Raw genomic sequence first — 72,089 nt, 5'->3', positions numbered from 1 at the left:
ACCATCCAGCCATCTCATCCTCTGTCGTCCCCTTCTTCTCCTGCCCCCAATCCCTCCCAGCATCAGGGTCTTTTCCAATGAGTCAACTCTTCGCATGAGGTGGCCAAAATATTGGAGTTTCAGCTTCAGCATCAGTCCTTCCAATGAACACCCAGGACTGATCTGCTTTAGGATGGACTGGTTGGATGTCCTTGCAGTCCAAGGGACTGTCAAGAGTCTTCTCCAACACCACAGTTCAAAAGCATCAATTCTTCGGCGCTCAGCTTTCTTCACCATCCAACTCTCACATCCATAGAAAACTACTGGAAAAACCATAGCCTTGACTAAATGGACCCTTGTTGACAAAGTAATGTCCTTGCTTTCTAATATGCTGCCTAGGTTGGTCATAACTTTCCTTCCAAGGAGTAAGTGTCTTTTAATTTCATGGCTGCAATCACCATCTACAGTGATTTTGGAGCCCCCCAAAATAAAGTCTGACACTGTTTGCACTGTTTCCCCATCTATTTCCCATGAAGTGATGGGACCAGATGCCATGACCTTAGTTTTCTGAATGTTGAGCTTTAAGCCAACTTTTTCACTCTCCTCTTTCACTTTCATCAAGAGGCTTTTTAGTTCCTCTTCATTTTCTGCCATAAGGGTGTTGTCATCTGCATGTCTGAGGTTATTGATATTTCTCCCAGCAATCTTGATTTCAGCTTGTGCTTCTTCCAGACCAGCGTTTCTCATGACGTACACTGCATATAATTTAAATAAGCAGGGTGACAATATACAGCCTTGATGCACTCCTTTTCCTATTTGGAAACAGTCTGTTGTTCCGTGTCCAGTTCTAACTGTTTCTCCCTGACCTGCATAGAGATTTCTCAGGAGGCAGGTCAGGTGGTCTGTTATTCCCATCTCTTTAAGAATTTTCCACAGTTTATTGTGATCCACACAGTTAAAGGCTTTGGCATAGTCAATAAAGCAGAAATAGATGTTTCTCTGGAACTCTTTTGCTTTTTCAATGATCCAGCGGATGTTGACAATTTGATCTCTGGTTGCCAGTGGCAAAATCAAATATTGTATGATTTCATTTATATGAGGTGCTTAGAGTGGTCAAAATTATGGAGACAGAAAGTAAAGTGATGGTTTCCAGGGCCTGGACTTGAAGAGGGATAGGATTTATTATTTAGTAGGTATACAGTTTCAGTTTTACAAGATGAAAAGAGTTATAGAGATGGATGGTGATGATGGTTGCATAACTTATGAATGCATTTGTCGTTCAGTCGCTAACTCATGTCTGACTCTTTTTGACCCCAGAGACTGCAGCATGCTAGGCTTCCCTGTCTTCACTGTCTCCCGGAGTTTGCTCAAACGCATGTCCATTGATTCGCTGATGCCATCCAGCTATCTCTTTCTCTGTCACCCCCTTCTCCTCCTGCCCTCAGTGTTTCCCAATGAGTCTTTTCCAATGAGTCGGCTCTCCGCACCAGGTGGCCAAAGTATTGGACCTTCAGCTTTAACATCAGTCCTTCCAATGAATATTCAGGGTTGATTTCCTTTAGGATTGACTGGCTAGATGTCCTTGCTGTCCAAGGAACTCTTAAGGGTCTTCTTCAGTACCACAGTTGAAAAGCGTCAATTCTTCCCACAATTCAAAGGCATCAGTTCTTCAACTTCAGCCTTCTTTATGGTCCAGCTCTCACATCCAACATGACTACTGGAAAACCAAGGCTTTGACTATATGGACCTTGGTTGGTAAAGTGATATCTCTTCTTTTTAATATGCTGTCTGGGTTTGTGTTTAATACCACTGAAAATGAAAGTGTTAGTTGCTCTGTCGTGTCCAACTCTTTGAGATCTCGTGGACTGTAGGCCACCAGGCTCCTCTGTCTATGGAACTCTTTAGGCATGAATATTGGAGTAGGTAGCCATTCCCTTCTCCAGGAGATCTTCCCAACCCAGAGGCTGAACCCTCATCTCCCACATTGCAGGCAGATTTTTTACCATCTGAGCCACCAGGGAGGCCCCAGAACCATACATTTAAAAATGGTTGAGATAGTAGAATTTATAACAAAATTGAAAAAACTGATAAGGCAATATGTTCTTTTTGCTAAAACCTGTTTGGTTGTCACTTGCAACCAAATATATAACCGATATACAGTGTGTATCAGTCCTGATATACACTGCCTGCATCTAGTTTTATCTCAATCATGAGTAGTAATGATGAACATGAAAGACCTGCCCACAGGGTTTTGGAAGCCTTCCCTTAAGTCAACTTCAGTCAATTAATCAAAACATTTTGAGGATGATTATTAACCTAGTGGCTACTCCTCTTAATTGTAAATAGCATGTAATCCATATTTCTTTACACAGTCCACAGGCATGTTATGAAAAATTGCCAAAGTCCTAGTGCACTTTCCAGACCTACCTGTCTACCAGTCATCAGAGGGAGAAGAGACTCTTTCAAAGTGACTGGTTCTGGGTGGCTGACCCGGCCACGTTCCCTGACAGTACTGCTGCTGGGCTGGCCTGCTCGCCTGCAGCTCCCCAGGCGTCTCCTTCCCTGATGCCACAGGCTGTGTAAAGATTCCTGCTGGTTTCTCAGCTCTCTCAGATGCTTTCCCTGCTCACAAGACTAGATTCTCTAGGGTTTGGGCACATACAGGCCAGTCTTCCCTCAGCGCTGAGTGAGAACCAGCCCCGTGTGAACTGGACATTCATGATTCCTAGACGCTGGCCCTTCCTAGTCAATTCATCATGCTTTTTTTTTCAAGTGATTGGTTTCAAGGCCAAATGGAGTGACTTTCACTCTTGCTACTCAGAAAATAGCATCATCTGGGAGCTTGTTAGAAATTCAGGATCTCAGGCTGCCTCTCAGACTTACAAAATCTACATTTTAACAGGATATAAGGTGATGTGCACATTAATATTTCAGACACTTAGACTGAGTCCTTCCACTGTGGAGGCCCCTTGCCTGGGTACATGGTGTTCTGTGTTTTCTCCATCCAACCTCTCTACATAACGTGTCCTCTTGAATGACCGCTCTTAGTTGGAGAATCATTTTACATTGCTTAAGTTATTAAACTAAACAAAACAAGCTTCAAAATCCTTTGAGTTTGCTTTAGTTTTTTCTTTAACAAGCCCAGCTAACTGTGACCTTTTCTGTACTGCTGTTTTTCTTGTGTGTCTGAACTGTCCTCTCTGTTTATGCTTGCTGCCAGCCTGTTTGCATCATTTCCACACCACCTTAGAACTCCTGGTTCAGAGCTCTGCTTTCTGGGTATCCGTACTTGTTCTTTAGGTACCAGTCCCTTTTCTTCCAAGATCAATTGCACACATATTGTTAGTATTACATTAAGGGACCTTTCAAACCTCTAGGAGTGCCTCCTCTTCACTGTCTCTTAGCCTAAGATTCTTATCTTTCCACTGAAATCAGTATTTTCCCAGAAATGATTTTATATAATACATGAACATAGTTAAATTGTTAATTAAATGTCAAATTGTAACAAAAAAGTATTAGGTCCCTCTGCGTATAATTATTACTCCATCTTACTTGTGTTTTCTGATGCTTAGCTTTTATGTTCTTACTTTTATGCTAGATTGATATTTTTCTTATTGATTTTGAATATTATCCATTGAATTTTTAATTACATTAGATGAAAGATTTGGCTTCTAATACCACTTTGTTCCCACTTTGCTTCCCATCTCCTATGAAGGGGACGACAGAGGATGAGATGGTTGGGTGGCATCACCAACTCGATGGACATGAGTTTGAGTAAACTATGGGAGTTGGTGATGGACATGAAGGCCTGACATGCTACAGTCCATGGGATCGCAGAGTCGAACACGACTGATCAACTGAACTGAACTGAACTGAACCTTTTAAATCACAGGCGTATCACAGTTTTTATTAAACTATTATAATTATTACTTCATAAATGTTAACTTCATATCCAAGAATCATATTGTGATTATATTTCCTTTCTTTTATAATTAATTGTTAGTTTTGGATTTAACAATTATATCATTTTAATTTTCTTAGGCTGTTTTGTACCTATAACCAGTTCTTCTCATTTTCTCTACAGCCTCACAATATAAGTTTCCAAATGATCAGATACATTTTCATTTTCTTAAGATTCTATATATGTGTATGTAAAATTTCCCAATGCACTCCACAACACTTTCAATTAAATTTTCCACATGGTGAGATCTAGCCACTACAGTTGTGTTCAGTCACACCCCTCCTGGAGTACGCTGGCTCTATCCCACTTTGGGTAAACTGGTGGACAGACCCAGGGCCCAGCTAATGTCTGGGGTTCCCCCACATGATCGCTCTCCCCCACATGATCAGTGTGGGTCCAATCCAGAGACAGAAACTACAGAGTAACTCAAAAACAGGAAGTTTAATGGAAAGAATTATTCAATGTATATAGAAGAATAACTGTAAAGATGCAAAGAAAATGAAAGAGTGTGTCCTAGAGTTGAGAAAGTGTCCCCTGAGAAGGACAACTTGGAAGGGTTCTCCTCACTGGAGAAGGTTTGGCTGCAGCCTCTTGAATGGCAGAGAAGTTTGCTGGGCGGCTGGGCCTGAGAGAGTCTCTGGTCACCCAGAGAGCAGGAAACAGGCCTCCGGGGTACAAGTGAACCGAGGCTGGAGGTGGGCACCGAGAGGGAGAGGAGGCCCACTGCAGTCTGAAGGCCTGAAGTGCAGTGTCTGTGGCAGAGTTTCCAAGGGGCTCACACGCTGGGTGCGCACTGCATGTCTCTGCAGAGGCTCACTGATGGAGCAGCAGGAGCAAGAAAAGGCAAAACACAGCAACCAGAACCAGGAAGAGAGGCTTTCCTCCAGCGCCCTCTACCGGTGGAGAGGGAACCGTGGGGAGCCTGGTCCAGGGCCGCAGAGCAGGTACTGCCGGCGCGCCTAGGCAGCAGAGAGTTGGTACAGATGTCTGGAGCCCACCCCCCGTGCTACTCAGCTTCCCCAGGCACCTTCTGCACACATTCAACTCTCTGTATTTCTGCCTAACATACATAACAAGATAGAGCCATCCTTTATACAAGAGAAATTCTCACCCTTCCCCCAAATGAGGAGACACGCAGTTCCAACAGTTACTGTATTCATTGCTGGCTTTATTAATCAAATTCAGTCCCAATCCCCATGGAATAGTCTGTTACCTCCAGACTACATTGCAAAGTTAACTTCCAACAACTTATATTAAAAAAAAATAAAAATGGGAAGGAGATAAAGAATAAAATGGTTAGTAACTGACAGTAGACACAGGTATACAATAAGAAAGAAAAAAATGCAAAGTTCACACTGTTTTTTAGCAGTATGTCAAGTGCCATGAGTTATATTGATTTGCTCCAGTAAAAACACTACCCTGGTGCCAGCAGCTGTAACTGGAGTTTCACACTTGATTGAGCTTAGGGTGGTCCACAGTGATTATCTAGGATCCATCTGGCTTCAGTACAGGCCAAATAGGTGAGCTAAGTGAGGATATGATAGGTATCACCCCCTTTCAAGTCTTTGATGATGGTACTAAGCTTGGCAGTTCCCCCAGGGGTACTGCTTCTGGTTTACTATTTAATTAATGAGGGGAATTTCCATGACTACAGAGAAGGTACTGGAAGTGCCTAGGGAGAAGGGGTGCCTTAGCATTTCCTATTGTAATAGCCCTTGTTGCTAAGTATTCAAACACTGGAGGAACAACCACAGAGTGGATCTGCTGTAAGTTAAGACTGCAATTACCACTGGCCGCAGTCTAGTAAGACACAGTATCACTTTGAGGCAGCCAACGTTGGCTGCTACTTTGCCTCTGGTGCCATGTGTTGGTTCTAATGCTGCACCTAAAGGCTGAGAAACTAAAAGAAAAAACGACTTTTAGCTGAGAAGCTGAGCAGAGCTTTCATCACTTTCACTGGGATAAGAGAGATAATTATTAGGACTCACCAAAGAGAAGAACAATAGAAAGGGAAAGACTAGAGATCTCTTCAAGAAGATTAGAGATAACAAGGGAACATTTCATGCAAAGATGAGCACAATAAAGGACAGAGATGGTATGGACCTCTAGAAGTAAAAGATGTTAAGAAGAGGTGGCAAGAATATGTAGAAGAGCTGTACAAAAAAGATCTTCATGACCCATATAAACACAATGGTGTGATCACTCACCTAGAGCCAGACATCCCGGGGAAGTCAAGTGGGCCTTAGGAAGCAGCACTATGAACAAAGCTAGTGGAGGTGATGGGATTCCAGTTGAGCTATTTCAGATCCTAAAGATGATGCTGTGAAAGTGCTGCACTCAATATGCCAGCAAATTTGGAAATCTCAGCAGTGGCCACACAGGACTGGAAAAGGTCACTTTTCATTCCAATCACAAAGAAAGGCAATGCCAGAGAATGTTCAAACTGCTGCACAATTGCACTCATCTCACACACTAGCTCAAAATTCTCCAAGCCAGGCTTCAACAGTACATGAACTGAGAACTCCCAGATGTTCAAGCTGGATTTAGAAAAGGCAGAGGAACTAGAGATCAAATTGCCGATATCTGTCAGATCATTGAAAAAGCAAGAGAGTTCCAGAGAACATCTCCTTCTGCTTTATTGACTAAGCCAAAGTCTTTGACTGTGGATCACAACAAACTGTGGAAAATTCTTCCGCAACTAAGTGACTGAACTGAACTGACTGACTGACCAATGAGGAAAGGCCCTAATTAAACCCCCATGCCCTGCAATTGGGGCTACAAAAGTGATAGCATGGAAGGAAGGGAAATCTAGAAATAAACCTGCCTTCATCAGATTAAGACAACCCTGCTTCCAATCAACTCAGTCCCTGATTGTTTTGATATGAGATCTACTCCAATGTGTCTGCAGCATAAAATCTAATCCTCTCTGGAAAAAGATAGCATCATTCAAAGCCTCAGATTTTCTCTCAAGTTTTTTATATTCAATGTCTCAGTTCAGTTCTGTTGCTCAGTCCTGTCTGACTCTGTGACCTCACGGACTGCAGCTTGCCAGGCCTCCCTGTCCATCACAAATTCTCAGAGCTTGCTAAAACTCATGTCCATCAAGTTGCCATCCAACCAACTCATCCTCTGTCATCCCCTTCTCCTCCTGCCTTCAATCTTTCCCCACATCACAGTCTTTTCCAGTGAGTCAGTTCTTTGCATCAGGTGGTCAAAGTATTGGAGCTTCAGCATCAGTCCTTCCAATGAATATTCAGGACTGATTTCCTTTAGGATTAACTGGTTTGATCTCTTTGCCGTCCAAGGGACTCTCAGGAGTCTTCTCCAATACCACAGTTCAAAAGCATCAATTCTTCGATGCTCAACTTTCTATATGGTCCAACTCTCACATCCATACATGACTACTGAATGTCATGTATGGATAGTCAAATCATAGCTTTGACTACATGGACCTTTGTTGGCAAAGTAATGTCTCTGCTTTTCAATATGCTGTCTAGGTTGGTCACAGTTTTTCTTCCAAGGAGCAAGTGTCTTTTAATTTCATGGATTCAGTCAATGTCTACAGTGATTTTGGAGCTCAAGAAAATAAACTCTGTCACTGTTTTCATTGTTTCCTTCTCTATTTTCCATGAAGTGATAGGACTGGATGACATGATTCAATGTCTAGCAGATAAAAATAAATGCACCTACAACAATGCAGGAATTGGGGTAAGGGATTTTTTTTTTCTTTCAGTAACTAATGCTGAGTCAATTGCATATCTACATGGTAAAAAAATAAACAAACAAATAACGCAACCCTTCAAAAATGTCCACAGCCTAATCCCTGGAACCTGTGAATATATTGCAGGTGTGATTAAATTGAGTCATGAGATGGGGCGGGGGTGGTAGCTTAGATTATCCAGGTGGGTCCAATCTCATCATAGTGTTCCTATAAAAGGGTGACAAGGGATTAGATCCAGAGAAGTAGAGGTGATGATGGAAGCAGAGTTTGAAGTAATGGGATTGCTGGTTGAGAGGAGCTATGGTCAAGGAATGTGGGTGGTCTTTAGAAGCCACAAAAAGCAAGATAACAGATTGTCCCCTAGACTCTCCAAAAGGAATGCACTTCTGCCAATGCCTTGATTCTAGCCTGAAGAGAACTGTTTTGTACTCCTGATCTCCAGAACAGTAAAATAATAAATTTGCATCATTTTAAACCATTAAGGTAATTTGCTATAACAGCTGTAGGAAATTAAGACAATATCTAACAGAAATAAGTATGTATGTGTACAAAAACATATTCACTAGAATGTTTCAGGAGCATTACTTGTTAAATCCCAAACTGGAAACTATCCAAACATCCTTCAAGAGTAGAATGGATAAGCACATAGAGGCTTAATAATTCAGTAGGGTAGGTTTAATCATTCAGTACGATACCACCAGTAGTAGAAATGAATGAAACCCTGCTACACACAAAATGTGATGCAGATGAATCCAATGTGTACTACCTAATGTTTTACACTGTCTCTCTGGGAAAAATTATATATATATATTATATATATCCTTATTATGTGGGGCTTCCTAGGTGGCACTAGTGGGAAAAAGCTGCCTGCCAATGCAGGACACTTAAGAGACACAGGTTCAATCCCTGGTTCAGGAGAATTCTCTGGAGGAGGGCATGGAAACCCGCTCCAGTATTCTTGGCTAGAGAATTCCATGAACAGAGGAGCCTGACAGGCTACAGTGCATAGGGTCACAGAGTTGGACACGGCTGAAGTGACTTAGCATGCACATATACTTATTATATATATTACATACATAAACTTATTATAAATTTTACTGGTATATAAAGGATGTGTAGGACACAATTTACAAATAACAAAGTAATACTCCTTATTGTAAAGTTCATATTGCCAACTGACTCCAGATCAATTTTTTAAAATTTTTGCTGAACTCTTATATTTATAGCCAATCTATGGTTGCAACTGATGAACAACTGTAGCTCTGACATGAATATTGCGAAAGTGACTCAACTGTGTCTGACTCTTTGTGACCCCATGGACTATACAGTCCATGGAATTCTCCAGGCCAGAATACTGGAATGGGTAGTCTTTTCCTTCTCCAGCGGATCTTCCTAACCCAGGGATTGAACCCAGGTCTCCTGCATTCCAGGTGGATTCTTTTACCAGCTGAGCCACAAGGGAAGCCCAAGAATACTGGAGTGGTTAGCCTATCCCTTCTCCAGCGGATCTTCCCGACCCAGGAATCGAACTGTGGTCTCCTGCATTGCAGGCAGATTCTTTACCAACTGAGCTATGAGGGAAGCCTGACATCAATATTATTTCATATTAATAGTTTTACTTATGTTAAATAATAAGACAAAAAACAAAATTTATGTCAAATTTACGTCAAAACTTCTCTCATTTTCAATGACTTGAGCAACTTCTATGCTGCATTGAATAATAGCTTTGAATACTGGAAGAATATTTCCTCAATATTTTGTATTCTTCATGAGGTAATGGCTACAGACAAATAATTTTAAGTTTAATCTGCAGCATTAGTAACATTTTCTCCATCACTTTCTTAAATTTAGACAATCAACAAATATAATAAATCAAGCCTTGATTTATAGTATTTGCTGATTTCCTTGTAATGAATATGCCTACTGTGACCAATTTCAACTTACCAATGTAACAGTGCTGAGCAAAGAATTGGGAAGAAATGTACGACCATGACCTAGGGTGGGACCCTACTCCATGGAGTTGCAGTTGATACAGATCACCTCAGGAGCATAGATAATAGTGAAACATAGCTAAATAATTTGGAAATGATGAGTTTTGAATACTTACTTAATTTTGCTGTTAGTATAATTTACTTATTATAATTTATTGGGTTTTCATAATTTAATTTTTAGTAACAGTTATGCTTGACAACTGGCTTCCAAAGTTTCTAAAAATTTGACAATCAGCTCTTATGATCTGTTATGAAACATACTACTGGACAAACCTCAGAAACGAATATTGAATTAAATAAGCTAGATGTAAAAGAATTCTTACCGAATGAGCCCACTGATATAAAGTACTAAAAGAAGAAACACTTAACTCGTGTTGGGTGTCAGGACAGTGGCCCAGCTAAACCCAGTCTAGACCAGCTGACCTCAGACATGTAAGTGAATGCAGCTGAAATTAGCAAAGCCACTGAGCTGAGCCCATACCTGACTGCACATCCATGACAATAGTAATTATTGTCTTCAGCCACTGAATTTGGGGGTAGTTTGCTGTGTGGCAATTTCGTAGCAATAGCTGACTGATTTAGAGGTTGCACCCTCTCCTTCGGGAAGGAAGGTGAGGACAGAAAGGGGATGGAGAGAAGACCAATGGATGGTAATGTTTCACTTCTTGACCTCTGTTCTGCTTACCTGCATGTGTTGGCCTTGTGGTAACTCACTGAGCTTTACTTTTGATTTGTACATTTTTTTAGGTGTTTAGATCTAGCAAAAAAAAGTTTACTTGAAAAAATACAATTGGCTGATTAATTCATTGAAAAATGTTCAGTTTCACTAGTGTAGTAGGGTTCTCCAAACAGAACCTGTGTGAATGTGTGTGTGTTTATACAGAGAAAGAGAGAGACTTACTATGGGGACCTGGCTCACACGAGGCGGAGTAGTCCAGTCATCTGCAAGCTGGAGACCCAGGAAATCTAGGGGTGTATTTCAACCTGAATCCAAAGGCTGGATAACCATTAGAGCCGATGGCGTAAAATCCCAGTCCAAGCACCAGAGAAGATGAGTCGACAGGTCTCAGCTCAAGCAGGGAGGGCAAAGGGGGATGGATTCCTTCTTCCTCTGCCCATGTTCTATTCAGATTCTTGACAGACTAGTTGATGCCATCCACATTAGGGATGTGTTCTCCTGAGTCCATCAATTCAAATGCTAACCTCATCCAGAAATACCCTCAGCTAGGATAATGTTTAGTCTGTGCACTCTATGGCCAGTCAAATTGACACATAGACTGAACCATCTCAGCTAGTAATCAAAGATATTGAAATTAAAATAATTGAACACCATTATCCACCTAACTGGCAAAGACTTTTAACTTTGTTACTCAATGTTGCATTTTAATATATTGGCATTGTGCTAACAGATTAGATATTGATACAAAGATTTTGAAGTGTTATTTGGCAAATTTATCAAATACTTGTCAAAATATTTTTCACAATTTCACACTTGGAAGTTTACTGTAAGGAAATAATTTAAATGATTTACCTAGATTTAGTTACTAGCATGCTTAAAACAGGGTTGCTTTTGATAGTGAAAAATCTGAAAAAAATCAAATATCATTAAATTGGGATTGATTACATAAATAAGGTGCATTCCTACAAGTGTAGTCATTTTAACACAATGGGAAACATACAGTTAATTCCAAAAAAAGCTATTTGTGATCTACTTAGTGAAAAAGAAAGCAGTTTATAAAATAATACGTATAGTATAATCTGACCTTTGTGAAAATAGTTATGTGTATATAGGAAGATTTACATATCTAGGTGTTAAAGATAGATGGTAGCCAGGTAAGTAGGTAGATATGTAGATAAGTATGTGCTTGGGTGTTCAGTCATGCAGTCGTGTCTGACTCTTTGTGGCCCCGTGGACTGTAGCCTGCCAGGCTCCTCTGTCCTTGGAATTTTCCAGGCAAGAATACTGGAGCAGGTTGCCATTTCCTACACCAGGTAGGGAGGTAGCAAACTAAAAGTCTAACAGGAGACACTCCAAAACATTAGTAGTTTTTATAGCTTGATAATGGGGCCATGTATGTTTTTCATTTTCTACTCATCTGTATTTTCCAATTTCTTCTCTGATGTGTGTATATTTTGTTTATTAAAACCAGCTCTATACCAACAAAAGGTTATACACAGCCTCATGTCAGGTCAAGTTTGGTACTAAATGAGTTGGGAAAAAACATTTCAGAGTTTTGCTATCTTGCAGTTTCAGCAAAAGCATCATTGACTTTAACATATTGCATTAGAACTTTATTACCTATTTCCTCTAACTGGACAGGTGGCCTGCAGAATATGGCCACTAGGATATTATAATATTTTAGGCTATTATTTTTATAATTTCTTTTCTTCAATCCTTACCCTATGCCCCATCGAATTCCTTATTTCTAGGCTAGTAAATTTCAGGGCATACAGAGGAACTCGACCTTGCTGTGAATAGTCTTTTTCTTCTGCATAGATCAAACATTTCCATCCCTGGGTTTCACTTTAAGCAGTATCTTGCAAATCTCTGTGATAATCATATTTACCACTGCATGGTATAACTCAAGTTCTCTTTATGTATTCTGCATCTTCTATATAATAGAACATAAACATCTGAGGTCTTGAGTCTCCTATACAGCTCCTGTCCTAACTATATTCTCTTGTGAATCACCAGATGCCCCTTTCTTTGACATAACTGCTGTTTTCAATGGTAGTTATATCCATCTAGGTGCTTCCCCTTTCTTATTCATATTCAGTGTAAATCACTTTTGATCCGATTAGCTAGTCTTTAGGCAAATAATATAACAGTTACCAAAATGTATAACATTTATATCACACCATATTTTTAATAAAAGAGCCCCCTAATACTCTCATGGATTTTAATGATTAACAAAGTTGCAAACTAGGACTATTCGGTTATAAAAACATCTGTTTAAATAAAAGGAGAATATTGTTACTATTCTTGAATGTTAAAATTAGTGAAAGGAAAGAAAGTGACAGTGTGTGCATCAGGACAGCAGGGGGCGCCAGGATAGCAAAGGAAGTTGGCAGACAAACCTCACTCTCCCTCAGCCCCTTCTCCAGCCGCCTCCGTTCTGCAGAAGGTGCCTTCATTACAAAACCACCCGCCATATCATTTAAATACGGTGTAAATTATATAATTTATATATTTATGGCGCAAATTTTACCTAAGGATATGCAAGAACTTTAAAAACTGCACCTACACAGGATTACAGATGTTTCAAATTTGATCCATAAAAGCAGGTTACTGTCCCTGAGATCGTGAATTTTGTAAATGAAAGGGTGTAAGCGGACTTCATATCTCGTTATACAATACACAAAATGGTCATACACCCTTTCTTAAGATGACACATCTCATTCTTTAAGCATATCTTCATCCACTTTTGATCTGTGTGGTACCAGAACCTTGGGATGTGGTGCCAGGACACAGCATTCAAAGGAGGTTGTGCGAGGACATCTGTGAGCTGGGGCGTGTGGGTCAGAGAAGAAACTGCAGAGAGTAGGTGCGTTCCTAACACTCCTGTTATTAAAAGTCAGCCTTGTATTAAAGAATCCACCTGTAACGTGGGACACCTGGGTTGGACCCCTGGGTTGGGAAGATCCCCTGGAGAAGGAAAAGGCTACCCGCTCCAAGCATTCTGGCCTGGAGAATTCCATGGACTGTCTATGGGGTCGCAAAGAGTCAGACACGACTGAGCGACTTTCTAAGAAAGCAAAAATTATGCTAGGTGAAATAAGTCAGAGAAAGACAAATATTTTATATGTAGAATCTAAAATATACAACAGACTAGGGAATATAACAACAAAAAAACAGGCTGAGATGTAGAGAACAATCTAGTGGTTAGCAGTGGAGGAGAGGAGATGGGGTGGGGCAAGATAAGGATAGGGGACCAAGAGGCACAAACTACTGTGTGCAGAGTCGGCTGCAAAGACATTTGTACAACATGGGAGACACAGCCAGTATTTTATAATAACTATAAATATGGCATAAACTATATAATTTACTTATGTAGCAACGCTATTATTGGAGAAGGAAATGGCAACCCACTCCAGTGTTCTTGCCTGGAGAATCCCAGGGACGGGGGAGCCTGGTGGGCTGCCGTCTATGTGGTTGCACAGAGTTGGACACAACTGAAGCGACTTAGCAGCAGCAGCAGCAATGCTATTTGTGGTCTTCCCAGGTGATACTAGTAGTAAAGAACCTGTCTGCCAATGTAGGAGACTTAAGAGACACAGGTTAGCTATCTGGGTCAGGAAAATCCCCTGGAGGAAGGCATAGCAACCCACTCCAGTATTCCTGCCTGGAGACTCCCCATGGACAGAGGAGCCTAGCGGGCTACAGTCCATAGAATCACAAAGAGTCAGACATGACTGAAGCAACTTAGCACACATGCAACACAATGCTGTGTGCATTTCTTTGCACACATAAATTTATGGCATTTCTTTCACCTTTAGAAATTGTGAATCATTGTGTTGTACACCTGCAACTTATATGATATTGTACATCAATATACTTCAATGAAAAATAGTCAATAACTTGTAGGCATGTTTAGTAGCCTTCATAACTCATATTTTAAAAAATGCAGCACCTAAATCTCCAAAAGATTTATGTATTGAAGATCTTAGCTATTCCATGGGAGGAAGAAGGAGGGTGGTTTAAAGACCTGAGTGGACAGAGAATAAGTCACTTGTCCAGACTTGCCCAGTGGCCAGTAGCTCCCAGGGTGTTAAAAATTAAAACTGCATTCAGACTGTCCTATCATAATGTGGAGGGGATGGGGAGGGAAGTACACAAATAAACAGCTTGGCTGCTGAAAGTTAACATTAAAGACACTGCAATAGGTAGTTCTAAAGACAACATTTATAGCTTAGGTGAACCCAACAGAGTGATCAAGGCTTCCCACCGCGACAGTCTTGATCCCACCCTCTGTCCTCTGATCTTTCCTGGTGGACTTTAGTTTTCTGTGCTTTCTACCACTGGCCCCAGGGAGACACTTTAGGAATCAGTGAACTAAAATGGACTGGAATGGGTGAATTTAACTCAGAGGACCATTATATCTACTACTGTGGGCAAGAATCTCTTGGAAGAAATGGAGTAGCCCACATAGTCAACAAGAGTCCGAAATGCAGTACTTGGATGCAATCTCAAAAATGACAGAATGATCTCTGTTCATTTCCAAGGCAAACCTTTCGATATCAAAGTAATCCACGTCTATGCCCCAACCGCTAATGCTGAAGAAGCTGAAGCTGAACAGTTCTATGCAGATCTACAAGATCTTCTAGAACTAAAACTCAAAAAAGATGTCCTTTTCTTTATGGGCAATGGGAATGCAAAAGAAGGAAGTCAACAGCTACCTGGAGTAGCAGGCAGATTCAGCCTTGGGGTACAAAACGAAGCAGGTCAAAGACTAACAGAGTTTTGCCAAGAGAACATGCTGGTCATAGCAAATACCATCTGCCAACAACACAAGAGAAGACTACATATGGACATCACCAGATGGTCAATATGAAAATCAGATTGATTATATTCTTTGCAGCCAAAGATGGAGAAACTCTATACAGTCAGCAAAAACAAGAACAGGAGCTGACTGTGGCTCAGATCATGAACTCCTTGTTGCCAAATTCAGACTTAAATTGAAGAAAGTAGGGAAAACCACTAGACCATTCAGGTATGAGCTAAATCAAATCCCTTACTATTATACAGTGGAAGTGACAAATAGAGTCAAGGGATTAGATCTGATAGACAGAGTGCCTGAAGAACTATGGATGGAGGTTCATGATATTGCACAGGAGGCAGTGATCAAGATCATCCCTAAGAAAAAGAAATGCAAAAAGGCAAAATGGTTGTCTGATGCTGCTGCTGCTGCTAAGTCACTTCAGTCATGTCTGACTCTGTAGACCCCATAGATGGCAGCCCACCAGCTCCTCTGTCCCTGGGATTCTCCAGGCAAGAACACTGGAGTGGGTTGCCATTTCCTTCTCCAGTTGTCTGATGAGGCCTTACAAATAGCTGAGAAAAGGAGAGAAGCTAAGGTCAAAGGAGAAAAGGAAAGATATTCCCATTTGAATGCAGAGTTCCAAAGAATAGCAAGGAGAGATAAGAAAGCCTTCCTCAGTGATAAATGCAATGAAATAGATGAAAACAATAGAGTGGAAAAGACTAGAGATCACTTCAAGAAAATTAGAGATACCAAGGACACATTTCATGCAAAGATGAGCACAGTAAAGGACAAAAATAGTATGGACTTAACAGAAGCAGGGTTTCCCAGGTGGTTCAGTGGTAAAGGATCTGCCTGCCAAGGCAAAGATAGAAGATCAGAAGAAGGAAATGGATGGCTTTCTTAGTATGCTGTGTAACAATCTACATGAACTGAAAGAAAATACAGTTTCTTCCTTGGCTGAAACACAGAAGCTGGGTGAAAACTTAACTGAAGACATGAAGAAAGCAAAGAAAATCCATTCACAGATATATAGGTGATTTGAGTGTAAAAAGAAAGCTTTATGATCTTTAGATCCGTGTTACAGACTGAATGCTATATAACTAAATTAGAAACCTGAAAATACTGTCAGCACTTTTGCTTATAACAGTAATTAATATGAAGTAATCAAGAGTACTTCTCTTGATCAGTTAATATTTGATGATTTGCTACATTCAGAGCACAGTGAGACAAGACAGTCCTTTCTTCATATCAGGAAGAAAGATGAAGCTGCAGAAATACACCATTGGGAGTACAATTAGAAGAAAATGATTATAACATCTAAAGTGAACTTGTATCTACATTATAACCCAGGTGACTCTCGTGGTTCCAGCAGCAGCAGTAGCTGTAGTTGTGGCAGAAGGAAGCAAAGCTTAGCAGGAGAGGAGAGCCGGGGAAGTGACAGGGAAAGCTGTACGTTGCGACAGATTTACAAACTCAGCCAAGAACAGTGGTGGCAGAGCCTGGCTGCTTCAAAGAAGACACGTTTTAGACGATACTTCTGTGTATGGGCAGGAAAACTTGAGGACTATATTTGTGACTGATTGTGTAACAGTTTATTTCAGTTTCTGTTCTGTGGAAAGTGTAGAGCATTCCAACAGAGGGTTTTAATGTAGATTTTATTTTTTTGCACCTATTGTGTTGCTTGCTAGATGTAATAGTCTGATCATGACATTGAATAAATGTGTCTTTTTAAAAACAGTCTGCTCTGAGGCCATTATGGTAAACTACCCCAACAGAGTGAAGTCAGATTTCCTTCAGGGTGATGCTGGGTTCCGAATTTATTTACAGCCTGCTTGGGTGGAGAAGCCCCTGTCTTCAGAAAGCTTGGTGTAGTTAAACTAACAGTTACTGTGTTATGACCTGGCGTTCACAGCTAGAAAGGTCACCCAAGCAAAGTCATGGAGTTTTTAGGTTACTAATACGATTATTGGCATATCCTATGCAATATATCTAACTTGAATTATGGTGCCGTGTAAAGTTCTAGATGGGAGTGAAGTTTGTGAGTCATTCGTTATCACGTGTAATCATTTAATAACCTCTTGAGAGAATTCTTTGGTGGTATAGAGCTTCGGACACCACAGTTTTACTCTTGTGGCCCGGGTTCAACCCCTGGCCAGGGAACTAAGATCCCATGAGCTGCTCACTAGAAGCAAAGGAACCAAACCAACGAAAACAAAAACACCCCTCTTGGATGGAATGAAAAAAAAATTAAAGCAACTTTAAAATAAGATTGTTTCCCTAACTGATAAGCATAAAATTTTTCACACAGAAGGTTAATATTGAAATTCGTACAAGTAATAGTTAACATTTATTGAGCAACTCACTGTGTATTTATTCCTCCCACCAGCATAGATACAGGTTCTATTACTAGCTCAGTTTTCTAATGAGGAAACTGAGTCCTTGGGAACATCTGACAATATTTAGATCCCCTTATAGCTATGGAGGTGATTATACTGCCTGAAAGGAATCCATTTTTGGAGGAACTTTTCTATATGTTTCTAGAACATATTCTTGAAATTTGAAATTGCAGCAATTTCTTATACCTCTTCATAGAGTGTTTGCCTTAAACCTGTCTAGATCTTTTTAGGTGTATGTTCTGAGGAACACCTATGGTGTGAGAAGTATTTTAGCATGAGTGACTTGGCTTCCTGGCTTAAAACATTCAGGTTTACTGTTTCTTAGATATTCTAGAACTGAGGTTAGCACTGACAAACCTGTGTACATGTAGATAAATCTAATACCTGCATTTCCCTCTACTTTGAGATTAGCAAAAATACTGACATTTTATTCAAATCAACGGGTTCAATGTGTATTGTCAGCTGCTGTGTTATTCAGAGATGTGTTTCAAGATGCCACATATAAGAAAATGATGAGCTCTTTTGACATTAAAATGACCCAACTAGGTTCTATAAAATGTTTCAGCTATATTAGTTGATAATATTTTTGGACAGCTTGACCCATTAGATTTTCAGCATTCTTTTTCCTTATAGTAGTGTTATCAGTTAAGAAGCAACTATGTGTATCCATCAAAATGGTTCTCAAACACAATGTGACATTTTGGTCTATTTGGTTAGTTCTGAGGTACACTGAATGTAACTTGTTACTTATAGTTAAAATAGCTCGCTAATTTAAAAGTTTGCCAATTATTTACTTTTTTTAAAAAAAAATGCCTGTAATATGATTATTCTGCTACCTTCCTCTGTCAGAGGTGGAGTTAAAGATCTCTTATCAGGAATGTGCACCATTCTCACCTATGGGAATACACTTTATATCAGCATGGAGTGAAAAGTTTAACCATTATCATTTCAATCTTTTCCCTCCCCACACCTTTCTTACAGGAACTTTACCAGTTATTCAGTCTTTGGGAGGAGAGACTCTGTGATTTGGAGGAAAAGTGTAAAAACATCCAGAAACCAGTTAGCAGTGTTCAAGAAAATACAGAGCAGTAAGCTGTTTTTAAATTTGCTTTAGCTTTTCTGTACCTGAAATTCTTTCTGAATAAAAAGTTTAAATAGTACAAATACGATCAACCTACTTTCTCATATATTTTATTATGTTCATTTTATCATCCTCATTTCCTCTCTCCCCTGTCTTTGTAATATTGTATATTATATAATATATAATATTATGTAGTACATTGAAATGAAAGTTGTTCAGTCGTGTCTGACTCTTTGTGACCCCATGGACTGTAGCCCACCAGGCTTTTCTGTCCATGGAATTCTCTAGGCCAGAATACTGGAGTGAGTAGTTGTTCCCTTCTCCAGGGGAACTTCCTTACCTAGGGATCGAACCTAGGTCTCCCACATTGCAGGTGGATTCTTTACCGTCTGAGCCACCAGGGAAGCCCATATAGTTAGTATGTTTTATTGTATAATATTGCCTGTAGATGAACAATCTTTTGAATGACAGTGGATACAGATATATATATTATATAATATATTATATATATATATGTATATATATATATATATATAACTTTCTGAATAAGTTTGGGTCTTTGTAATCTCCACTTTCCCCCAAATACTTCAGTGTCTATCCTAAAAACATAAGATACTGTCTTATATAATAATTATTTTATTAAAAAATTTTATTGGAATATAGTTGATTTACAGTGTTGTGTTAGTTTCAGGTGTACAGCAAAGTGAATCAGTTAAACACATACATATATCCCATTTCTTTTTAGATTCTTTTCCCATGTAGGTTATTACAGAATATTAACTAGAATCCCCTGTGTATACAGTAGGTTCTTATTAGTTATCTATTGTAACAATTATCTTAAATTGAGAACTACTCTTATCTAATATACATAGCTGATTCAAATTTTTCCAATTCTCTCACTAATGTTTTTTATAAGAAAAAAAAAAAAAAGATTTTCCTCCTGGTCCAGGATTTAATTCAGAATCACACATTGCATTTAATTGTTATGTCTCTTTGAGTCTCTTTTAATCTGGAGCAGTTGCTTAGTCTTTGTCTTTCATGGCCTTTTCTTTTTCCAGGAGCATAGAATATTTATTTAGTAGAGTGTCCCTCATTTGGGGTGGCCTTCATGGTTAGTTGGAGTTGTCTAGAATAGCACAAAAGTCGTATGTTCTTAGTGCATCTCAGATATCAAGAGGTTTATTTTAACTTTGATAATTTGGGTATAGTGTTGTCCTCTAGATTTCTCCCCTGTAAAGTTCCTTTGCAATTAATAAAGAACTTAAGGAGAGATACTTTGAAACTGTATAAGTATCCTGTTCTTCTTAGAATCCATTGATATGTATGTCTGAAATTATTATGATAGTGGTTGTCAAATGATCTTTTTCTAATCCCATCATTCCTTCTACATGTGTTAGCTGGCATTCTACTGAGAGGAAGAGCTTTCCCTTTCCCTTGCCATTTATTCTTATTCACTTATGTTATCATGTACTCACGGATTCTTTTATCCTCTGGGTTATCATCCACTATATTTTTATTTTGATGCTCAAATTATCCCAGGTTTTTGTATTGTTGTTTTTATCGGGGTTTTTTTGTTTGCTTGTTTGTTTTTGGCTGTGCAGCGTGGCATGTCAGATCTTATTACCCTGAACAGGGATCAAACCTGTGCCCCCTGCGGTAGAAGCATGGGGCCCTAACCACCGGGCAGCCAGGGAGCGCCCTGCCCCAGTTTTGACTAGTGAGAGCCTCTTCCGTTGTCTTGTGTCCTCCTGATATGATCTGTCTTTTTTGAGGGGTCGCCAAGAATCAGATGCAACCGAGCAACTAACAGACACACATAGCATGGTGTTCTAGTAATCTTGTACGTTCTCAGCTCCAGCTCTACAATCACAGTAATAGAAACCAAGATCTGGGCACTAGATGTTCTTACTGCTACTGGGGTGTCATTTTTCTAAGGCTTCTCAGGTGGACATAGCTGGAAATATATGTGTGAATGTGTACGTATATGTGCACATAAGTATCTTTTCATTCCATATTTGTGCTGCTTTCTCAGACTGTGAGAAACTTGGCTCTCATCCACAATATATTTATGTATTTGCTCAATTTTAGAATACACATTAAGTAATTTAACAATTTCTAACTCATATTCATGATGAAATATTTATTTGCTAATTAGAGCAAGGTTTGGCAATCTATGACTCTGGGCTGGATGCCTGCTACTGCAGATAATTCTATGGACATAACCATGTTCGTTTACTCCATCTGCCAGTTTGTTTATGTGTTGCCTTTGGCTGTATTTAGCTGCTTTTGCACCACAAAGAGTATATCAAAGACTACTTGTAAGCCTAAAATATTTGCTATCTGGATTTTATGGAAAAAGTTTGCTGATTCCTGTATTAGTCTTTAATGTTACTTTACAGTTCATTGCTTGCCAGTCTCATATCCTTATCATATAGCTCAATCACACTTATGTTTTCTTTTAGAAGTTTTATAATTTTATGTAAGATTCAAATCCATGAGTTTTGTTTTGTTTTGTTTTGTTTTAATTTGGCCATATCACGTAGCTTGCAGTAACTTAGTTCCCTGACCAGGGATCAAATCTGAGCCCCTGGCAGTGAAAGTATGAAGTCCTAACCATTGGACTGCCAGGGAATTCCTCATGATCTGGTTTTTAATTTTTTGTGTAAGGGATGGGTTTTGTCAAGATTTTTGCCTGTATATATTATAAACTCACAAGGATAACGATATTCTGATATCTACCCTTATTTTTGCCCATTAAATTGTTCCTTCCTGAAGTTTCAAGCTTTCTTCTGTTTGGAGAACTTCCTTTAGACTTTAGGGTAGGTCTGCTGCCCACAAATGCTGTTTTGCTTTGTCTGACAATATCTTGATTTTCCTTTCATTCCTGAACAATATTTTCACTGGCTATAGAATTCAGGGTTGACAAGTCTTTTCTTTCAGCACCTGGAATATGTTGTTTCATTTCCTTTTGGTCTCCAAGAGATGAGAAATCCAGTTATTCAAATCTTGTTCATATATAGGCAATTTCTCTGTAGCTGCTTTCAAGATATTTTCTTTATCCTTAGTTTTTAAACATTTGATTATATTGTGTTCGATTATGTATTTCTTTGATTTAATCCTCTTCGGGTTTGCTCAGCTTTGTGGCACTAGTGGTAAAGAACTGGCAAGAGATGTGGGTTTGATCCCTGAGTCAAGAACATCCCCTGGAGAGGGTATGGCAACCCACTTCAGTATTCTTGCCTGGAGAATCCCATCGACAGAGGAGCCTGGTGGGCTATGGTCTGTGGGATTGCAAAAAGTCGGACACGACTGAAGCAACTTAGAAGCAGCCTCTTGAGTCTGTAGACTTATGTCTTTCACCAGAGTTTGAAATTTTCATCCATTTTTTTTTTAAGCCAAGATTGATCAATTGGTGTTTTTGGCCTTGGCACACAGCTTGCGGAATCTTAGTTCTCCAACCGGGGATTGAACCCCAGGCCATGGCAGTGAAAGCACAAGTCCTAAGCAGTTGACTACCAGGAAACTCCCTCCATTATTTCTTTGAACATTTTCCAGCACTGTATTTTTCTCCTCCTCTGATTCTAGAACTTTGATGACACAAATGTTAGGTTTTTTATTTTTTATTGTGGTCCCATAGTTCTCTGAGACTATACATATATAGTTTATTTTCTCTTTGATAAGATTGAGTAAATTCTATAATCTGTCTTTATGATCACTGACCCTTCCTTTGCCCTGTTTAATCTACTGTTGAACCCATTCAGTGAGATGTTTTATTTCAATTACTGTTTTTTTCAGTTTTATAATTTCCTTTTACTCCTTTTTAAAAATCTCTTCTATTTCTTTGTTAAGATTCTCTTTTTTCTAGATGTATTTTAATCGCTCATTTAAAACATTTTTATGATGGTTGATTAAAATCCTTACAAAATTTGAATTATCTCAGTGTTGGTACCTGTTGTCTTCACTCATTCCAGGCGTGATTTTCCAGAGGGGTTTTCAGTTGTTTCCTGAACATTTTGCTTATTATGTTAGGCGCTTCAGAACCCTATTTAAATCTTTTTAAAGTGGGAAGGTCTTGGCCCACCTTTTGGGACTGTGATTCTAATAACAATTTAATTTTCAGAGTCTTCAGTTCAGTTCAGTTGCTCAGTCGTGTCCGATTCTGTGCGACCCCATAGACAGCAGCCCACCAGGCTCCTCCGTCCCTGCGATTCTCCAGGCAAGAACACTGGAGTGGGTTGCCATTTCCTTCTCCAATGATGAAAGTGAAAGTGAAGTCGCTCAGTCATGTCCGACTCTTTGCGACGCTGTGGACTTCAGCCCACCAGGCTCCTGCGTCCCTGGGATTTTCCAGGCAAGAGGACTGGAGTGGGTCGCCAGTGCCTTCCCCAAACTGTACTCTATACAGGACTGTACAGTAAGGTACACACCAGCACAAGCACTTGTAGAGAATGCACAAACATGACAATGGACACCAGACCTGTGAAGGAACTTACAAGGCTGGACATGTGAACACATGCTTGCATCTTTGAAAGTTTGCAACTTGAAGGTTTGCAATGTGGAGGACTTACTGTATTACAGCTTATTGCATTACAGCACTATATGCTGATTGTGTTAGTTCGGTACCTAGGCTAACCTTGTTGGAGTTATGAATGCATTCCCAGAGGGCTTCCCAGGTGATGCTAATGGTAAAGAACCTGCCTCCCAATGCAGGAGATGTAAGAGACATGGGATCCATCCCTGGGTTGGGAAGATTCCCCTGGAGGAGGAAATGGCAAGCCACTCTAGTATTCTTGCCTGGAAAATTCCATAGACAGAGGAGCCTAGTGGGCGACAGTCCATGAGGTCGCAAAGAGTCAGATACAACTGAAGCGACTGAGCACAGCACGATGCATTCTCAGAACAGAACTTGCTCACATGTAGGGGAGGACTAACTGCATCTCTAAGGTCCCTGAAACACTTTAATAAACAATCTATTAACAGCTTTTCTTCTTGTAGGATCTCATCTAGAATTAGCTTTTTAACTCTTCCTTCTGAAGCTCCTTCCATCCTCTGAGGGAGTCTGCCCTGTCCCCCCTCTGCAAGGATATTGTACACACCATAACATATCCCAGAGTCCAGCACCAGTCTAGGCCTGTCTGGGCATCCTTGCCACAGTAGCAGCTTACCTGGAACTTCAGCCACTAGAGAGTCCCATGGAAGGACTTTTAAAAGGGACTGAGTTGCCATGGGAAGGGAGTTTCTAATTGGAATGAAGTGATGGCAAGGCACTGGGAGTGGTTGGGTTACATATACTCCTTTAAATGGTTTCCAAGCTCGGTAATCAAAGCCTCTGTAAAGGCTTTCTTCACTTTCCCAGTCTACCTAGCTTTCAGAAGGGTAACTCATCAAACTGCAAATTATACTGCCCAGAGATAAACAATTTATAACAGTCTTACTTTTTCAAGACAGCCTCATACAAACTCCATATATTTTCCAGGATCAACTGTACAAATAAAGATTTCTTTCCTTTTGCCTGTAAAAAAAAAAAAAGGATGTATGGGTTTAAAATTTCTGAATATTTCATCACTATCTAACGTATTCATTCTTTTTTTTTTTTTAACGTATTCATTCTTGATGTGCTTTATTATCGATGCATCATTTCTACTAGAAAATGCTTATTCAACAACAAAGTAGAGGAAAGTAGCTATACGAATGCTTTAAACAGCCAATAATCCACAGTCAGTTACACTCACTCATCTCTTTCCGAACCATGGACACCACACACGAAACCACTCGGGGTGCAGCAGGGGAGGTGGATACATCCCTGCAGCTGCCCTCCCACTGCCATCAAAAGAACACATGGTACCCAAGCTGAGAGCTAAAACTCCACTCTAAAATGTCCATGGACTTCGTTCTAAAGGATGTTCTTAAAATATGAACACTGTTCAACTTCAAAGAGAAGATATTAAAAAAAACAAAACCCCTACTATTTCTCTTATCAAACTATACAAAATCACAGCATGAGCACTTTGAGATGGATACTCTCATAGGTACAAGAGATGGAATATAAACTGAAACCCTCTTTCTCAAGAGCTACTGGCAAGGTATTGAGAAATTAAGTCATCAGCTTGAATGACTGGTTAAAAAAAAATCGTAAAGGCCTAAAAATGTATGCATCAAGATGCCTATCACAGCTTTACTTAAAATATCAAAATATTTGAGAAACAGAAATAAAAACTGTGTTCAATCTTACGAGAATGATTACATGAATGATAATGATGTAACAGGGTGTTTATTACATGACAGGAATTGCTCTTAAGACTTTTCTTGGATATTTCATATAATTATCATAATCACTCCATGAGATAAATGTTACTATCTTCAATTTGCAGAGGAAAGAAACAGATAAATGTCACAGAACTAGAAAGCGGTGTAGCTGAGACTCAAAGAGAATCAGATTCTCAAACTATGCTCTTTGTTACTTCACTCCACTGGCTCCTTTTTAAATTGATTATTTATTTATTTAAAAAATTCTTAGAATGTTGTGTCAATGCTACTTTCTCCATTCATCCCTTCTCCCCCTCCCTGTGTCCACAAGTCCATTCTCTACATCTGTGTCTCCATTCCTTCCCTGCAAATAGGTTCATCAATACCATTTTTCTAGATTCCATATATATGCATTAATATACTATACTACTCTCTTTCTTACTTCACTCTGTATTAATAGGCTCTAGGTTCACAAACCTCACTGGAACTGACTCCAATTTGTTCTTTTTTACGACTAATATTCCATTGTATAAATGTACCACATCTTTATCCATTCCTCTATTAGTGGACTTCTTTCTAGGTTGCTTCCACACCCGGGCTATTGTATCTAGTGCTGCTGTGAACACTGGGGCATCTGTGTCATTTTCATTTAGGGTTTTCTCAGGGTATATGCCCAGGAGTGGGGCTGCCCGGTCATATGGTAGATCTGTTCCTAGTTTGTTAAGGAATCTACACACTGTACTGTTAATAAAGAACTTTCAATGACAAGGGAAGATGTCGCAATAGGATGTCAAGTGGGAAAGCGGCTACATTGTATAAACAGCGTAATCTCAATCAAGGGATATATGTTATCTAAACAGAAAGAATGAAAGCAATGAAAACCACACCATTAGCAGTGTTGGCCTCTGGTATTTTTTTTTCTTTCCTGTAGCTTTATACTAAGGAATACCTTCTAAAAGGAATATACATGCTCTTCAATGAGAATACATTTATAAAATCCTTAATTTTACATTAAAAAAAAAGTCTTCAAGAAAAGCATCCTTCCTTTGAGGCTAGGTGACTCAGCAGCCCTACAAGACCTCCACCGACAGAATGAAGAACTCCAGGGAGCACCTGCCTCACCCATCAGCAATGCAAGGTGACTGGTGTTCAATGAGGAGGCCTTGGCTGAGGCTAGGAATACAGGCCACACAGTGACGTCTACAAGAGACGTCTCTTTAGGAAGGGGACACACAAATGCATGATGCAAAATATGTGTCTTCAAGTTCACTGGCCCAGGATCTGGGATTTCTGCTCCTCTTAAATCAGAGAAGGCGATGGCACCCCACTCCAGTACTCTTGCCTGGAAAATCCCATGGGCGGAGGAGCCTGGTAGGCTGCAGTCCATGGAGTCTCGAAGAGTCGGACATAACTGAGCAACTTCACTTTCATTTTTCACTTTTATGCATTGGAGAAGGAAATGGCAACCCACTCCAGTGTTCTCGCTTGGAGAATCCCAGGGATGGGGTCGCACAGAGTCGGACACGACTGAAGTGACTTAGCAGTAGCAGTAAATAGGAAAAACACCACCACCACCACCACCACACAGTCCTTTGATCCTGATAAAGCACTCTCTTTAAGCAATACTTGGACATAAGACACATGAGCTTTAGCCAAGTATATACAGTAGAAAATCTCCCATAAACTGACTCACATAAACTGAGGCAAATTAGAAGTGTGTTACAGTGCAGGTTTTCACAGGGCAAGAATGTGACCACTGATCAACAGGCACAATAGTCCACAGTACCTGATCTACCTTCACAATCTTCTTAGCCTTCATATTTATATAGTAATCTCCCCACAATGCTTCCAAAAGAACTTCCTTTCTGATGCAAGTTTTTTGACTGTAGATTTTGGCAAAGTGCTCAATTCTGAAAGAAAAGCAAGTGTTCACGTTATTAATAACAACAGAATGAAGTATGACTCTAGCTAGCATTTGGGTGTTTCTGTTCCAGGTACTGTTCAACGTGCTCTGAATTCATTTCAACTCTCTTACAAGGTAGGTACTAATTATCTCCCCCCTTTCGCGGGAAAAGCATAATGAAGCACAAGATATCACATAGGTAACAAGTAAAGCTGGGATTCAAAGCCAAGCAGTCTCGCCCATGTTCCTGTCCAACTTTCCCTACATTTATATGAACGAGAATTCATGCTATCAATCCCTTTCTTAATTCTGCAAGTGTAAAACAAGAGGAACACTGGCCAAGGAAACAGGTTCCAGCTGTCCACTGCAACTGTGCCAACAATAAACTCTGTTTCAGTCCTTCACTGTAAGTTCCTATTGCTCATGAAGTAAATAAACCCTACAGTCAGAACCTGCCAAAAAAGGCTTTGTAGCATCTGAGATTAAACAGGAAATACATATACACTTACTTAGCTCTCTCCAGCCCTTAGAGAAACCGGTTAGCAGCAAGTCTGCTCTACTGCAAACCCCAGCCAAATGGGAGCAGTCACCAGACAAATAAGGATGCTGTATATTACACTATCGGCAGTGTCTGGATAAAGGACCCCCCAAAAAAATACTTTTTGCAGGGAACAGTATGTTCCTACACAATCTAAGCTTTGAGTTCAACTCTCAAAGTACTAGTAACTTACAAGACACCTGCTGTATTTTCCAAAGCATCCAAGGGTTAACTATAACCAAGTCCAATTGGCTGACATTCTCTTATGATTGGGAGCAATAAAAAGCTGGAGAAGTGGAAGTTGATAATTATGGTTGGAACCAGAAATATGAACAGCACCAGGCAGCAACTCAGAAGCAAAAAGAGACACTACAGAAACTACTGAAGATAAAATCCCAGTGCCCCCTCTCACTGAGAGTCACAGGAGAGAAACGTACCCAATCAGGAAGCAAAATTCATATCACATGGTTATAAGCCATCAACGTTCTGAAAGAGCTGGCCTCCAGGGTCCATCCCACGCAAAGTAATTCACTATTTAAAGCTTCATTTCCCATTTGATCCAAAAGACATTAACTTAGTAGAGGTCTTAAAAATTTTTTCTAACAGTTTAGTTTCTATTACATTATTTATAACTTTTCTATGTCAAGTTTTATATATTTTATATTTATTTATATAAGTTTATAGTGATATTATGGAGAAGGCAATGGCAACCCACTCCAGTACTCTTGCCTGGAAAATCCCATGGATGGAGGAGCCTGGTAGGCTGCAGTCCATGGGGTTGCGAAGAGTCAGACATGACTGAGTGACTTCACTTTCACTTTTCACTTTTATGCATTGGAGAAGGAAATGGCAACCCACTCCAGTGTTCTTGCCTGGAGAATCACAGGGATGGGGTCACACAGAGTCGGACACGACTGAAGTGACTTAGCAGCAGTAGCATAGTGATATTAAAATATAAACTATATTATTATGCTATATGTAAATAAGTTTATACATTTACATGTTATACTGTTTCATACAAAACTTTTTATATAAGATTATAAATAAATTTGTATACACAACATGTATATAACGGGGCATCCCTGGTGGCTAAGATGGTAAAGAATCCGCCTGCAATGCAGGAGACACAGGCTCGATCCTTGGGTTGGGAAGATCCTCTGGAGAAGGGAATGGCAACCCACTCCACTATTCTTGCCTGGAGAATCCCCTGGACAGAGGAGCCTGGCGGGCTACAGTCCATGGGGTCGCAAAGAGTCGGACACGAGTGCACAGCTCATGTATATAACAATACATAATTTATATATAATTTATGTATGTTGTTGCTTGCTCACTCATGAATTTTTTTTCCTAATGAAATTTCCTTTTTTTAAAAAAACAGTATCTCCTCAACAAGGGGTACAAATACTTAATGTCACTTACTGTTCTGATCAGGCACATTCTATTCATGCTTCTAGGATTTTTTTTTTAATGTTGATTTGTGCTTTCCAGACTATTATATTTTCTGTTATCTTTTACAACATGTCAGATATGTGTTCTATTTTTAACTCACAAAGTGGTAAACAAACTCTCGCAAACACTAAAACTGCTATAGAATCATAAATTAAAGCACTTGCCCATCTGCTTATAGGTCACTGTCTCCACCCTTTTCTAGTCTGTCATTTCTATACACATACCTACACATAAAGACACTTATAAATCTTTGAAAATCTTGCTCTTCATCCTTTACCTTCTTTTTCATCCCATTTACCACAAAAGTTGCTTATCAACATCAAACCTTTCTCCACTATTGCTCGGTGCTTTTATTCCTTTATCTGTCATTAGTTATAATGAAGCTTCTAGCAGGACTTCTCCATTCTTGAGTTCTGTTTTAATTCACTTCCTCTACTGAGTGACTTCAAACAGGATTCTCAGAAAAGATCTGCAGAACATGTTTTCCAGGACTTCACTGACCCATCAATCTTTGGCCAGTCCTCCTGAATGAGGATATGGCCACATATGAAATTACTGGGCCACATACGCTTTTGAGTCCGAGGTACCCAACGGGCTAATATTAATTGCAGGATTCTAAGATGCTGTGGCATGAAGAACTACTAGGAAGTGCTTTTCATCATCTTCTCTTTCCTGTCCCTGTTGAATAGGGTTGGGCCTCAGCTGTTTACCTAAACTAGAAACTATTAACAGATCGTTGTTGCCACCTAACCAAGCCATTGTGTTGCTGCTTTTTCAGAGCAGATTCTCCTGGAGTAACAACTATTAACAGGACAAATTCAGGCCATACGGCCACTAGTTACACTTCTTAATCCTGTCCCACTACATGAGAGTTCATAGAAACATTTTCTAAATTCTGAAATGTGCTCATTTCCACGTTTTGTGACACGTGGAGTTCCCTATTCACTGACATTTTAGAGGAAAATTGGAAGGAAAGGGTCTCCAGTGCTTTCATTTCCAACACCCTTTTCCCATAAGTTAACATGTCAAATAGCTGAGAACAGGCACTAGCAGATCTCCAAAGATGACATTGTCTAATACAGGGGAATTGATCTACTGACTGAAAGTAAGTGAAAAACGTTCAAAGTTGTGAAGGATACTGCAGTTCCCCTGATTTCATTCATTCAAATCTCTCCCCATTCCGTCTTCCATGATCAACTCCCCCTAATTCGTGAGATTTAGACTAAAATTCACATAGAACATTCAATTACTTATGAAAATAAGTACTAGAAAAGGAGAAGCCCCCACCTTGTGGCTCACTAACAAAATGCTTACAAAGTAAGAAATCAATAGGTCTGACTTGCTTCTGTAACTGAAGGAATCACTGAACGTTCTAGCTCAAAGAAACTCTTAGACTTTATCTTAGACCTACATTATTATTTTTCAAATTAAGAAACTGAGGACCAGAAAGTTGATAACTACATATGAAAACTGTACAACTACATATGAAAACTACAAATGTTCAGGTTTGTTAACTTCCATTTTCACTATAATCCATTATCTGAATGTATTTAAGTCTGATATGATCTTTATAGCAAACCAAGGAATCTATAATTTATGACAAACTAACACACAAAAATTACAGTATTATAATTTATCATGCCACCCCAGGCAAATGTGTTCAGTCAAAATGAAGTTGAAGAGTAAGTTCCTGTAAAAAGGGAGATGGGAAATAACCAAGGTTGGTTTCGCCTGGTCCCTTATTCCTGGTTCTATTATCCCCACAAACTGTATGAAAGGTTAAGCCCACAACTAAAGTAAATTTCATTATATCCCACAACTGTTTATCCAAGTTGAAGGCATTTTTCCTCAAGGTAAAAAAATTCTTTGAATTTTCTGATTCCACGGGTAAGCAATGGTTGTGGTTAGAAATGTAATCAATTACCCACACATTCAAAACTGCTATCACTCCTACTTGGCCTGAGCATGTACATACCCAGAAGGGCAATGAGAGGAAACAAGGGTGCCAATATTCCACAGTGACGATCCCACAGAAGTACCATGGTAAGGAAGCATGAATTTCAGTGCCAGGCAGTCTTTTAAACTCAACAACAGCTCTGCCACTCAGTGGTTGGGTAATGTTTAAGAAATCATCACATCATCTTCACTGCAGCATTACTGACAATAGCCAAGGTATGGAAACAACATAAGTGTCCATTCACAGATGAAAGGATAAAGATGACGTGGTGTGCGCGTGCGCACACACACATGAATAGTATTCAGCCATAAAAAAGAACGCAAACTTGTCATGTGCAACAACATGGATAGACCTCGAGAGCATTAGGAGATACGTCAGATGGAGAAAGATAAGAACAAATACTGCATGATCTCACTTGCACATGTAGAAGCTTTAAAAAACAAAACCAAAAAGCAAGCATCTTACAGATACAGAGAACAGACTGGTGGTTGCTAGAGGCAAGGAGTAGAGGGTTGGCAAAATGATTGAAGGGGGTCAAAAGGTACAAACTTCCAGGTATAAAATAAGTCATAGGATGCAATGTATATAGCATGGTAAGTAAAGTTAGTAACATTGCATTGTGTAACTAAAAGTTCTTAAGAGTCAAAGTTAAAAATTCTCATCACACACACACACACACAAATTTTCGAACTATGTAGTGTGATGGAAATTACTTACTGTAGTGATCATCTATATACAAATATAAACAAATATTTACACAATATGTACAAAGATAGAGTACGTTGTATACTTGTAATCAATATAATGGTATATGTCAATTATACCTGAACAAAAACAAAGTGGGCAAAGAACATGAAAAGACATTTCACCCAAGAGGATACATAGATAACAAATCAGCTCATAAAAAGGTTCAACCTCAGAAGCTGTTAGGACAATGCATATTAAAACCATAAAAGCACATCAGTATATACCTAGCAGAATGGCTAAAAAAGAAAAAACAGAAATACTGATGATACCAAATGAGGGTTAAGATGTGGAGAAATGGGTCACCACACATTGCTGGTGGGAATGTGGTACACCTACTCTGGAAGAATTTGAAGGTTTCTTTAAAAATCAAACATATAACAACCCTAGGACTCAGCAAATGCACTTCCAGGCATTCATCCCAGAGAAATGAAAACTTATGTCCACATAAACACCTACACATGAATGCTTATAGCAGTTTTACTCAGAGTAGCCCCAAACCAGAAAAAACCCAGATGTCCTTCAATGGGTAAATATTTAAACAAACTGTGGTACAACCAATACTATGGAATAGGACTAGACAATGAAAAGGAAACACCCAGTGATGCATGCAACAATTTAGATAAGTCTCCAGAAAATGATGCTGAAAAAAATCCAATCTAGATAACATTCTATGTTGTTCAAGTGCATTTCTATAACATTCTTGAAGTGATAAGTTATAGAAATGCAGGACAGTTAGTCGTTAAGGAGGAGCTGTGACTGGGACGGAAGTAGGTGTTGCTATGTTAGTGCAACGCGAAGGTGCTCTGTGGTGATGGATTATATCAATGTTAATAGCCCAGCTGTGATGTTACACTACAGTTCTGGCGTAGGTGACCAATCTTATTTCCTACCTCAGAGAGAAAACGGAATCTACTGTTCAAAGATCCTGCAGGCTCCCCATCATCCAACTTTAAGTCCATCTCTACAAACACTGCTGGTTCTCCTCCTTCCGTGGCAGGGCAGGAGCATTCCACCTGTACCGTGCCTGACTGTCTCTTTAGGGAGCTGGATCCACTGACCCAGACTTTCTCACTGCTCTACCTTTATCATTTCCTTCCTGTAGCAAACAAACATTCTCAACGTGGCCTCATCAATGGTGCCCCACTGTCTTGAAAAAGACATTTCAAACCTCCAAGCATGGCATACAGGATTCACCAGAATCTAAACTATTCCTTTCTATTCCCATCTCTTATCACTACTGTCCTTGATCTAGTTCTTCACTTGTAACCAATAATTTACATTCTTTGAATGGAACTTGCACTGTGTTTTTCTTTCCTTTCTATAATGACTCTGTATATCTTATTTCTTCTGTCTTGAAGGCCTTGGCCGTGACTCTCCCCTGGAACACATTACCTTTCTTCCATCTCAAGACTCCTATTATAAGACTCTCCCTAACTCTCCCCTTCCTACTGACCCATTCTGGGTGAGGCAGGCCTCATTTATGTTCTCAAATCACATTTAGGGTTTGTCTTATTGTTCCCCAAACATCTTTTACGTGTTTTTCTCTCCTACCCCACTGTGAGATCTTTGAAGATAGGGACTCTGACCTGTCTGTGTTTATATTCACAATTCTTAGCATGATGTAAACCTTCAAGAACTCATTTATTCAACATACATTATGGTAATGTCTGCTGAGTAAATAAATGAATGAAAGCTCTGGTAAAATTTCACCCAAATACAGGTAATAAAAAAACCCATCGGGATGGGGAATACATGTAAATCCATGGCTAATTCATGTCAATGTATGACAAAAAACAACTACAATATTGTAAAGTAATTAGCCTCCAACTAATAAAAATAAATGAAAAAAAAAAAAAAAACTGATGAGTAAAAAAAAAATAAATACATAAAAACCCAAAGAGTTCCTAATATTGGCTTCACTTAAAAACCCAACCACAAGACTTTAAACAAGAAAACATTGAGAACTACTGTCCAAGTTTTCTATTACAGGATGCCCCCAGGAGATGGAGGCGACTCCTGAGATGATGCTAGCTCTATTGCCTCTGCTGCAGTATGATGACTCCAACACATTTAAGTCGACTTTCTGCAGCAAAGCCTCATACTCAACCTAGCAACTTCCTTACAACTCTCCTTTGAGCCACAGTTTTTAAAGTACTGAAATAAAGGATAAAATGCCTGTTCTAATAAATTCTTGAGGTGAGAATAGGCCTCCTGTGGGGTCAATTTCAGTTCCACTATCAAGCGATCTATCTTACTGATCACCAAAACCAGACGGATGTTTTCGAGCCAGGCTTGCTGCAGAACTGCCTGTGTCTGATTAAAACTGAAAAGAAAATGTAAAGCTCATGATTTAAATTAAAGCACATTAGAAAATCCTGATTAATAAGTAGCTTATTTTCATGCTCCTTTATCACATACAACTCAGACCATGCCAATCAGACACAGGTATTCATTAGACAGTCAGAAATATATAACACAGAAGCAAAGAACTGCAGGCAGGAAATTGTTCTTGCCTTTATGGAACAGACAATTTATTTAAGAAGGATAAAGTAAAAAATTGTGTATAAGATAGTAAGAGTTTTGTGAAATTAAACACACACAAGAACACACACAGTTTGTTGAATGATCATTAAAAAAAAAAAAAAAAAACCCACTCATGCTGTAACACACAGGTGGAAAAACAGAGTATGTCCCCAGAAGCTCCTTGTGTACACTTTCCTGATCATAAACCACTTCTTAGCATTAACCACTATTTAGCTACTTTGAAGTCACGTTTGTTAATTTAACTTAACTTGTCAGGACACCCAGCACACTACATAGACTAAGGTTTTGCTTCTCTAGATGCAGGAACTGTGTGCTTACAGTCAGTCAGAGAAGTTACAGAATAAGTACAGCACGTCTTCCTGGAATGATCAGATTTTCTCCATTTCTACAAGAAAACCTCATTTCATTGTGCTCTGCTTTACTGTGCATCATAGATGTTGTTTTTCCTTTTTTTTTTTTTAAACAAACTGAAGGTTTGGGCAACTCTGCATCAAGCAAGTCTATTGGTGTTCCAATAGCATTTGTTCACTTTTTGTTGTTCTGTCAGATTTCCGTAATTCTCATGATACTTTACAGTTTTCATAATTAATACAGTTGTTGTGATCTGCCATCAGTGATCTTTGATGTTACTATTACAACTCAATGAAGGGTCAGAAATGATTAAGTATTTTTTGGCAATAGAGTATTGTTTTAATCAAGGTATGTACATTTTTGTAGACTTAATGCTATGGCATACTTAAGAGACTTCAGTATAGTATAAACATAACTTGGTTCACTGGGGAACCAAAAAAATTCACGTGACCTGCTTTACTGCAACATTCACTTTACCGCAGTGGCTCAGGACCAAACCTGAAATATCTCCGAGGTATGCCTGAAATGTAAGCATTTTACTCTTCCTTTTAAAAATCATTAAAACAAACGATGGTATGATAAGAAGTAGGACACAAAGGTGACAACATTTTTAAAGAAAAACCATAAGCTTTCAAAGAAAAATTATTTTAAAAACAGATTAGAAAGCCACTCTGAGTTTCATGCTGACAAGAGCTGTATGTTTACTCTGGCCTTAGGGAGAACTATTTGAACTTTGGTGGGAAAGGTAAGAAAGTGCAGATTAAGAATCTGGAAGAGGAAGAGAGGGGAGGAAGGGAGAGAGTGTGTGTGTAAGGGTGAGGGGGCCCACAGACTGAGTAACTAACAGAAGAGACTCTCCCACGTAGGGGAGAAGCAGCTCAGAATTTCCCTGTCAACAACCCCTCACAGTTGAGAGACTCTTTCACTGCAGGAAAGCCCCCAGGCCCCCCTACATGCCTCATTTCCACTGAGTCCATCTCCCAGAGAATACCACAGACATGTCAAAGTACCTTAAAGTCATTCTCTCTAACATCCCTTCAGAACTCGGGTGACTTAACTCCACCACAGACTGGGAACACTATGGAACATGAAATGGAAAACTAGCTTTCTGATGTCACAGAAATGTCTAAAGTGCCACATCATCATTGATGGTCAGTGCCTCCTCTCCCCCTGCCTTCTCTAACTAGTTAAACATTTCCAGGCTACCTGCGGGCAGATGCCTTCCACAGCGTCTACTATGACGATGCACCCGTCACAGATGTGAACAGCCGTGGACACTTCTGAGGAGAAACCCACGTGGCCTGGAGAGTCTATTAGGTTAATCAGGTACTCCTCATCACCTGAAATGAGATTTGAAAACACATATTGAGTAGTGCAGGTATGCAACCCTCCTCCTCAGGCAATTGAGAGCAGGAGAGCTTCTAAGAAATGACTAAAGAAAAGCTCTGTCACATAAAACAGAAGCTGGGAGGTTCTCGAAATCATTCAGCATTTTCATAGCCCAACCCTTCATTTCATTTTAGCTTTCATGCTAAAGCTCCCAAAAGTGAGGACATTTACCCAAGGTCACAAAAGCAGTCACAAGTCAGAAACGTACCCAGGTCTATCTATCAGCTTAGTCACTTCCTGTAAAGGTCCCAGGTGCCTCTAGACTTTGCAACTGGGGAAACAACACTTGTCTGTTCATGTGGCTCAGAATCAGAATCAGAAACCCTGGAGCGAGAAAAGGCTGATGTTCACTGCCTGGAACCCATGTAAATGTCCTAAGCCTCTACAATCTACTTGGAAATTCTCTATGTTCATATGACCCTAGACAGAAAGTCAGAGATCAAGGACCAACTATGTTTCACTCAATTTCACACTGCTAATATGTGCCATCATCGTAAAGCACAGGGCCTGCTGTCAGTCACTGAAAGAGGAATAGTGGTACACTTTTGTCTGAGGCTTACACACAAATACACACAATTGAAGATGAGAGGCTTGAACATGCTTAAAAGTTGACAGCACCAGGACACAGGAAGTAAGTCCAGAGCACAAGCCTTTCACAGTGACAGCAGGCAAGCAAAGATACTAACTATATTACACTGTGAGGGGTAGTAGCAAACAGCTGAGAGAATTTTCCTTTTCTCTGTAAAATAGAATGGACAAATGTCTGCTGAGTTTGTGGGAGAGGGACTGAGAGGTGGACTCGAAGAGAAAAGAGGGTTTAAGAGAGCTCCAGTGGGAGAGAATGAGCAGGGTCTGACAGAGGACACACGGAAGTCTGCCAGTAGCCAACGACTAGCCCAGCCCAAGGGTATGAGGAAGATATGTGGAGTCAGCTCTACCAAGGGTTAGAGTTTTACTGGGAGGACAGGAGGCCAAGACAGCAGATACACTGAGGGCCTCAGCGAGACTGTCAGGAAAAGACAAGTCTGGATAGTAGGAGGCAGAGATGAAATGAAGGATGCCAGTGGGGTGCAAGAGACTGAAGGTCTTCCTGAAGTCAAGTGCGTCCCTCGTTACACAGGTGAGAGAGCTGGAAAAGTAAAGATCATGGAGAAGGGAGTATTTAGATGGGAAATATTAGAGGACCCGTAAGGGGTGATATTAAAATGCAGAAAGCAGCCATGCTAGTGGGTGGGTGAAGTAGAGGGGTACACATCACTACTGTTGAGAAGCCAAGCTCAAGCTGTTGGAAGAGGTCATTTTTCAGACACAGGAAAAGCTACCTTGGTGGATTTGAGTAAAAAGGAAAATGATGAACCAGTTGCCAAAGTCACTAATAAATGGCGACCGGGGACTGTAACTGGAAGCTGAGGTGGTGAGAAGGAGCGGAGAATAACTAGATAGACACTAAGAGTCTCGAAGGACATGGAGTTTTAAAGCAACAGTGGAAGAACTAAACTGAACCAGAACCAGGGCACAAGGAGAAGGGTGATCCCATGTTCTCACCCAGGGACAGACAGAGTACGACAGAATAAACAGCACTCACTCAAAAGGAGGACAAGAGAGCAATGACTAGAAAACAGCCAGGCAGGGGGAGGAGGGAAAACTGAGGATGGAGGGACACAAGTTTACCTTGGGAAGTTTTCAGAGAAAGGTGTGGGCAGGAAGCGAATAGTGAGGGCTTGAGCGCAGGTGTGAGAAACACGGGGACAAGATGACTGAGAGGCCAGATCACGTGACCTCCATTTTGGGCAGTGACCAAAGACAACAGAGATGGGGGTGATGCCACGAGAGATGCCCTTAAGGGGCCAGAGCAACCCCTGGTGGACAGCAGAGAATTTCACTGAAGGGGGAATCAGTGGTGGCCTGGACTGAATGACTTTTGAGAGACTCCTGGTCCAAATAAACAGGTTGGAAATGTATTAATAGTTATTTGGTTCCCAGGACCCCTGAAGTAGGAAATGGCTACCCAATCCATTATTCTTTCTTGGAAAATCCCATGGACAGAGGAGCCTGGAGTGTTACAATCCATGGGATCACAGAGAGTCGGACACGACTGAGCACGCATTCATTATGCACGACTACTGCCACATGCTAACTACTCTGTCTCTGGGAAGGTCTCTTAATCTCTCTGAACTCCGCTTTGCACACATGTAAAATGAGGAGTATCTCCATTTCCCAGGATTGCCATGAGGGTTAAGCAAAATCACGCAGATGAGACATACAGCTCACAATCAAACCCTGGTGCACCCATCTTCTCAGATCTTGCATCATCTGAATGCTTCACAAAGTAAAGCATTCATTATCTTTAGAGGAAAAAAATCTGACCTTTAGTCAAACTAGGCACAATGGAACCCCATCCTCCAAGCCTGGTCCCAAGGGAAAAGGACAGTGATCAGAAACACAAGTGAATGCATACGTGTCTGGAAGTGACAGTAGCTCCTGGTATGTGCTGGCCTCGTCTGCATCTGGATGGCGTGAGTCAGTGTCCCCAGGGCCCAGGCTTTGAGATGAAGACCAGAGGGCCACAGAGCTGAGACCCTCTACTCGCCCATAACCGCAGACCCCTATGGAGGTGTCCGCCTGGTGGCACAGATGGTAAAGAATCTGCCTGCAATGTGGGAGACCCAGGTTTGATCCCCAGGTAAGGAAGATCCCCTAGAGGAAGAAATGGCAACCCACTGCAGTATTCTTGCCTGCAGAATTCCCATGAACAGAGGGGCCTGGCAGGCTACAGTCCATGGGGTCACAAGGAGTCAGACACAACTTAGCGACTAACACTTTCACTTCCTGGAGGTGTTTACAGAGGGGTGAACTTACAAGTGGACCTGTCTGCAGACAGCCTCCACATCCTTGGTCTCCACATTTGGAGCACATCTAAGCTACAGTATGGCTGCCTCTTGGGTAAACACCCCCTGAACCAGGCTGTCAGCTAGCACATATGCCTGAAGTACAAGCTGAAAGGCTGTTAGTGAAAGCCCACTACAGTTTGCTCTATACTGTACTTTACCATTTTCTAATAATTGCCAGTTTTTTTAAAAACTAGATTAGTTTACCAAAAATCTTGATGCCTTTTCTTGGAAACAAAACAAAACAAAACAGAAAAACACAGGGCATCTGTCAGTTGGAGCTAAAAACCACTAGCCACCATCCGGGTAGAGGGGTGTTTCAGGGGTGGATCGAGTTTACTCTCTGGCTCACAACAGTCCCATCCAGACTGCCTCATTCATGTAGAGGTGCTGACGCCAGCACCACACCAAGAACTAATGATACAGTACTGAATAATCAAGTGAAACTCCTGTTGGAATAAGTAGTTAACTCTTTGGGCAGGGGAGGGGGGCGCGGATTTAAGTTAGATACCTACCTCACAGCTTGCAAATACACACATACACATGCACAGTTATGACAGGATTCAATGTGAAAAAACAGAATAACTAGGGGTAAAACTAGAGCAATTTTTATTTCAATCTTGTGTTTTACTGTAAATTTTCTACAACACAAATAAAACTTGTAAATTTTAAAAAAATTTGTAAAAAGATGAATAGAATGAAACCTTCATTTGAGAAGTTCTGTGATAGCAATTATTTGTTCACAGGTATAAAGAATGGCTACAGAGTAGAAGTGACAATAGGCCTTTTGAGACTACTTAAAGAATAGTCCATGAACTTCTAAACTCTTCAAGTTCATAAAAATAAAGAGAGATAGGAAAAAAACTGACCACAGAGCCATTTGCTGGATCACAGAATTAGCATATACTCTTTAAAATATGAGAGGTAGTTTTTTAAAAATTAAGGCATTACTTTAAATACATTGGGATTTCATGTACCTAAGAGCTTCAAAACCGTTTTAAAGACTGACCTCAAAGAGAAGAGTCAGGCCCCACACAGCACAACCCTTGGTGCTAGTGTCAGAGACACGACACTGAAGGATAAACCACAGGCCAGGCCGTCAGGGAAATGAAATACATCTTTATTACTTTATTCTACTTATCAAAATTCACATGCTGTGTAAAATTTTCAAATAGTACAAAATAAATATTTTGAAAACTGTGAGTTTTCATATAATCCAGCCCCTGATAATTATGGTTAAGGTTTTGGTATACAGCCTTCCAGACACCTTCATCTACATACTTAATATATTCTTATCATCAAAACACATTTGTGTCTTATAAGTATTTACTTTGCAACTTGCTTTTTGTCTCTGACTTTATCTTTTCTCTATAATCACACAGTTGTTGGAACAGCTGCACAGCACTTCACAGCATGGATGTGTCAGTCTACTTAACTTTTCCAAAGACAGACACTAAGGCATTCTTTTCATTGATACAGACATTAGGGTGAATATCAATGAACATATATCTCACATGCTCGTATGACTATGTCTGTCGGACAACTCCCTAAAAGTATTACTGTCAGAGTGGCATCCTATCTGCAGATAAAAGCTACAGTGACCATGGCAATGCAGAGCCAAGTAAATAAGACTCCAGAGCTGAACAGGCAAGCCAGAAGACAAAGCGAGGATCCAGCGAGGAAATGGGACGATAAGACTGAGCCAGGGTCCTGTGACTCCAGACCTTCCCAGAGAAGATATCGCCACAAGCACCTGGGTGGATGGGGGCAGGTGTGAACTGCAAGTGCTTCTGCCCTCAAGCCAGTCAGAGGTCCCCATCTGTACCCAAGTCTGGACAGCCTGACTCTGATCTGAAAATAGATAATCTGGAAAGGCCAGAACGAAGTTTTTGGAAGGTAAAGCAAAAAACCCTGAGGCGTGAAACTGATTTGGAAAGAGAAACGAGGACACAAAAGATACGAAACCACTGTTCTGTAAAACGCAGACCGATGTACCTTCCGCATAATGCAGGGAGGTGGCACTGGATTTCATAGTGATCCCTCGGACCTGTTTGTCTTCTCTGCTGTCCATGTACCTCAACTGCAAAAACGCAACCTTAACATTAAAACGAACTGATGTGGACTTTTGTTTTAAATATTAAAATTTTTAGGCTTATTATTGCTGTGAAGTTGTTCATTAGGTCCCACTATTATTACTTTTTAAATCTCTGCAGCATTTTTCTTGCCTAGTATTATGTATTTCTTTCTCCTTTCCTTTTTCCTTGATCAGTTTCTAGATATTTATCAGTTGTAATGCAAGATAATCATACAATGTCTACATTGCTAGTAATTCTTTTTAAATTAACAGACTTTCTTTTTAGAGCAATTTTAAATTTCTAGAATAACTGGAAAGTAAAGAGGTTCCTAAGTACTTCTACACACAGTTCCCTCCCTGTTATTTACATCTTACATTGTGTGCAGGGTGGTACATGTTACAATCAATGAACCACTATCAATACATTACTATCAATTAAGGTCTATAGTTTACATTAGGATTTACTCTTATTAATTTATGCTTTATTATTTCATCTACTTACAGTAGAGTTATTGTACTCGTTCTAACTTCTCAAGTAGGAAAAATAAAAGCATTTTATTACTTTAGTCCCCCCAGTTTTTTAAGCCTCCCCTAGACAGTATCCTGGGCCAATTTCCTGGGGACCCAACCTGCCTCAAAGGCCCCATTCTTCCTTTAGTATCTCAGGTCTACTTTTCAAATTCAATTTTGCTTCTCCATCTCCTCTTCTCTGTATTACCAATCACTGGATAAATCCTGCTGACTATATCTTAAATTCACTGAAGGAAGGAATATCTTTATTTTTCTACTACAAATAAATCATTCTAAGTCCTTTCAATTCACAGCAAGAAACAAAGGTCTCTTTCATTTCATTTCCTAAAACACGATTTTCCTCACGACCCTCATACTTCAGAAGCCTTCTTTTGGTACTCAGGTTAGCCCTCAAGATCGTCATAATCTGATACAGTTTTTTGTACCAGTACAGTTTTCTTTCTCAGTAATTGCTAGGCAGATGTTCCACTCAAATCAAGTGCAACCCACAAATTAGACTTTATCCATTTTATCCACATTATTTCCTGCTGTGAAGCATCTATTCCACCTGTGAAATCTGTCACAATCGTGCCAGGTTATCATCTGACCTGCTGCAAAAACTCATTCTTGCACTTATAAAATATTAATATAAACTAATATAAAAGCAATACAGAAATAATTTTTTCTCAACAATCTATTTTATTTTGCTAAATGAACTGCCAGACTCTTAGATGCATGAACTATGCTCTAAACTTTTGGGATCTTTATGAACACAACAAATGCTTCATCACATTGTAGATTTGCTAACACTTACTGAAATGCAAGTATATATCAAATATAATAACATACCTTGCCTGCCAGGCGGCTGGAGAATATTCCATTGCTAGATATAAGACAGTCAGCCAAAGTAGTTTTTCCTGTTCAAGTAACAATATTAATTTAAATAGACTTCTTTTCTTAAAGGGGGAGGTAGGTAGATTGCATCCACATATTTAACATTTAACCATAAGAACTGCTTTACCAAGTATTTCCTATTTACCTACAGTATGTGAAAGAAGACACAATGAGCATTTTAACTAGACTTTTGAACAGTGCACTGTCTGGAAGGGCAAAGATTCTAGCACTCTACAGTGCTATAATCTGTATCTCCAACCCTGTGGATCAACCTTACTTTAAAAGCTGTCCAATAACTTTTTTTTTTTATTGAGGCATACTTTATACAGGGGCTTCCCTCATGGTTCAGTGGTAAAGACTGCCTGCCAATGCAGGAGATGTGAGTTCAATCCCTGGGGGGTGAGGAAGATCCTCTGGAGAAGGAAATGGCAATCCACTTCAGTATTACTGCCTGGAGAATCCCAAGAACAGAGGAGTCTGGCGGGCTACAGTCCAGGGGTTGCTGAGTCAGATACGGCTGAGCGACTAAACAACCACCCTTATCCTAGCGCCTTGCTGGCAGGAAGGGGTCTTTAAGATACAGCATAGCCTATCTCTTCACTTTTGTCTCCTCCTCCCTCACTTTCAGGATGGTATATAGGTTTTATTTTACACTCCCACCTCCTATCATTTTGCTGTGACTGGGTGAACAAAAAGCAGTTTGAAACCAAGAGCAGGCTTAGCAGGAGGCAATGCTGTGGCATGAAAGCAATGTTTGTTGGGAGCTAAGCACCATGGATCAGCCCACCTTGCCCTCTTGTGTCCCAGCCTCTGGTCACATACATTTCTTTCTCCCCTTCTGACACTATTCCCACTTGAAATGAGTGTCCCCATCTGCCATCTTGAATCACCCTTCAGGTTCATCTCTAATACTAATTATGCTATAAAGCCTTTTCTTAACCCATTCCTAGCTTCCTGACTCTCCAGCTCTCTCAACCCTTATCATCTACTTTGTGCTTGTCTCACTTTGTGTTGTCTCAACCCCCAAATCACCTCTACAGTTGAGGGGGTGCCCTGTTCATAAATTTCTACCATCTGAGCGCAAAGAACCCTGAACTTAGAACACAGGTTCTGAGAATATTAAGACTACAGACGTGTTATATTAGAAAGCCATTTCAAAAATACTTGATAGTTTAACAAAAACTCAACTTCTCATTTAAAAACCAACACTGTATACTATCTAGAAGAACACCAATCCCTAGTTGGCCGTGTTCTACCACATCAAACTTTTAAAAGAAATAAGACTTGCACCTTAGCATCACTCCAATGACACGTGTGGAGACACACCCCCTTAATTACTGAAAACAAGCTATTTAGAAAGGGCTCCTACGCACACAGTCGGACACGACTGAAGCGACTTAGCAGCAGCAGCAGCTTACCATGGTCTACGTGAGCCAAATTACAGATATCCCGAATGTTAGCAGTGTTTTTTTGGACCTGAATCATCTTATACAAACTATTGAGCACCACGGTCACTTATTTCCTGTGACTAAAAATTAAAGACGTATTACAAATGACTAAAGATCGGGACAATAAAAAAGGGTTTTTAATACTGGGAACTGACAAGATATCTCAAGTTTCTTCAAGTAAAAATTCAACGAACCGCTTATTAAAGTCAGATACCCACCCAGACATAAGTCCAATGTGAGCACTTCAGCAACTACTGTACTACGACTGTGGATTTTAGCCATCCTTCCGGATCTGCGATGAATCACAGAGCTCCTTAGGGCTGGGTGCCCAGTGACATCGGGAACTCTGCCCTGTACTCTCGGCTGGGGTGAATTTCTCCAGGTCAGTGATGACGTATCGCAACGGTCGTAAGCAGGAGAGAAGATGCTGACACCTCCTTCCGCTCCTCGATCTTTTTCCAAGTCCCTCCTCCTGCCACTCCCGCTTGCTTTCACTGGAGGGGAAACATTCAGCTTGATGGCTGCTACGAAGCCCGAATAAAGACTTGGGTCACGTGCTTGTTTGCTGAGCAAGTACAACGAACGTCTTTCATTTCTTCCCACATTGGGGAAAAGAAAAAATAAACCCTCATCTCCACCTTCCCCTCTTCACCACTCCCTTCTTCTTTTGAGGATTCCGGGTCCACAGTGAAAAGCAGTCGGGCGCGAGCGGACACTTAAGCTCGGCGGCAGCCGCTCCCAGCCCGGGTTCGCCGCCGCGGCGCCCCGGCACCGCCTGGAGCTGCGAGGAGGACGCCCAGTGCCCTGCGGGCCCGCACTCACCGGCTCCCGCCGCCCAACCAGTCCCGCTCGCACCCGGGCGCCGGCCACACCACGCAACTCGCAGGCGCCCACAACTAGGTGTCTCCCAAATGCCCGCGCGCCGGGGGCGGGGCTAGCGAAGCACGACCTTTGACCCGCGCGCGTCTCTGTCGCCTCCGGAAGCCGGCGCCGCGTGCGTCGCCTGGGCTCCCGCGGTTGCCTTGACTACGGAGGGCGCGGTGGAACGGCGGAAGCTGCGAGTTTGTAGGAGCCGAGGAGCCGGGAGCATGAGGACATGGTGTCTGTGTCAGATTTGTACTTGCGGGTAAGGAACGGCCGGCGTGGCGGCGGCCGGGCTCGGAAGTGAGCTGGGGCCGCGTAGGGGACGAAACCCTCAAAGTGGCCTCCCCGCGGAGGTGCGGGGACGCGGGCGCAGCGACGTCCCCACTTATCCCCGGGGATAATATAATTGCTTGTTTTTAAATTAGTAAGTTAACACTAGCGCCGTGCATTTGCAAGATGTCTTATACTTTAAAAATAGTTCACATTCCATATCTGATTGTCTCAAACAATGGGAATGTTGCATATAGACTATATACTTTACAGGTAGGACAATTGAGATCCATTGGCTGAAGAAATTGTGCGGTTACATGGCTGCTAATTTAGTCGGAAACATGGACTGAAGTACAGACTTCCTACCGAAACGCAGGCCAATGCGCTAGAAAACCTGAGTGTGGGGATTGTCCCCTCCCCACATCTCCCTCTAGCCTACACCTCTGGCTTAGTTCAGCTTCACTGTTTCATGTCTGCCCGTGTCCTCTCATCACTTGCTGTTTGCGGGTTCAGGGCCACTTTTTGCTTGGCTTCTCCAGCTCTTGGCATCCCTCTTGTGTCCTGACATGGGGTGAGAACAGCAGTGTTTGTGTTCTGTGACTCTGCTCTGGAATTTCCCTCTAGTCCATCTTCTCCCTTCCTCACGGGAGAGTCTGCCTCGTTGGCTCTGACCATGCATCCATCTGAGCCAGTATTCGGTTTTCAGCAGGGCCATGCCAGCAACTGAGAAGAAAGCCCTGCACTCTCCATGACCGGGAATTAGGAAGCAAAGCCCTGGTCCTAACTGCATTTAGACCACGAGCTAGTTAGGTAGTTTCTGTCTCTAGTGTGTTCCAGATTGTGAGGAAGTACAGGCTGTCTGTGTATTGGATAATTAACGTGGAGCCTTTGAGGCATCAGCTTTCTTATGTCACTTTTCACATGACATAGGTAAAATGCATATTTCACTGCATCAACGGCAGACTCCATGATTGACTAATGAGATAATTATGTGTTGTTTTTGGCTACTTAAATAATAGGTGGAGTCCCCATCAGCTTTCAACTGTGTCTTGACATGACTCTGAGGCAAGTTGTATAAATTCTTTTCAGTGTTTGACTCGAGTTTAGTTGTAAGATCATAGCTCAATTGTTATTTGAATACAGTTGACCCGTAAAGCAGAGGTTGGGGGTGCCAACTTCTAAGTAGTTGAAAATCCAGGTGTAACTTAGAATCAGCCATCTGTGCCCCTGGATTCAACTGGGTCCTGCGGAGCTGTTGGATTTACTGTTGAAAAAACACCCATATGCCAACCCATGTCGTTCAGAGGCAACTGTACTTACTTTTCAATGATTCCTATATGAGCATTGGCATTAGCTGTGGAGTTTTTTTTGTTAAATGTACATTCCAGGCTCCATCCTAGAGAAAAGATGATTTTCAGAGTGCAAAGTAAGAACCTTTGTTTAGGAAGCTACTGAGGTGACTCTGGTGTCTACCAAGGGTGGGAGTTGTTTGTTGAGGTTGGGGGGCTTCCGAGAGAGCATGGTGGTTTAGTTCAGTTCAGTCACTCAGTCGTTTCCTACTCTTTGTAACCCCATGGACTGCAGCACGCCAGGCTTCCCTGTCCGTCAGCAACTCCCGGAGCTTGCTCAAACTCTTGTCCATTGAGTCGGTGATCCCATCCAACCATCTCATCCTCTGTCCTCCCCTTCTGCTGCCTTCAATCTTTCCCAGCATCAGTATCGTTTCCAGTGAGTCAGTTCTTCACATCAGGTGGCCAGAGTTTCAGCTTCAGCATCAGTCCTTCCAATGAATGTTCAGGACTGATCTCCTTTAGGATGGACTGGTTTGATCTCCTTGCAGTCCAAGGGACTCTCAAGAGTTTTCTCCAACACCACAGTTCAAAAGCATCAATTCTTAGGTGCTCACCTTTCTTTATGGTCCAACTCTCACAGCCATACTTGACTACTGGAAAAACCATAGCTTTGACTAGACGGGCCTTTGTTGGCAAAGTAATGTCTCTGCTTTTTATTATGCTCTCTAGGTTGGTCATAGCAAGGTTCATATTCGGTAGACATTTGCTGAAGCTTTCACATACCCGTCTTGAGTCGCGGGCTGGGGTATATGACGTGAGAGTCTCTGTCCAGCTGTGCTTGTGTTTCAGTGAGAGTTACCCTGACCATTATTTCAAAGTTTGTATATGATGGGAGGAGAGTGTATGGTCTGATGACTGTAGGAAGAGGGCCTTAAGTCAGTCTTGAGACGTGTGTCGCGGTGGGGGGTGATGCTGGGACACTCTTGTCTAGAGAGCAGAGTCAGTGCTATTGACAGTGGGAAACAGAACAGAAAAGCAAGGAGCTATTCAGTGTTTGTGAAGGAGGAACAACAAAGGAGCATTTACAGGGTGTGAGTCCAGGAGTAGGAGTGGGGTCCTGGGGGCAGAAGCCTCTTGTACTGTTTGGAAGAGATAAGAACCTTCCCTGGAGGACAGAGAGAAAGAGAGGAAGGGAAACTGAGGGAATACAGGAGCCTCATTGTGTGATCAGATCCAGAACTGAGTCCAGGTCTCCACCAAGGATGGTGGTGGTCTCCGGATGCACAGGGGTTGCTTACTTTTTCCACCTTCTTGGTCATGAATCCCCCCGTGCCTACAGGATGCCTTTGCTTAGTGGGTGTAGGACTTACAGTATTGGTCTGGCTGCCTCTCCTGTGACTTACAAAGGGTGGCAAGTTAATGTTACTCTTTCAGACAAGTGTCTAGGCATGTGAGTGTCTGGGAGGTAGGTGGCTCCATTCCACTAGATTGTCATTCATTTTCTAGCTCTTGTTGTCTCAGTATCCCCAGGGCTTTTTATGGCTGGGTGGCTCAGTTCCTTAACTCTGCCTTTAAGCCCAAGAGAAGGGACGAGGAAGCGGAGACAAGAGTCCTTTCTGCGTCTGTGCTTCACTGTGCTTTATTGGAGAAGGAAATGGCAACCCACTCCGGTACTCTTGCCTGGAAAATCCCATGGATGGAGGAGCCCATGGGGTCGCAAAGAGTCAGACATGACTGAGCGACTTGACTTATAGCTCCCTGCACTCCATCACCTGTAACATGGTCTGATGGCCACACCTCAGTGTGAAGTAGGCTGTGAAAAATGCTCTGTCGGCAGCCAGCCATAGACCCAGCTGAAATACAGAGCTTCTGTTGTTCCAAGCTGAAGAGGACTTGGCAGCATAAGTTCTTTTTTTGTGTGTGTGTGTGCTTTTTGGTATGCACGTCTTGCAATTCTTTTGTTAAGATTATTCTAAAGTATTGTATTTTATTCTTTTTGATGCTGTTGCAAATGAGACTTTAAACATTTCATTTTGGATTGTTTGTTAGTGTACAGAAATACGACTGATTGTCATATATTGATCTCATACCTACAACCTTGCTGAATTCATTTATTAGTTCTGAGAGGATGTGTGTGTGTGCCCTCCCCTTTTTTTCTTCTAATTGCCTTGGTTAGAGTCTCTATAACAGTGCTCAACAGGAGTGAAAAGAGCAGACATATTTCTCTTGTGCATGACTTTAGGGGTAAAGTTTTAAGTCTTTCACTATTAGGTGTGATTTAGAGGTGTGTATTTTACAGATGTACTTTATCAGGCTGGAAGAGTTACCTTCGATTCCTACTTTGTCAGTTATTTTTATCATGAAAGGATATAGTGTTTTGTCAATGGCCTTTTGGAATCAATAGTATTACCATATGTTTTTTTTTAATCCATTTTTTATTTAATCCATTAATATGATGTATCACATTAATTGACTTTATTTTTTTATTTAAATTATTTATTTTACTTTACTGTACAACATTGTATTGGTTTTGCCATACCAGCATAAGTTCTTAAACATGGGACCTGCCACAGAGTCCTTAGTTTTGTTGAATGAATGGGTTGGAATTTGGTCCTGTGGAGTTGGAGGAGGAGGGACACTCCCAAGTAGAGATGCCCAGGAGGTGGAAGGCACAGGACTCGGAACCATGAGCTGCCCACATGGTCAACATGTGGGGCCCTTCCAAAGGCTGTGGACATTAGGTTAGAACACAGAGAAGAGCTGCAGAGAATAAAGCAGGAGACAGACCTCAGAGAGACTGATCATAGGTCAGGTGGCGTTTGGCGGCGAGAATCCAGAGAAACAATTGGCAGAGTACCATCTAAAGACACTGAGAAACGCTGTTTCCTGAGGGACAGTGGAGAGGGATGCAGTGATATTGGGGAAAGGCTAAAACTTTAAAGAGATAAAAATAAAAGATGTAGGGGCCAACCAGTGTGTCTGAGGAGAGAGAACTGACTGTTGTCAATGTGAGGCTCCTTCCAAAGGTCCTGTCAGATGGGCCGTCGGGGGGTGGTGGTCCCTGTTTCAGAGGAAACCCGCTCAGAGGACATCTCAGGGGCAGCTTATCAGACTGTGGAAATGCATCCACTTTGCTGGAGGCCGTGTTTGTAGCTGAGACTTGACATTATCATGAATTACTTACTTTCTACTCTTTCAATGCTGAAATTGACATTTTTAAAAAAGATCAAGTATATGATTTCTGTCAAGTTTAAAAAAAGACATTTAAATTTCTCTAAATACCAGTAGCCTCATTTGGGATAGAGTTTGTAGTCAGCAAGTGGTGTGAGCCACATTTGTTCAATAGGAAAGTTCAAATCCAGTCTAAAAGGCCCGGATGTTGTCTTTCATTCTCTGGAGTCCTGTGTACGGTGGAAAGTAGAATTTTCCCAGACTCACTCAGGGAGTCTGTATCCTGGCATCTGTCTTATGTGGTCCCTCTGTATTTAATTCTGACCTGTTAGGCTTACACTGTGCAATAGGGAACAAATTGGCAGGTGGTTTCTTTCTTTTTTTTTATTTATTTTATTTTTATTTGGAGGATAATTGCTTTACAATGTTTTATTGGTTTCTGCCATACAGCAGTGTGAATCAGCCATAAGTATACATATGTCCCGTCCCTCTTGAACCTGCCTCCCACCCCTTCCTTCACAAATCCCCCATCCTACCCCTCCAGGTCATTGCAGAGCACCGAGTGGAGTTCCCTGTGCTATGCACCTGCTTCCACTAGCTGTCTGTTTTATGTATGGTAGTGGATATATGTCAGTGCATGCTTAGTCACTTCAGTCGTGTCTGACTCTCTATGACCCTATGGACCATGGCCTGCCAGGCTCCTCTGTCTGTGGAATTCTCCAAGCAAGAATACTGGAGTGGGTTGCCATTTCCTTCTCCAGATATATGTCAGTGCTACTCTCTTAGTTTGTTCCACCCTCTTCTTCTCCCGCTGGGCCCACAAATCTGTTCTCTATGCCTGTGTCTCTATTCCTGCCCTGCAAACAGGTTCATCAGTACCATTTTTCTAGATTCCATATATTTGTTTTTCTCTTCCTGACTTACTTCACTCTGTACAATAGGCTCTAGGTTTGTCTACCTCTGTTCGGCTAACTCAAAACCGTTCCTATTGATGGCTGAGGAATATACCACTGTATATACGTACCACAGCTTCCTCATCTGTTCATCTGTCAGTGGACTTCTAGGTTGCGTCCGTGTCCTGGCTGTCGTAAATAGTGCTATGGTTAACGCTGGGGTACATATGTCTTTTTGAATTACGGTTTTCTCAGCTATATGCTCAGTCGTGGAATTGCTGGGTCATATGGTAGTTTTAGGGCTTCCCAAGTGGTGCTGGTGGTGAAGAACCTGCCTGCCAATGCGGAAGACACAAGAGACTGGGGTTTGATCCCTGAGTCAGGAAGATCCCACTCCAGTCTTCTTGCCTGGAGAATCCCATGGGCACAGGAGCCTGGCAGACTACAGTCCCTAGGGTCGCAAAGAGTTGGACATGACTGAAGCAACTTAGCATGCATGCATGGTAGTTTTATTCCTAGTTTTTAAAGAAATCTCCATAGTGACTATATCAGTTTACATTCTCAGCAACAGTGCAAGAGGATTCCCTTTTCTCCATATCCTCCCCAACGTCTGTTGTTTGTAGAATTTTTGATAATGGCCATTCTGACTGGTGTGAGGTGATATCTCATTGTAGTTTTAATTTGCATTTCTCCAATAATGAGCAAGGTTGAGCTTTTCATGTGTTTATTGGCCATCTGTATGTTTTCTGTGGAAAATGTCTGTTTGGGTCATCTGCCCAGTATTTGATTGGGTTGTTTGTTTTTCTGATATTGAGCTGTATGAGCTGCTTATATATTTTGGAGGTTAATCTTTTGTCAGTTGCTTTGTTTACAATTATTTCCTCCCATTTTGAGGGTTGTCTTTTCATCTCATTTACAGTTTCCTTTGCTGTGCGAAAACTTTTAAGTTTATTAGGTCCTATTTGTTGATATTTGTTATTTCCATTACTCTAGGAGGTGGATCAAAGAGGATATTTCTGCAACTTATATCAAAGAGTGTTCTATGTTTTCCTCTAAGAGTTTTATAGTTTTTGGCCTTACGTTTAGGTGTTTAATCCATTTTGAGTTTATTTTTGTGTATGCTGTTAGCAAGTGTTCTAATCTCATTTTTTTAATTCCCCAGGCCAGAATTCTGGAGTGGGTAGCCATTCCCTTCTCTAGGGGATCTTCCCCACCGAGGAATTGAACCCAGGTCTCCTGCAATGCAGGTGGATTCTTTGCTATCTGAGCCACCAGGGAAGCCTCTTTTAAATGTAGCTGTCCAGTTTTCCCAGCACCACTTATTAAAGACACTTTTTTTTCCTCTGTTGTATATTCTTACCTCCTTTATTAAAGATAAATGCACATAGGTGTATGGTTTTTCTCTGGGCTTTCTATCTTGTTCCATTGATCTATATTTCTGTTTTTGTACCAATACCATACTGTCTTGATTACTATAGCTTTGTAGTATAATCTGAAGTCAGGAAGGTTGACTCCTCCAACTCCGTTTTTCTTTCTTAAGATTTCTTTGACTATTACAGGGTCTTTTGTGTTTGCATACAGATTATAAAATTTTTTGTTCTAGTTCTGTGAAAAATGCATCAGTAATTTGATAGGGATTGCATTGAATCTATAGATTGCTTTGGGTAGTATAGTCATTTTCACAATATTGATTTTTCCAATCCAAGAGCATGATATATCTCTCCATCTGTTTGTGTTGTCTTTGATTTCTAGCATTAGTGTCTTATAGTTTTCTGCCTGCAGGTTTTTTATTTCCTTAGGTAGGTTTTCTTAGGCATTTTATTTTTGTTGTTGTTGTTGCAGTGGTGAGTGGGATTCTTTCCTTAATTTCTCTTCTGATTTTTTGTTGTTAGTGTATAGGAATAAAAGGGATTTTTGTGTATTAATTTTGTATCCTGTGACATTACTAAGTTCATTGTTTAGCTCTAGTAATTTTCTGGTGGTATCTTTAGGATTTTCTATGTATAGTATCATGTCACATGCAAACTGGCAGTTTTACTTATTCCTTTCCAATCTTGATTCCTTTTGTTTCTTGTTCTGTTTCTGGGATTCTGTTTACTATTATTTTGTTGATGATTTTTGCATCTATATTTATCAGTGATATTGGCCTGTGATTTTCCTTTTTTGTGATAGGTTTGTCTGGTATTGGTAACAGGGTTATAGTGGCCTGGTGGAATGAGTTTGGGAGTGTTCCTCCCTCTGCAGTTTTTGGAAGAGTTTGTGAACAATAGGCATTAGCTCTTTTCTAAATGTTTGATAGAATTTGCCTGTGAAGCCATCTGGCCCTAGGCTTTTGTTTGTCGGAAGACTTTTTATCACAGTTTCGATTTCAGTGCATTTTTAAAAGATTCCTTGTGATTTATGTGCAAGTTGAAGTTTAAGAAATAACCCTTTATTTTACAGATTCCATGTTCATAATTCTTACACAGTCCTTCGTGAAAAGGATGTCTAAGATAAAAAATTTCATTAAGAATATTAACTGAATCTGATGTGAATTTGAATTGATTTAAAATAATCCCCTTTCCTGGTATATGTCCTAATTTTGTGGATTTCAAATCAGTTTTTTCTCCTAGTTTTATTGAGATATAATTGACATACAGCACTCTATAAGTTTCAATTGCACAGCATAATAATTTGATTCACATACATCAAGAAATGATTACCACAGTAAGTTTAGCAAGCACCCATCATTTCCTAGAGATAACATTTAAAAAAAAGAAAAAAGGTAAGACCAGACTTGGAATGGGTGAGATGATGCAGTAAGAAGACCTGACCTCCCAAGAGGACCTCAAAATTAAAATTGTTTATAGATCAACTGTCTATGAGGACAACCAGAGGACCAGCAGAAAAGACCATCTACAACTACAGACATAAGAAAGGAGCCGCAGGAGGGGCAGGAAGGGCAAATATGAGGTTTAGTCAAGACCGGCGCCAGTGGGCAGGTGAACCACAAGCAGAAGAATAGCCACAATTGTGGAGATTCTCTCCCAGGAGAGAGGGGTCTGAACCGCACATCAGACTTCCCCACCCACAGGCCTACACTGGGGCAGTTGAGCCCCCAGAATGTTTGGCTCTGAACGCCAGTGGGCCTTGCTTTAGAGAGAGCCCAAGGGCTGTGGGAAACAGAGACTTTGCCCTTAAAGGGCAGAATCAATAGTTTGAAGGGGACCGGGGGCTGACCCTCTTACTAGTTGTGGACAGTCTTCCAGAGAGACTGGAGGCAGCTGGGACTTACCCTGGGGACAAGGACAATGGCACAGCCTTTGGGGAGCTCTTTCTCCACGTGGACACTGGAGCTGTAGATGCCGTTTTTGGAATCTTCCCTCTAGCTTATTAGTGCCGTGACTTGGCCCCTCAACCAGCGGTCAGCACCGCTCCTGGGATTCCCTAGGCCAGGCAGCTAACTGGGCAGAGACACAAAGCCACCCACCAGCAGGCTGGCTGCCCTGGTCTCCCTAATCCCCTTGATGCCCCAGGACCAGGCCCTGCCCAACAGAGGGGCATGAGGCAGCCCACCCACCAGTGGATCCTGCAGCCGGCTATGAGGACCCAGACATTCCCATCAGTGGGCTGACTCAAGATCTGGAATGCCTGGGTCTGGAAGTCTAGACCTGAAGACCCAGCTCTACCCCTCAGTTGGCTGACAGCAGCTACGGGACCCCTAGAAACCTTCAGACAGAGATCTTGGGACACAGCTCCACATATCAGTGGGAGAGCAATAGCCCACAGCCATCCACCCACCCTGGTACCTTTCCCTGTCCACTCCTGAGCCGGCTCCAGGACTTCCTGGGCCATGCAGCCAACTGTGCCCGGGCCTAGGCCTGCTCAACAACAGATGCAGCCTCCACATTAGATGGGATCTGGCAACCAAATGGGCCAGGGTACAACCTCACCTACCAGTGCACCCACAGTAGTTAACCCTCCACAACAGAAGGACCCACAGAACTGCAAAGGGGGCACCGCAGAGCATTTACAGGAGAGTGCTGCTGGGACCCTAGTGTGTTTCCTGCATAAGGCCCCTTTTCCAACATCAGGAAACGTAACCAACCAAATATATATAAATGAAAAGAGAATTAGGAAAAATGAGATGAGCAAGGAACGTGTTTTAAATAAAGGAAAAAGACACAACCCCCGAAGAAGAACTAAGTCAGGTGGACATAAGCAATCTCTCTGATAAAGAGTTCAAGGTAATATAGGCAAAGATCATCAAAGAAATCTGGAGAAGAATGCATGAACCCAGTAAAAAGTTAGACGTCTCTAATAAATAGAAAATATATCTAAAGAGTTGAGGAATACTGTAACTGCAATTAAAAATATTCTCGGGGCTTCCCTGGTGGTTCAGTGGCTAAGGTTCCTTGCTGCCGATGCAGAGGGCCCAGGCTTGGTCCCTGGTCAAGGCTTCCCTGGTGGCTCAGACAGTGAAGAATCTGTCTGCTATGTAGGAGACCTGGGTTCAATCCCCAGGTTGGGAAGATCATCTGGAGAAGGGAATGGCTACCCATTCAAATATTCTTGCCTGGAGAGTTCCATGGATAGAGGAGCCTGGTGGACTACAGTCCACGGGGTCACAAAGAGTTGGACATGACTCAGTGACTAACACTTTCACTTTTTTCAGGGAGCTGGATCCCATGTGCTACAGCTAAGAGTTCACATGCTACAACAAAAAAAAAAAAAAAGAGAGAGAGAGAGAGATTCTACATGTTGCAACTAAAAGATGCCACATGCCACATCTAAGACCCAGCTCAGCCAAATATATACACAAATATTTAAAAATACACTGGTAGTAATGCCATGGTGAGTTAGATGATACAGAGGAAGGGATAAGCAAACTGGAAGACAAAATAGTGGAAAATACTCAAAAGAGAAGAAAAAGCTTTTAAATGAGAGTTTAAGAGACTTCTGGAACAACATCAAGCATCCTGATAGTCACAGTACAGGGGCCCCTGGAGGAGGAGAGAGAAATAAATGGACAGAGAACTTATTTGAAAATGTAATAGCTGAAAAATTCCCTAACCTAGGGAAGGAAGCTGACATCCAGATCCAGGAAACACAGAAAGTCCCAAACAAGATCAACCCAAAGTTGTCTATACATTGTAATTAAAATGTCAAGAATTGAAATAAAGCAAGAATATTAACATCTGCAGGGCAAAAGCAACTAGTTTATACTAGAGGACTCCCATAAGGCTGTCACCTGACTTTTCAGCAGAACTGCAGGCCAGAGGAGAGTAGCATGATATATTTAAAGTGTTGTAAAGAAAAAAACCTACAATAAGAATACCTTACCAGGGGAAGGCTATCATTCAGATTTGAAGGAGATATAAAGAGTTTTACAGATGAGCAAAAGCTCAAATAGTTTAGCACTGCCAAACTGGCTTTATAGGAAATGCTAAAGGAACTTTTCTAACCTGGAAAGAAAAGGCCACAACTAGAAATGTGAAATTCCAAAAGGAAAAATCTCACTGATAAAGGCAAATGCACATTAAAAATAACAGAGCAACCACATAGATAGCTAGTTGAAAGACTGAAAGACAAAAGTAGTAAAATCATCTATACCCATGATGAGTAGTTACAGGACATGTAAAATATGTCAAAACAGTGAACTTGGGGGCAGGGAGTAAAAAATGCAGGGTTGCTAAAAATGGTTTGAATTTAAGAGATCAGAAGTTTAAAATAATCACTTATAACTAAAAAGCTACAGTAATCAAAACAGTATGATATCAGCATAGAAAGAGACATGTAAATAAATTGAAAAGGATAGAAAACCCAGAGATGAACCCATGCACCTATGGTCCCCTAATCTGTGACAAAGGGGGCAAAAATATACAGTGGAGAAAAGATAGCCTCTTCAGTAAGTAGTGCTGGGAAGACTGGATAACTACATGTAGAAGAATGGTGCATCTGTCTCCTAAACAAAGGAAATGTAAGGAAACATAAATGGAACCTAATTAAACTTAAAACCTTTGCACAGCAAAAGAACCCATCAATAAAACAAAAAGATAACTTACTGAATGGGAGAAATTATTTACAAATAATATGACCAATAAGGGATTGATGTCCAACATATATAAACAGCTCATTGAGCTCAACATCAAAAAAAGCAAAGAGGGATTCCCTGATGGTCCAGTGGTTAAGGGTCTGTCTTACAGTGCAGGGGACACAGGTTTGATCCCTGGTCAGGAAAGATCCCACATGCCACGATGCAACTAAGCCCATGTGCCCTAGAGTCCATGCTCCACAGGAGAGGCCACTGCAGTGAGAAGCCCATGCACTGCAACTGGAGAGTAGCCCCTGCTCACTGCGGCTAGAAAACACCTGCATGCAGCAATGAAAATCCAGTGCAACCAAAAACAAATGTCTTTTTCTTAAGTGATTAAAAAACAGGCGGAAGATAGTATTAGATACTTTTCCACATAGGATGTAAAGTGGCCAGCAGGCATATCAAAAATGTTCAACATGGCTAATTATCAAAGAAATGGAAATCAAAACCACAATGAGGTATCACCTCACACTGGTCAGAATGGCTGTCATCAAAAAGAGCACAAATAGCAAATGTCGATGATGATGTGAAGCAAAGGGAACCCTGTACACTATTGGTGGGAATGTAAATTGGTGCAGCCACTGTGGAAAACAGTATGGAGGTTTCTCAAAGAACTAAAAAAAGAAATATCATATAACTGAGCAATTACACTCCTGCTATGTATCCCCAAAAAACCAAATACATAAATTTTAAAAGATATATGCACCCCAGTGTTCTTAGCAGCATTGTTTATCATAGTCAGGATATGGAAGCAACCTAAGTGTTCATCAACAGATAAATGGATACAGATGTTTTATATATGTGTATATATATATATATACATACACACACATTACTCAGCTATAAAAAAGAACGAAATTTTGCCATTTGCAGCAACATGAATAGACTTGGCACTATGCTAAGTGAAATAAGTCAGACAGAGAAAGATATGAAAGATTTCAAATATGAAATCACTTATACGTGATATCTAAAAATTACAACAAGATAGTAAATATAACAAACAAACAAAAAAAAGATGGAGACTCACAGATATAGAGAGGCTACTAATGATTACCAGGAGGGAAGAGAGGGAGAGGATCAATAAAGGAGTAGGGGAGTGAGAGAGATAAATTACAGGTATAAAATAAACTATAAGGATATATTGTACAGTATGGGGAATATAGCCAATATTTTACAATAACTGCAAATGGAACATTGCCTTTAAAAATTGTAAATCACCACATTGTATACCTGAAGCTTATGTAATATTGTACATCAGATATACTTCAATAAAAATAATAAATTAAGAAGTAAGCGAACACACAGATGTGTGTACAGAGAGAATTTTTATTGTCTGTAAGCCTCATGGTTACCACAAACCAAAAATCTGTAATAGATACACACAAAAACAGAGAAAAGTATCTAATTGGTATCTAAAGTTACCTAATTCTAGTATCTAAAGTTACCTAATTCTAAAGATAGTCATCAACTCACAAGTGAACGAAAGAAGAAAAGAACTATGAAAATAGTTCAAAAAGAGTTAACAAAATTGCAATAAGTTCTTATCAATAATTACTTCAAATGTACAAGGATTAAATGTTCCTATCAAAAGACATAGATTGGCTGAATGGATCCACAAACCAGACCCCTATGTGTGATACCTACAAGAGACCCACTTCAGATCTAAAGTCACACACGGACTGAAAGTGAAAGAGGTAAAAGGTATTCTGCACAGATGGAAATGAAAAGAAATCTGGGGTACCAGTTCTCATATTAGATAAAATAGACTTTAAAAAAAGACTGTAACAATACACAAAGAATGGCATTAAATAATGATCAAGGGATCAGTGCAAGAAGATATAACGATTGTTAAGTGTATATGCACCCGATGTGCATGTAAATACATGACCTATGTAAATACATGAAGAAAATATTAACAAACATAAAGGGAGAAATTGATAATAACACCATAACTGTAGCAGCCTTTATAGTCATTCTCACAGGTATGAGCTGTTGGCTCATTCTGGTTTTGATTTGTATTTCTATGATGATTAGTGATGTTGAGCGTCTTTTCATGTGTCTGTGGTCCATGTGTATATCTTCTTTGGAAAATGTCTATTCTGGTTCTCTGCCAATGTTTTAATTGGGTTATTTGAGGTTTTTTGATGTTGAGTTGTATGAGTTCTTTGGATATTTTGAATATTAACTCCTTATCAGTCAGATACATCATTTGGAAATGTCTTCCTCCATTCAGTTAGGCAGCCTTTTTTTGTTGTCGTTCTTAATTTCCTTCTGGCTTCCCTGGTGGCTCAGCTGGTAGAGAATCTGCCTGCAATGCAGGAGACCTGGGTTCTATCCCTGGGTTGGGAAGATCCCCTGGAGAAGGGAATGGCTCCCCATTCCAGTATTCTGGCCTGGAGAATTCCATGGACTATACAGTCCATGGGGTCACAAAGAGTCGGACATGACTGAGCACTTTCTCGTTCACTTTAGTTTCCTTCACTGTGCAAAAAGTTTTTAGTTTGATGTAGTCCCATTTGTTTGCTTTTGTTTTCCTTATCTGAGAAGACATATCCAAAAAAATATAGCTAAGACTGATGTCAGAGAGCATAGTGTGTTAGTTGCTCTGTCGTGTCCAACTCTTTGTAACCCCATGGACTGCTCACCAGGCTCCTCTGTCCATGGGATTCTCCAGGCAAGAACACTGGAGGGGGTTGCCACTTTCTTCTCCAGGGGATCTTCCCAACCCAGGGATTGAACCCTGGTCTCCTGCATTGAAGGCAGATTCAAACAGCATACTGCTTGTGTTTTCTTCTAGTAGTTTTATGGCTTCCAGTCTTATACTTAAGTCTTTATCCATGTGGTGTGAGAAAGTAGTCTGCTTTGATTCTTTTGCATATAGCTGTCCAGTTTTTCCAACATCATTTATTGAAGAAATCGTCTTTTCTCATTATATATTTTTGCCTCCTTTGTTTTAGATAAATTTGACCATATATATTCAGGTTTATTTTTATAGTCTCTATATTGTTAAGTGGATCTATGTGTCTGTTTTTTTTGTGCCAGCATCACCATGTTTTGATTAAGGTAGCTATAGTACAGATTGAAATCAAGGAATGTGAGATCTCTAGCTTTCTTCTTCCTAAAAATTGTTTTGGCTACTTGGAGTCTTTTGTGTTTCCATGCAAATTTGGGTTTATTTGTTCTAGTTCTGTGAAAAGTGCCAGTAGTATTTTGACATGGATTGCATTGAATCTGTAGGTTGCATTCTGGAATATTCAAATTTGCTAACTCTGTATTTTCTGCATTTCATCTAAGAGTTCTGAGATCATTTTGTAAGAGTCAGGTCCTTCCTCTCCATTGTCTATGTAGTTACTGGATTCTAAAAACCTTGTCGTTTGATAGCTTCAAGTTTTTGTTATTCAGTGCGTTAAAATGGAGAGAGAGATAAATGATGATGGTGCTATTTTTATATTAGGTCAAATACCTCCAGGGAATTGTGGAATTGATCCTTTTAGACCTCTGTTCTCTCCCATATTATGCTTTTTGGAAGGTGATTGATAATCATTCTTCCTATCTATAATCTTCTGCATTTAAATGTAGCATATAGCTTTTAATAGAGTTCATTTGAATTATATAAGGAGAAGCAAATTCCAAGTATGAGCTGTGAAACAGTCTGTGAAGAGGTTATGTAACCTTCCCTTATTTATGAGCCTCTTAGGTTTAAAAGGCAAGAGAGTGGCATGGAGATATTGAGACTTTTAGAGGTGGTACTTGGATACTGGTTTGGAGAATCGATCGGAAGAGATGAGACTCATTATTTATTCTAAAAGCACCTGAAAGGCTTTTTAAAATGCTGATTGATTCTTTCTATACCCAGATCTCTGACAAGCAAGTTTTTTATAGAGATTTTGCATTTTTAATAAATTCCCATGTGATTATGAGGCCTGCTGTTGCAGGAAATATACCTTGAGAACTACTGGACTAGGTTTGGGCAAACCAATTAGAAATCTCTTGCATCAATCTATGCAAATTATAGTATGGAAGTAAATGCTGATATTAGAGTTGAAATAGGAAAGGATGGGTTCCACAGATTTATCAAAGTTAAAACTGACAGGACTTGTCAGACCAGAGCATGCAGGGGAAGGAGGGGAGGTGGCTCTAGAATGATTTCTGGATTTCTGACTTTGATGGTGGATTGAAAGCGGTGGTGCTTGATCTAAACATATGGAATAAAAGAGGAGAAACTGAGTAGGTTTTGGGATTGGGATTGATGATAAGTTTTGGGGGTGGGATTGATAAATTTGGTATTAGACATGTCAAATGAAAATGTATGTGGGTAATCAAAGTGGAAATGTTAGGAAAATATCAATAGGGTACAGCTGAGGTGTAGATGGCTGTTAAAAGAATACAGTTATGTAAATGCAGGCATATATGTTGATGGAGGAGAAAATATACATCATATGTTGAAGAGAATACGGAGCTGACAATGGAACTCTGGGATATGCCAATATTTAATGTGAAGTCAGAATAGTTCGCTTTAAAAAGGCCTTAGGACTGGCAGGAACCCTGCAGTAGAGAGTGCCAACTTTGCTACAACACGTTGTACAAACTACAACAAGAGCTACAACAAGTAGCCAGTTGTCTCACCAGCAAAAGTTTATTTGGAAATTGTTAAAGGACTTGTAATTGGGGAAATAAATACAAGCTTTGGACCACAGGGAAATACTGAGGACAAAGGGGAGGAGCTTATATAGAGAAAAAGAGGAGTGGGCAAGGGTGTTCTCTATGAAAATTCATTGGAGGAAAGTGAGAGTTCAGCTTTCTCATTGGCTGTGCTACAGAGTTTTCCATTGGCTGAACAGGAAGGTTCAGCATTTCCATTGGCTGAACAGCAGGAAGAACATCTCCCTTCCTCCTACCAGGGAAGCAGAGGCCCCTTCCCTTCGGAGATGGGCTTCTCTGGTGGCGCAGATGGTAAAGAATCTGCCTGCAATGCAGGAGACTGGGTTGTGATCCCCGGGTCGGGAAGATCCCATGGAGAAGGGAATAAGAACTCACTCCAGTATTCTTGGCTGGAGAATCCCATAGACACAGGAGCCTGGTGGCCTGGTGCATGGGATTGCATAGCGTCCGACAGGACTGAATGAGTTCACACACACACACACACACACACACACACACACACACACACCTCTTGAAGCTAGGGGGACCCTCCCTTCTTGTTCAGGGTAATTGCGCGCACACACACACACACACACACACACACACACCTCTTGAAGCTAGGGGGACCCTCCCTTCTTGTTCAGGGTAATTGCACACACACACACACACACACACACACACACACACACACCTACCTCTCTTGAAGCTAGGGGGACCCTCCCTTCTTGTTCAGGGTAATTGCACACACACACACACACACACACCTACCTCTGAAGCTAGAGGGACCCTCCCTTCTTGTTCAGGGTAATTGCGTGCACACACACACACACACACACACACACACACCCCTCTTGAAGCTAGGGGGACCCTCCCTTCTTGTTCAGGGTAATTGCGCGCGCACACACACACACACACACACACCCCTACCTCTCTTGAAGCTAGGGGGACCCTCCCTTCTTGTTCAGGGTAATTGGTAGGCATGAGAGCTCCCTTTGCTGGCCTTCCTGAGGCCAATTTTAGTTGAGGCTTAGAAATTACTTTTGACCAAAGTTTTTGTAAGGGTGTAATCAACATGTCAGCTCCACAGGAAGGTCAAATGACACAAGGATGCAGCCATTTCCATTGTGTTTAGGAATCAGGGGGTGATAGAAAATCTTAGGAAAAGCAGTTTTGTCAGAGTAGCACAGATGGGATCCAGATTATATTTACTTGAAGTTAGAAACTTTTTTAGAACAGAATACATGCCTTCTGCTTTTCTGATATTAAGTTTCTATTTTTTCATCTCTTCGGAGGATATGGTTATTGATTAAAAAATAGTTTAGGTGAATGGATTTAAATTCAAGTTCTAAGTTGAATAAAATGTTTAAAGAGCAAACTGAGAATCAATTTCTATGGCTTTTCTGTTATGAGGTGCTGCCTCTTGTGGGTTATTAATGTCCCTTTCCTCAGGAAGCTTGCAGAAATAACTGTGCACAGTTACTCTCAAGAGTCTTCTCCAGAACCACAATTAAAAAGCATCAAATTCTTCCGTGCTCAGCCTTCTTTATGGTTCAGCTCTCACATCCATACATGAGTACTGAAAAACCACTGCTTTGACCATACACAGACCTTTGTCAGTTCTTCAGTGTATTCTTGCCACCTCTTCTTACCCACAAAACTCCACAGGTGGCAAGAATACATTGAACTGGATAACCATGATGCTGTGGTCACTTGCCTAAAGCCAGACATCCTGAAGTATGAAGTCTAGTGGGTCATAGGAGGCCTTACTATGAACAAAGCTAATGGAGGTGACAGAATTCCAGCTGAGCTATTTCAAATCCTAAAAGATGAAGCTACTAAAGTGCTGCACTCAAATGAGCCAGCAAATTTGGAAGACTCTGCAGTAGCCACAGGCCTGGAAAAGGTCAGTTTTCATTCCAATCTCAAAGAAGGGCAAGGCCAAAGAATATTCAAACTACCATACAGTTGTACTCATCTCACATACTAACAAGGGAATGCTCAAAATCCTTCAAGCTAGGCTAAAATAGTACATGAACTGAAAACTACCAAATGTTCAAGCTTAATTTAGAAAAGGCAGAGGAACTAGAGGTCAAATTGCCAAAATCTGCTGGATCAGAGCAAAGGCAAGAGAATTCCAGAAAAACATCTACTTCTGCTTCATTGACTATGCTAAAGCCTTTGACTGTGTGGATCACAACAAATTGTGGAAAATTCTTAAAGAGATGGGAATACCAGACCACTTTACCTGCCTCCTGAGAAACTTGTATGCAGATCAAGAAGCAACAGTTTGAACTGGACGTGGAACAACAGACTGGTTCAAAGCTGGGAAAGGAGTACGTCAAGGCTGTATATTGTAACCCTGTTTATTTAACTTCTATGCAGTGTACATCATGCAAAATACCTGGCTGGGTGAAGCACAAGCTGGAATCAAGATTGCTGGGAGAGATATCAACAGCCTCAAATATACAGATGAAACTACCCTATTGTCAGAAAGCGAAGAGGAACTAAAGAACCTCTTGATACAGGTGAAAGAGGAGAGTGATAAAGTTGGCTTAAAAGTCAACACTCAAAATGCTAAGACCATGGCATCCAGTCCCATCACTTCATGGCAAAAAGAAGGGGAAAGCGTGGAAACAGTGGTAGATTTTATTTTCTTGGGCTCCATAATCACTGCAGATGGTGACTGCAGCTATGAAATTGAAAGTCACTTGCTGCTTGGAAGAAAATCTATGACAAACCTTAACAGCATGTTAAAAAAGAGAGATATAACTTTGCTGACAAAGGTCTGTATAGTCAAAGCAATGGTTTTTCTAGTAGTCATATGTGGATGTGAGAGCTGGACCAGAAAGAAGGCTGAGTGCTGAAGAATTTGATACTTTTTAATTGTGGTGCTGGAGAAGACTCTTGAGTGTCCCTTGGACAGCAAGGAGATCAAACCAGTCGATCCTAAAGGAAATCAACCCTGAATATTCACTGGAAGAGCTGATGCCTGATGCTGAAGCTGGAGCTCCAATACTTTGGCCACCTGATGGGAAAAGCTGAGTCATTAGAAACAACCCTGATTCTGGGAAAGATTGAAGGTATGAGGAGAAGGAGGCAACAGAGGATGAGATGGTTGGATGGCATCACTGACTCAGTGGACATGAGTTTGAGCAAACTCCAGGAGATAGTGAAGAACAAGGAAGCCTGCTCTGTTGCAGTCCATGGTGTTGCAGAATTAGACATGACTTAGCGAGTGAACAACTTCTGAAAAGGTTTGTCTTATTCTCTACCCATATCCCTGATAGGAACCAAGAATGCTATTATTCCTGTTAAGAGTATTTTGCTGTAATTTGTGTGACAGTTGGCCAGGATTATTTTATTAGTTTTCTGATTGATCAACTTAGGGCAGCTGTCACTTCTGGAATTTGACCATAGACATTTTTCTTTTACTTCAGTGTTTTTCCAAGCAAATTTATCATGGAATCCTGAGAGTAAATAGAGGTTGCTGCCCTACACATGATTGGTATCTGGCACAGTTGTGTCATAAGTAGGAATTGTCACTGGCATGTTATTGTCTGAAAAACATAATTTAAACATGCCCACGTCTGTGTATGGAAACTTATCAGGTTTCCCTGGGCTAATTCTACTGGACTCTCTGGAAAGATCTGAGATTGAGCTAACACAACCCATTGGATTTGAAGATTGTATCACTGTTAATTAGTTGGAAAGTTCCTCACAAAATGTGGGCCAAATGCAGAATGAGAGCAATGGCCAGTAAAGTAGTGAGCTTTCAAGAAAAAAAAAAAAAAACTGCATTAAAGCACATGTTCTATTTTGTGGTCAAACTAAGCTGATCTAATAGAGTCTCTGAGTACTTTTATTTTTCCCTTTACTGTTGGCCAATGTTTCAAGGTTTTGCATTTAAAATCAAAGAACACTTTTAAAATCTCAGGCTACAAATGATCAGATGTATAAGTGTTATTTTACAGAGACCAGTTTAATTTTCTATGTGGTTAGAAATTTCAATGTTGGTAAATCAGGCCCTTAGAAGGCTGGTGAGAACAGTGCTGCGGGTGATGAAGAGCGGGGTGAAGGCAGGGATTTTGAAGACAGGAAATGTAAAATCCAAGAGCTCTTTCACATCAGTTCTGATCCTTTAACAATAACAAAAGTTATTTGTTTCTCATATAGAATAAAAATTACATGATATTAAGCATATTACTGAGTTCAAGTAACATTTCTTACTTTTGCTTTCTTTCTTGAGCAGGTTGTCAAGTTGCTAAGCAACACAAGGTCTGAAGCAGTTGGAATATTGATGTCTAGCCTTCACTTAGACATGAAAGATATACAACATAGTAAGTGAAAAATGGGCTTCCCCTCTGGCTCAGCAGGTAAAGAATCCACCTGCAATGCAGGAGACAGTCTGCAATGTAGGAAACAAGAGTTCTAAGAAGGGTTGGAAAGACCCCCTGGAGAAGGAAATGACAACCCACTCCAGTATTCTTGCCTGGGAAATCCCATGGACAGAGGAGCCTGGTGAGCTACGGTCCAGGTGGTCACAAGTGTCAGACGCGACTTAGTGACTAAAACATCAACAAGTGAGAAATGAAATTTCAGCTTTTGAATATTAAAATTTGGGCTGAAGTGGAAAAATTATTTCATCCTTAGATTTTCTGTGTATGTTGAGATTAGTGTATTTCCTCTGAGTGCTACCAAACTTTCTGCCATGATTGTTTCTGAAAGGGTTATGGGTAATTTGACTCTTGTGTTATTTCTCTGTCTTCTTAAGAGCCTAATTCTCATGTGACATGTTTAGTCTGCATTAGTGAGTACTTAACTTTTGATTCATAAGAAATGCTGGTCCCACCGTGCTCTGTACCTGATGGACTGCTCCATGTCATGTCCAAAAAAGGACTGGTGAACACTCCTGAGATCCAGGTTGTGTGGGCTCCGTGTCAGCCCCTGACAGTACCTGGGGAGGATGGTCCACAGGAGAGGAAAATCTCTGAGGGTGAGCAAAAGATGTTTGCTGAGCTAACACAGCAAAGAGGAAGTAAACCTAAGACTTTCTAATAGATCAGCTAAAACCAGTGTAGGAGTTACAGGAAAGCATCTTTAGATTGTTGTTTTTAAAATGATCTTATGATTGGAGATGTCAAAGAGTAGACTGGATTGCCATATACAGTGATTAAACGAAAACTCAGAGCTGTTCAAGAGACTACATGACCATTTGTCTCAGATGTCCATAAAGCAAAGAGGGGGTGATAGGGTGTGTTCTCTTCCTCCTCTGGTTCTGATAGGCTATGAGATGCTGAAGGAATCACTAAAGCAGCTTTATTATGTATAACTTTTTAGTGTGGACAAGTGGTCCCTCTTTTTTCAATTCCTTGGATAACTAGAATGTAACCCCTAGGCTTCTCTACCCGTGTTATTTTTTCTAGTAACCATTAAAGATAGTTTCAAATTACTCTTGGCCGCTTATATATTGTTGGTTATCCAGACCCATGGAAGCAGTGATATGGTAACCTTTTGTTATTTCTTTAATGATGTTGTTTTAATTTACATCTTTAACCAGGCTTATAAAATAAATTAGGATGACTTTCACCATTTTTAAAATGATTTTTGTGTCAGTGTTTTAATACTTGACTCGACTCTGCTTTAGACAAATATCCCTATCAATATCATTCTATCACATTGTGCTGAAAGATACTGCCTAAAGGTGAATAAAGGAGTTAAATTTATATTCAAATGTCCCTTGAGCTGTTCTGAGTCTTAGAGTAGATTTACAGCAGATTAAATTTTCCAATGGAATGCCAGTTTACCTGTAAACAAAATACGGTTTATAAATTGTGAAAAGATTTACTTGGCTTTCCAGCTTACCACTTTATGTATATGGATTCTATTTGGTTGGCTTAAAATAATGTGTGGAGTAACTCATAAATAGCACAAGCTTGGCATGCCCTGTCACTAGAGGAGTAGCTCAACCACAATTTAAATTTTTATTAAACTGCTTTGATGGTGAGGAGAGTTTCTCAAGCTGAAGCATTGGGGGCCATTGTCATGGAACAGGATGCAAAGGCAGATGCCAGGAAGGTTGGTGCAAATGTAGTTTGGGACCATGAATTTTAAATCATTATAACTAGGCTCAAACACATCTTTGTTAATCAAAATAGGAACCATTACAATCAATACATTTTTGCCAGTGAGAAATAAGTTTGTTTATTCCTGCAGTGTAAAAATCTGTGCCTCAGGATTTGGTGAACTGTTGGAAAGCATTTCTGTATCCTGCTCGTTGTGGAAGTGTTTTCCGTGCAAAAAGTTGTTGAGATGCTTGAAGAAGTGATAATCAGTTGGCAAGAGGTCAGGTGAATACAGTGGACGAGGCAAAACTTCACAGCCCAATTCCTTCAACTTCTGTAGCGTTGGTTGTGTGACGTGCAGTCGGGCGTTGTCGTAGAGAAGAACTGGGCCCTTTCTGTTGATTAAAGCTGGCTGTGGGCTTTGCAGTTTTTGTGCAGCTCACCAATTTGCTGAGCATACTTCTCAGATGGAACGATTTTGCTGGGATTCAGAAAGCCGTAGTGGATCAGACTGGTAGCAGACCACCAAACAGTGACCATGATCCTTTTTTGGTGCATGTTTGACTTTTGGAAGTGCTTTGAAATTTCTTCTTGGTCCAACCACTGAGCTGGTTGTCACCAGCTGTCATATAAAATCCACGTTTCATCACATGTCATAATCTGATCAAGAAATGGTTTGTTTTTGTTGTGTAGAATAAAAGAAAATGACACTTCAAAGTGACAATTTTTTTGATTTGTGGTCAGCTCATGAGGCACGCAATGGCATCACTAACTTGATGGACTTGAGTTTGAGCTCCAGGAGATGGTAAAGGACAGGGAGTCCTGGCATGAGGCAGTCCATGGGGTCGCAGAGAGTCGGACACAACTGAGCAACTGAGCGACAACATGAGGCCCCCACTTGCCAAGCTTTTTCACCTTTCCATTTTGCTTCAAATGCTGCACAGCGGTAGAATGGTTGACGCTGAGTTCTTCAGCAGCGTCTCGTGTAGTTGTAAGAGAGTCAGCTTTGATAGGCTCTCAAGTGGTCCTCGTCAGCTTGTAACGCTGGCCACTGTACTTCTCATCCTCAAGGCTCTCGTCTCCTTTGCAACGCTTCTTGAACCACCATTGAACTGTATTAGCAGTTCCTGGGCCAAATGAGTTGTTATAACTTATATGTTATAAGTTGTCTGCACTGCTTTATAGCCCATTATTTACTCAATAGGAAAATCACTTGAATTTGCTTTTTGTTTAACATCATTTCCCTAGTCTAAAATAAGTGTAAAATAAACAGCAAGTAATAAGTCATTAGCAAAAAAAATAAAGTGAAAAATGTGCATTAACATGATGTATATATACACACACACACACATATATATTCATAACCATAATTTATTTAAGATAAATAAGATAAACATAACCACATTTATTTAAGAATGTATTCTAATACCAAATGGCAAATTTTAACAGTGCAAAACTTGAATTACTTGTGTATGTGTGTGTGTGTGTGTGTGTGTGTGTGTGTGTAGCGGAGTTTTATTACAGTGAAGAGGGGCAGAGAAAGCTTCTGACATAGACATCAGAAGGGGGCGGAGATTGCCTCCTTGCAAGTCTTTAGCAAGGGAGCTATATACTTTTTCAATTAGTTATTACAATAAATCAGAAGAATGTCTCAAGGTTGTAAAAATTTTACCAGACCCACTCTCACAATTTACATTTTAAGATAACAGGATTATAACTTAACAATAGGAAGATCTTACCAGGCCCACTTCCATAATATACATTTTAAGATAACAGGATTAGTCAGAAGGTTTTCAGGAAGGAGAAACTGTCCTCAAGCAGTTATATATATGTTGTTATATAATCTTTAGTACAGAGTCTAAGCTGAGTTGTGTTGTTGCTTAATCATCAGTTCAGGGCTTAAAGAAAGAAGTTTTATGTGACTAAGGCTAAGGAATGTAGAGAGAAAAAAAAAAAAAGACATTTGTCCTTTCCTCTTCCTTGAGAATTGCAGACCCCTCTCTCCTCCTCAGGGACCCTGGACTTCTTAGCAACCTGCCTAAGAATTGACTCTCATCCCCCCTTTTCTTTTAGGAGCATTGTGTTGCCAGGGGAAAGGGGCGTCATTTTTGTTCCATAACTACTTCTGTTGTGATGGGGCGCTGTCCCTAAATTGTTGAGGCAGTGTATTCCCCTAACCCTCATATTGAAGGTCTTTGACCCAGGGGCCCCAAATAATAGTTGAAGGAGGCTGCGGCACTCTAGCAGCCTGGACAACCATTTGTAACTTAAAAGCTTTCACATGGTTAGAAACAAGTCCAGGTACACAGTTACAGATGCAGGGAGCAAACAGTAAAAACAGAACAGTTAGAATGATTATGATTAAGACAGTTTTCCACCAACGGGGGCTAGTTAACATTTCCCAAAGTGAGGCGACTGAGGCTTCAGGAGAATCCATAGCCTGAATCATCTTGTTCATGTGTTTAGTAAAGTGAGTAACATTAGCGCTATATCTGGTATAGAGAACATCATTAGAAATGCTGGGCTGGAAGAAGCACAAGCTGGAATCAAGATTGCAAGGAGAAATATCAATAACCTCAGATACGCAGGTGACACCACCCTTATGACAGAAAGTGAAGAAGAACTAAAGAGTCTCTTGATGAAAGGGAAAGAGGAGAGTGAAAAAGTTGGCTTAAAGCTCAACATTCAGAAAACTAAGATCATGGCATCCGGTCCCATCACTTCATGGCAAATAGATGGGGAAACAGTGGAAACAATGGCTGACTTTATTTTTCTGGGTTCCAAAATAACTGCGGATGGTGATTGCAGCCATGAAATTTAGAAAGTTATGACCATCCTAGACAGCATATTAAAAAGCAGAGAGATTACTTTGCCAACAAAGGTCCGTCTAGTCAAGGCTTTGGTTTTCCCAGTAGTCATGTATGGATGTGAGATTTGGATTATAAAGAAAGCTGAGTGCCGAAGAATTGATGCTTTTAAACTGTGGTGTTGGAGAAGACTCTTGAGAATCCCTTGGACTGCAAGGAGATCCAACCAGTCCATCCTAAAGGAAATCAATCCTGAATATTCATTGGAACGACTGATGTTGAAGCTGAAGCTCCTTTGGCCACCTGATGCGAAGGGCTGACTCATTGGTAAAGACCCTGATGCTGAGAAAGATTAAAGGCAGGAGGAGAAGGGGATGACTGTGGATGAGATGGTTGAATGGCATCACTGACTCAATGGACATGAGTTTGAGCAAGCTCCAGGAGTTGGTGATGGACGGGGAAGCCTGGCGTGCTGCAGTCCTTGGGGTCGACAAGAGTCAGACAGAACTTGGTGACTGAACTCAGCTGAACTGATAAGCCCATTGGAAGAGACCATTTCTCTCTGCGCTAACCAGTGCATCAGTTTTTTTGTTTTTGTTTTTAACATCCCTGTTTACAGTGATAATAAGGTATTCCATGTTTATATATTTTTTTAAAATTTTTAATTGAAGGATAGTTGCTTTACAGAATTTTATGGTTTTCTGTCATACATCAACAAGAATCAGCCATAGGTTAATTCGTACTTTTCAAATACTCTATAAAGTCTAGAAGCAAGATAAGTTACATAAGGGTTGATTGACAGGGCCACTGGAGTGTGTAGCCTGAAGAAGAGAAGGGCGAGGGGAGGGGTGTGAGGGCAGATGATCGAAAGGCGAGGAGAGGGCAGTACGTTTGTTGGGTGTTGCTCCAGAAGACAGAACAGGAGCCTAGACATTTCATCCTGTGTGCCAAAGGCCTTTAACACTGAGAGCTTCCAGTGGAGAGGAGCTTATGCCAGCAGATGTGACTTCTGACAACCCCTGAGCAAGCCATCCTCAAGGTTGCTCCCTTTTTCTTTTTTCTTTTTGTATCTGATGGCACACCCTGCCTCCTACATCCGAGTGGGTCTGACTAGAAGGGGCCGACTCCTAGAAACAAGTTCATCCATTTCAAGGGGCAGGTGCTACGGGAATAGAAGTGGTGTCCAGTCCTGGGGGGTCTTGTCTAGCAGGTAGGTGTCCGAAGAGGACAGCAGTGGACAGCTGGTGACTTAGGTGTGGGGCTGCCCACATGATGTAGAAAGGGGATTAGGGCACCTGAAGCTAGGAGCTCCAGGAGCACGTGGCATGCAGCATGCACAGGACCAGTGCACTCTCGGTACAGCCTCCAAGTGGCTTCCGGGAGAGAGAAGGGGAAGGGAATGGCGGGATGGGAGACGAGGTTGTCAGCCGGAGATGGAGGCGTGAGCAGGAGTCATTGTACCAAAGTTGGGGGGCGGTAGAGAAGGCGGGCACAACGTGACAGGGCCAAGCAAGGTGCCCCACCCCCGGGCGAGCCCCCAGCAAACACACAGACATGTGCCCTCACACCTGTCCTCTGGTGGAACTCGGATCTGACACTGTGACTGATAGTCACCGTTGGACCTTCTGTCCAGCCTGAATCACCAGCGTTGAGCCTGGCCCTTCCTCTTGGACCGCAGTTCCCCATGGAGGTGTATTTTCCTACTTTCATGGAGAAAAGCTAGGTTTCTTACTGAGGTCGTCTGCGTATCTCTCTGTTAGAGAGTTCTGAGCTGTGGTATCTGTTGCTCATTCCCTCTCTTTTCCGGCTGTTTGCCCTGTAGAGGAGGAACATGGATGCCTGAGAGAGGTTCCATGCTGTTGTGTGTGACTGAGGGGACACGGGCTCCTGCATGTCGGTTCATAAGCTCAGAGTAGCTGGGGACCCAGCATTCCCAGTGGAGGAGGGAATGGCAACCCACTCCAGTATTCTTGGCTGGGAAATCCATGGATAGAGGAGTCTGGCAGGCTCCAGTCCAGGGTGTCACAAAGAGTCCGACACGACTGAGTGGCTAAACCTCAGCAGCAGGGTTCCCAGAGAAAGTGTGATAGGCCTTCTCTTCTCTCGCTGAACGAGAGAACTCGGACAAACTTTCCACCAGGAAGGGACGGGGGACCATCCACCGTCTTCTCCAGCCTCGTTGTTCTTGTTCAGTCACTCAGTCGTGTCCGACTCTTTGCAGCCCTGTGGACTGCAGCACACCAGGCATCTCTGTCCTTCACTATCTCCCGGAGCTTGCGAAAACTCATGTCCTTTGAGTCGGTGATGCCACCCAAACATCTCATCCTCTGTCGTCGCCTTGTTTTCTGGACCTCAGTCTTTCCCAGCATCAGGGTCTTTTCCAATGAGTTGGCTCTTCGCATCAGGTGGCCAGAATACTGGAGCTTCAGCATCAGTCCTTCCAGTGAATATTCAGGGTTGATT

The 72,089-nt window shown here is 41.0% G+C and overlaps 1 protein-coding gene across 4 annotated transcripts; it reads right to left on the bottom strand.

Moving 5' to 3' along the window:
• Positions 1 to 16,596: 16,596 nt before the first annotated feature.
• Positions 16,597 to 44,326, bottom strand: LOC122446682 (elongation factor-like GTPase 1). Of its 4 annotated transcripts, XR_006270973.1 has the most exons (7): positions 43,769 to 44,326; positions 42,058 to 42,125; positions 40,620 to 40,719; positions 35,554 to 35,687; positions 26,645 to 26,768; positions 24,040 to 24,124; positions 16,597 to 16,607 (listed from the first exon to the last, which is right to left on the bottom strand). XR_006270973.1 is itself a non-coding variant. In XM_043477164.1 (6 exons), exons 1-5 carry the CDS (start codon positions 43,830 to 43,832, stop codon positions 24,044 to 24,046), a joined length of 447 nt encoding a protein of 148 aa, XP_043333099.1. In that variant the 5' UTR covers positions 43,833 to 44,326; the 3' UTR covers positions 16,597 to 16,607; positions 24,040 to 24,043. The 4 variants fall into 4 exon arrangements, 2 of the variants coding, with proteins under 2 accessions (XP_043333099.1, XP_043333100.1); XM_043477164.1 differs by lacking the exon at positions 26,645 to 26,768; XR_006270974.1 differs by lacking the exons at positions 16,597 to 16,607; positions 40,620 to 40,719 and having other exon boundaries at positions 23,896 to 24,124.
• Positions 44,327 to 72,089: the final 27,763 nt, after the last annotated feature.

The sequence above is a fragment of the Cervus canadensis genome, chromosome 8, assembly GCF_019320065.1.
Source record: "Cervus canadensis isolate Bull #8, Minnesota chromosome 8, ASM1932006v1, whole genome shotgun sequence".
Classification (NCBI taxonomy): Eukaryota; Metazoa; Chordata; class Mammalia; order Artiodactyla; family Cervidae; genus Cervus; species Cervus canadensis.
The sequence above is the reverse complement of the archived record's forward strand: the minus strand, read 5'-3'. Positions and strand labels throughout refer to the sequence as shown.

Excerpts from the sequence above, each read along its gene's own strand:
- LOC122446682 (XM_043477164.1), bottom strand. The coding sequence starts at position 43,832 with ATGGCTAAAATCCACAGTCGTAGTACAGTAGTTGCTGAAGTGCTCACA. Across the intron at positions 40,720-42,057 it reads CCAGCCGCCTGGCAGGCAAG|GTTGCGTTTTTGCAGTTGAG; the intron begins GTATGTTATTAT and ends TTTAATGTTAAG. Across the intron at positions 24,125-35,553 it reads TGGAAGGCATCTGCCCGCAG|GCAAAAGGAAAGAAATCTTT; the intron begins GTAGCCTGGAAA and ends TTTTTTTTACAG.